The sequence below is a fragment of the Pan paniscus genome, chromosome 3 (genome assembly GCF_029289425.2).
Source record: "Pan paniscus chromosome 3, NHGRI_mPanPan1-v2.0_pri, whole genome shotgun sequence".
NCBI lineage: Eukaryota > Metazoa > Chordata > Mammalia > Primates > Hominidae > Pan > Pan paniscus.
The window spans coordinates 60328218-60400306 of record NC_073252.2 but is presented as its reverse complement, the minus strand read 5'-3'; the positions used below and the strand labels follow the sequence as shown (position 1 = coordinate 60400306).

General features: G+C 36.4%; 1 protein-coding gene across 1 annotated transcript; it reads right to left on the bottom strand.

Moving 5' to 3' along the window:
* Positions 1-32812: 32812 nt before the first annotated feature.
* LOC100973465 (sulfotransferase 1B1) lies at positions 32813-68582 on the bottom strand. Its single transcript, XM_003809015.5, has 8 exons — positions 68442-68582; positions 63055-63246; positions 62655-62783; positions 57684-57781; positions 41928-42054; positions 41204-41298; positions 38298-38478; positions 32813-34975 (listed from the first exon to the last, which is right to left on the bottom strand). Exons 2-8 carry the CDS (start codon positions 63200-63202, stop codon positions 34863-34865), a joined length of 891 nt encoding a protein of 296 aa, XP_003809063.1. The 5' UTR covers positions 63203-63246; positions 68442-68582; the 3' UTR covers positions 32813-34862.
* Between the last annotated feature and the right edge of the window lie 3507 nt (positions 68583-72089).

Sequence of the window (72089 nt, the reverse complement as noted above, 5' to 3'; positions counted from 1 at the left end):
TAGTTCTTTGGCTTAGAATTACCTTGGCTATTCACACTCTTTTTTTGGTTCCATATGTATTTTAGAATAGTTTATTTTCTTCTAATTCTGTGAAGAATGATTTTGGGAGTTTTATAAGAATATCACTGAATCTGTAAATTGCATTGAGTGGTATGACCATTTTGATATTCATTCTTTGAACTCATGAGCATGGAATGTTTCCCATTTATTTCTATCATCTCTGATATCTGTCAGTAGTGTTTTGTAATTATTCTTGTAGACATTTTTGACCATTTTTGGTTAGCTGTATTTTTAGATATTTCATTTTCCTTTGGTTATTGTAAACCATATTGTGTTATTGATTTGGTTCTCATCCTGGAGGTTAATGGTATACAGAAATGGCTGATTTTTGTGCATTGGTTTTTTATCCTGAATCTTTAGTAAAGTCATTTATCAGTTTGGAACATTTTTATGGAGTCTTTAAGGTTTTCTAGGTAAAGAATAATATCAAAACAAAGAGAGATAGTTTGATTTATTCTTTTCCTATTTTGATGCCTTTTATTATTTTATCTGGTTGATTTTTCTGGCTAGGACTTTCAGCACTATGTTGAATAGGAGTGATGAGAGTGGCCATTCCTGACTTATTCCAGTTCTCAAGTGGAATGATTACAGCTTTTACCATTCAGTTGAGGTTGGCTGTGGATTTGTAATAAATGGCTCTTATAATTTTGACATATGTTCCTTCAATGCCTATTAGTTGAGGTTTTTACAATAAAGGGATGTTGGGTTTTATCAAAGCCTTTTTCTGTGTCTACTGAGATGATCATATGGCTTATGCTTTTAATTCTGTTTATGGGGTGAATCACATTTATTAATTTGTATATGTTGAACCAACTTTGCATCCCAGGAATAAAGCCTACTTCATCATGATGAAGTAGCTTTTTGAGGTGCTGCTGGATTCAGTTTGCTAGTATTTTGTTGAGGATTATTGCTTCTGTGTTCATCAGGGATATCGGCCTGAAGTTTTCTTTTCTCATTGTCTTTCAGCAAGATTCTGGTATCATAGTGATGCTGGCTTCATAGAATGAATTAGGGAAGTGTCACTCCTCCTCAATATTTTTGGAATCGTTTTAGTAGGACAGGTACCAGTTTTTCTTTGTACTTCTGGTGGAATTTAGCTGTGAATCCATCTGGTCCAAGGCATTTATGGTTCATAGGTTTTTTTTATTACAGATTCAATTTGAGAGCTTGGTATTTGTCTATTCAGGGCTTCAATCTCTTCCTGATTCAACCCTGGGAGAGTGTGTGTTTCCAGGAAATTATCATTTTCCTGTAGATTTTCTAATTTGTGTGCATACACTTGTACATAGTATTTTCTGAGTATCTTTTCTATTTCTGTGGGATCAGTTGTTATGTCATCTATGTCATTTCTGAATGTGTTTATTTGGATATTCTCTCTTTTTATTTATTAATCTAGCCAGTAGTCTATTAATCTTGTTTATTTTTTCAAATAGCCAACACTTGGTTTCATTGATCTTTTGTATAGACTTTTATGTCTCTATTTTGTTCAGTTATTCTCTAACTTTTGTCATTTCTTGTTTCCTGCTAGCTTTGGGGTAAGTTTGTTCTTTTTATTTTCTATTCCCTTAGATGCAAACTTAGATTGTTTATTTGAGTTTTTTTGTTGGTGTGTGTTTGTTTTTTGTTTGTTTGCTTGTTTTGTTATGTTTTTTGAGATGAAGCTTCACTCTTATTGCCCAGGCTGGAGCGCAATGGCATGATCTCGGCTTACTGCAACCTCTGCCTCCTGGGTTCAAGGGATTCTCTTGACTCAGCCTCCTGAGTAGCTGGGATTACAGGCACCCACCAGCATGCCAGCTAATTTTCATGTATTTAGTAGAGATGTGGTTTCATCATGTTGACCAGGCTGATCTTGTACTTATTTTTTTTTATTATACTTTAAGTTCTAGGGTACATGTGCACAACGTGAGGTTTGTTATATATGTATACATGTGCCATGTTGATGTGCTGCACCCATTAACTGGTCATTTACTTTAGGTATATCTCGTAATGCTATCTCTCCCCCTCCCCCCACCCCACCACAGGCCCCAGTGTGTGATGTTCCCCTTCCTGTGTCCAAGTGTTCTCACTGTTCAAGTCCCACCTGTGAGTGAGAACATGTGGTGTTTGGTTTTTTGTCCTTGTGATAGTTTGCTGAGAATGACGGTTTCCAGCTTCATCCATCTCCCTACAAAGGACATGAACTCATCCTCTTTTATGGCTGCATAGTATTCCATGGTGTATATTTGCCACATTTTCTTAATCCAGTCTATCGTTGTTGGACATTTAGGTTGGTTCCAAGTCTTTGCTATTGTGAATAGTGTTGCAATAAACATAGGTATTCATGTGTCTTTATATCAGCATGGTTTATAATCCTTTGGGTATATACCCAGTAATGGGATGGCTGGGTCAAACGGTATTTCTAATTCTAGATCCCAAGGAATTGCCTCACTGTCTTCCACAATGGTTGAACTAGTTTACAGTCCCACCAACAGTGTAAAAGTGTTCCTATTTCTCCACATCTTCTCTAGCAACTGTTGTTTCCTGACTTTTTAATGAGCGCCATTCTAACAGGTGTGAGATGGTATCTCATTGTGGTTTTGATTTGCATTTCCCTGACGGCCAGTGATGATGAGCATTTTTTCATGTGTCTGTTGGCTACATTAATGTCTTCTCTTGAGAGGTGTCTGTTCATATCTTTTGCCCACTTTTTGATGGGGTTGTTGGTGTTTTCTTGTAAATTTGTTTGAGTTCTTTGTAGATTCTGGATATTAGCCCTTTGTCAGATGAGTAGATTGCAAAAATTTTCTCCCATTCTCTAGGTTACTTGTTGACTCTGATGGTAGTTTCTTTTGCTGTGCAGTAGCTCTTTAGTTTAATTAGATCCCATTTGTCAATTTTGGCTTTTGTTGCCATTGCTTTTGGTGTTTTAGACATGAAGTCCTTGCCCATGCCTATGTCCTGAATGGTATTGCCTAGGTTTTCTTCTCGGGTTTTTATGGTTTTAGGTCTAATATTTAAGACTTTAATCCATCTTGAATTAATTTTTGCATAAGGTGTAAGGAAGGGATCCGGTTTCAGCTTTCTATGTAAGTCTGGCCAGTTTTCCTTTCACCATTTATTAAATAGGGAATCCTTTCCCCATTGCTTGTTTTTGTCAGGTTTTCCAAATATCAGATAGTTGTAGATCTGTGGCATTATTTCTGAGGGCTCTGTTCTGTTCCATTGGTCCATATCTCTGTTTTGGTCCAGTACCATGCTGTTTTGGTTACTGTAGCCTTGTAGTATAGTTTGAAGTCAGGTAGCATGATGCCTCCAGCTTTGTTCTTTTGGCTTAGGATTGACTTGGCAATGTGGGCTCATTTTTGGTTCCATATGAACTTTAAAGTAGTTTTTTCCAATTCTGTGAAGAAAGTCATTGGTAGCTTGATGGGGATGGCATTGAATCTATAAATTACCTTGGGCCATATGGCCATTTTCACAATATTGATTCTTCCTATCCATGAGCATGGAATGTTCTTCCATTTTTTGTGTCCTCTTTTATTTCATTGAGCAGTGGTTTGTAGTTCGCCTTGAAGAGGTCCTTCACATCCCCTGTAAGTTGGATTCCTAGGTATTTTATTCTCTTTGAAGCAATTGTGAATGGAAATTCACTCATGATTTGGCTCTCTGTTTGTCTGTTATTGGTGTATAAGAATGCGTGTGATTTTTGCACATTGATTTTGTATCCTGAGACTTTGCTGAAGTTGCTTATCAGCTTAAGGAGATTTTGGGCTGAGACAATGGGGTTTTCTAGATATACAATCATGTCATCTGCACACAGGGACAATTTGACTTCCTCTTCTCCTAATTGAATACCCTTTATTACTTTCTCCTGCCTGATTGCCCTGGCCAGAACTGCCGAGAGTATGTTGAATAGGAGTGGTCAGAGGGAGCATCCCTGTCTTGTGCCAGTTTTCAAAGGGAATGCTTCCAGTTTTCGCCCATTCAGTATGATATTGGCTGTGGGTTTGTCATAAATAGCTCTTATTATTTTGAGATACATCCCATCAATACCGAATTTATTGAGAGTTTTTAGCATGAAGGGCTGTTGAATTTTGTCAAAAGCCTTTTCTACATCTACTGAGATAATCATGTGGTTTTTGTCTTTGGTTCTGTTTATATGCTGGATTACGTTTATTGATTTGTGTATGTTAAACCAGCCTTGCATCCCAGGGACGAAGCCCACTTGATCGTGGTGGATAAGCTTTTCAATGTGCTGCTGGATTCAGTCTGCCAGTATTTTATTGAGGATTTTTGCATCAATGTTCATCAGGGATATTGATCTAAAATTGTCTTTTTTTGTGTGTGTCTCTGCCAGGCTTTGGTATCAGGATGATGTTTGCCTCATAACATTATTTAGAGAGGATTCCCTCTTTTTCTATTGATTGGAATAGTTTCAGAAGGAATGGTACTAGCTCCTCCTTGTATCTCTGGTAGAATTCGGCTGTGAATCCATCTGGTCCTGGATGTTTTTTAGTTGGTAGGCTATTAATTATTGCCTCAATTTCAGAGCCTATTATTAGTCTTTTCAGGGATTCAACTTCTTCTTGGCTTAGTCTTGGGAGGGTGTATGTGTCCAGGAATTTATCCATTTCTTCTAGATTTTCTAGTTTATTTGTAATTTTGACCTCAGGTGATCCACCCACCTTGGCCTCCCAGAGTGCTGAGATGACAGGCGTGAGCCACCACATCCAGCCTATTTGAGATCTTTCTAATTTCTGGATGAAGGTATTTAGCAGTATAAACTTTCTTCTTAACACTGATTTTGCTAAAACCGAGACACTTGGGGGAGGTTGTATCTCTATTTTCTTTAATTTCAAAGAATTATCTTATTTTTCTCTTAATTTCACTGTTCATCCACGAATCATTCAGAAGCACGTTGTTTAATTTATATTTATTTGTTAAGTTTTAAGAGCTATTCTTTATATTTGATATGGTTTGACTCTGTGTCCCCACCCAAATCTCATCTTAAATTATAATCCCCATCTGTTGAGGGCAGGACCTGGTGGGAGGTGATTGGATCGTGGGGGCAGTTTCCCACATGCTGTTCTTGTGATAGTGAGTGAGTTATCACAAGATCTGATGGTTTAAAAGTGTTTTGCAGTCCCCAACCCTCTCTCTTTCTCTCTCTTGCTGGCTGCCCTGTGAGAAAAAGGTCCTTACTTTTTCTTCACCTTCTGCCATGATTGTAAGTTTCCTGAGGTCTTCTCAGCCATGTGGAGTTGTGAGTCAATGAAACCTCTTTTTTTTTTCTTTTTTTTTACAAATTACTCAGTCTCAGGTAGTTCTTTATAGCAGTTTGAAAACAGACTAATTCAAGATTAAGCATTATTTTTATCACACTGTGGTTCGAAAGTATGCTTTCTATGATTTTGATGTTATTAAATGTGTTGAGACATGCTTTATGACTGTGTTAGTCCATTGTCATGCTGCTAATAAAGACATACCTGAGACTGGGTAATTTATACAGGAAAGGGGCTTAATGGACTCACAGTTCCACATGGCTGGGGAGGCCTCACAATCATGACCAATCATGACAGATAGCAAATGAGGGGCAAAGTCATGTCTTACACGGCATCAGGCAAGAGAGTATGTGCAGGGGAATTCCCCCTTTATAAAACCATCAGATATCATGAGACTTATTCCCTTTCATGAGAACAGCATGAGAAAGACCCATCTCCATGATTCAAATACCTCCCACCATGTCCCTTCCATGACATGTGGGAATTATGTGAGCTACAAGTGAAGATGAGATTTGGGTGGGGATACAGCCAAACCATATCAATGACTAAGCATGTAGTCAGCCTTAGAATATATTCTATGTGCATATGAGAAGAAGGTATATTCTGTGATTGTGGGGCAGGGTGTCCATTCCTATTATTCAAGTATTGAATTTAAGTTCAGAGTGTCTTTGTTAGTTTTCTGCCTGGATGATCTGACTAATGCTGTCAGTGGGGTATTGAAGTCTCCCTCTGTTATTGTGCCATTGTCTAAGTCTTTTTATAGGCCAATAAAACTTATTTTAGGAATCTGGGTGCTCTGATGTTAAGTGCATATAGATCGAATAGTTAATTTCTTTGGATTGTACTCTTTATCATTATGTAATGCTCATCTTTGTCCCTTCTAAATTGTGATTTTTTTAAAGTTTCTTTTATTTGACATAAGAATAGTGGCTCCTACTCTTTTATTTCCCATTCACATGGTAGATCTTTCTCCACATTTTCAGTTTGAGCCTGTGGCTGCTGTTACATGGAGATGGGTTTCTTGAAGGCAGCATATGGTTGGGTCTTACCTTTTTATCTAGCTTGACACTCAAGTCTTTTTGGTGGGGTGGTTAGCTCATTTACATTCAGGGTTAGTGTTGGTATATGAGATTTTGATTTTGTCATCATATTGTTGTAGATTTGGTCTCTTTACATAATCCCATATTTCTCTAAGGTTTTGTTCATTTTTCAAATTCTTTTAAATTTATTTTTGTTTGACTAAGTTGATTCAAATAATTCACCTTTGAGCTCTGAGATTCTTTTCTTAGCTTGGTCTATTCTGTTGTTAATACTTTCTATTGTATTATGAAATTACTATAAATTTTTCAGCTCCAGAAGTTTCGTTTGGTTCTTTCATAAAATGACCTTTTTGTCTTTAACTTTTGGATCATTTTATTAGATTTCTTGGATTCCTTGGATTAGGTTTCAACTTTCTCCTGAATCTTATGGACTTCCTTGCCATCTAGATTGCAAATCCTATGTCTGTCATTTCAGTCTATTTAAGAACCCCTGCTATGAAGCTATTGGACTCATTTGGAGGAAAGGGGACCTTCTGGCTTATTGAATTGCCAAAATTTTTGTGCTGATTACTTCTCAGCTGGGAGAGTTGGTGTCCCTTTAACTGTGGTATAAGTTGAGTGTAGTCAGTTGGCTTCGTTTCTAGATGTTTTCAAAGGGTCAAGGCTAAGTACAGGGTTTTTATTTGTAGTTGAATTGTTCCCCTTGGTTTTACAGGGGGATATATTAGTAAAACATCTTTGGTGTTATACTTTGGGTTGTGATTCAGTAAACGGTGCTTAAGAGTAATAGGCAGTAGATAAGTTCTTACTTAGTCACATGGCTCCTTTGGATTTCCTTGCATTTGTAGCCATGTGCTGTGATGCAATGGGAAAAGAGATGGCTCCTTCACCAGGTCTGCTCCTGGGCCTTAGCGAAGCCCCCTCCAATTACTGGCACTGCACTCATATTTCTTTTTATTAGGTGTTCCAGGCCACAGGGCTCACTCACCCTTTCCAGGCTGGCTTTTTTAATGGAAGCATACTCAACTCCTACTCCAGCCCACAAACACAAGCATCTCACATTGCTCAGCACTCTAAGAGTGTGGGCTACTCTTCTGCTCAAATCATGGCCACATAACTCAGCTTAGCATTTCCAAGCTTCATGCCACATCCGTGGGGTTCCAGATCAGCGTGTGGCTCTGTCCTTTGGAGTTAGGGAGCATTTTGTCAGCTCAAAATTCAATGGGGAAAGTAGGGTCCCTTGTAGCTAGAATCCCAGCAGTCTCATATTTCCTTCGCTTATTCATTTGCCAGAAGTCATTCAAGAGTGGAAACTAGCTCTAGCATTTGGGTACCCCACACAGGGCTACCGGCTTTCTTCTTTAGCTTAAGTGTTTGCAACATGTCTTCATCTACATTCAGCATTTTCTCTATGAAGAGCTTTTCAAATTATTTTTGTTGACTCAAAATTTTGTTCTCTCTGTGGGAGCAATTCTTCCTGGCTGCATCTAACTGGCCATCTCCATTTTTTTTTTTTTTTTTTTTTTTGAGATAGAGTCTCACTCTGTCACCCAGGATGGAGTGTAATGGCACGATCTCGGCTCACTGCAACCTCCCCCTCCTGAATTCAAGCGATTCTCCTGCCTCAGCCTCCTGAGTAGTTTGGATTACAGGCAGCCACCACCATGCCCAGCTAATTTTTGTATTTTTAGTAGAGACGGGGTTTTGCCATGATGATCAGGCTGGTCCTGAACTGCTGACCTCAGGTCATCTTCATTTCTTATTTCCTGCTCCTTTAATAAGATCTGTCTTTCAAACCCCTAATTGTTATATTTGTTTATGTTTAAATTTTATGCATTCTTGATTTCACCCTAGTTCTATTTCCATAACTTTTATGACTACATTATACTTAGTAATTAAATAAATGTATCATGTAATTTAGAGTACTTAATTAATTAGCTCCCTCATGTATATAATAGAGCTATAATTGTACCTTGGAATACGTTTAATGAAGGAGGTGAAAAGATCTCTACAAGGAAAACTGCACTACTGAAATAAATAAAAGATGACACAAATAAATAAAAACATTTTATGCTTATGAATTGGAAGAATCAATACGATTAAAGTATACTGCAGATTTAACACAATTTTTATCAAACTGCCATGTCATTTTTCACAGAATTGGAAAAAACTATTCTAAATTTCACGTGGAACCAAAAAGGGGCCTGAATAGCCAAAGTAATCATAGGCAAAAAGAACAAAGCTCAGGATAATCACACTACCTGACATCAAAATACAATATAAAGCTATAGTAACCCAAACAGCATTGTACTGGTACAAAACAGACACATAGAACAATGGAACAGAATAGAGAGCCCAGAAGTAATGTACGAATACAATCATCTGGTCTTTGACAAGCTCAATAATAAGAAGCAATCAAGAAAGGACTCCCTATTCAATAAGTGGTGCTGGGATAACTGACTAGCCATGTGTAAAATATTAAAACTGGACCCCTATCTTTCACCATATACAAAAATTAACTTGATGAATTGGAGACTTAAAGGTAAGAATTAAAACTATAAAAATCTTAGAAGAAAACCTAGGAAATACAATTCTGGAAATTAGCCTTGACAACAAATTTATAATTACATTGTTAAAGCAATTGCAAAACCCCCCAAAATTTACAAATAGGATCAATTAAACTAAAGAGCTCCTGCACAGTAAAAGAAATTATCAACAGAGTACACAGACAACCTACAGAATGGGAAAAAAATTTGCAAATTATGCATTTTCTAAAGGTCTAATATCCAGAATCTAAAAGGAACTTAAACAATTCAATGAGCAAAAAAAAAAAACGCCACTAAAAAATAGGAAAAGGACATAAATAGACACTTCTCAAAAGAAGACATACATGCAGCCAACAAATATATTTTAAAATGCTCAGTATTCCTAATTATTTTTATTTTTATTTTTTGAGACAGAGTCTTGCTTTGGTGCCTAGGCTGAAGTGCAGTGGCATGACAATGGCTCACTGCAGGCTTAAACTCTGGAGCTCAAGTGCACCCCTCACCTCAGCTTTCTGAGTAGCTGGGACTACAGTCATGTGACACCACACCTGGCTATTTTTTAAAGATTCTTTTTTTTACAGATCGAGTCTCACTATGTTGCCAGGGTTGAACATCACTAATTATTAGACAAATGCAAATCAAAACCACAAGATACCATCTCACTCCAGTCAGAGTGGTTATTATTAAAAAGATAAAAAATAACAGATGCTGGTGAGAATGTGGAGAAAAGGGAATACTTATACACTATTGGTAGGAATGTAAGTTAGCTCACCCACTGTGAAAGCTGCGTGGAAATTTTTAAAAATAACTTAGAGCAGAACTATCATTTGACATAATAATGTCATTAGCGGGTGTATACGTACTCAAAGGAAAATGAATCATTCCACCAAAAAGACATATGTATTCGTATGTACACTGCAGCACTATTCACAATAGCAAAGACATGGAATCAATGTAGATTCTCATCATTAGTGGACTGAATAAAGAAAATGTGGTGAAAGGAATGTTTTAAGAATAAATACAATGGTACAAGATTAGCTCAGTGCTTGGAACTTATAAATTATTCAATGGTATTTATTGTTGTTATATTTATGATTTTTAATTGTCTTATTTGGGAGATTATATTCAGTAAACATTTCATGAAGATTATTCTAATTCCTTTCTTGTATATTCACTCAGCTTTGTAGCCTCTCTCAACTCTCAGCGTACTTGTTTTGAGAAATCCCAAGTCTAAATTCAACATTCCACCCATTCTATACTCAAACATGGCTAAAGAAAATACATTGCTATAGTGACTGGTCTCGTTTTAAATTCATGGCATGACCATTCTCCCACGGCTCTTCCTATATTTTCCTACACTTCTAAAAAAATAACATTCCACATCCCCTTTGCTATTTTTCTTTGCTTTACTTTGTGTTTTATTTTTAGGTCCCTATTTCTCATCTTCATTTTTGATAAATTTGTTAACCCATGCTTTCCAGAGCATAGTGAGCCATGAAAGCCATGCATGTGTGAGATAATTAAATATATAATTTAGTGCAGCACATACTAAGGTTCAAGTTTGTGAGGGCCTTGTGATAAAATTATTATATATGTTGGAGTTATTTATCAACACTTTGAGGAAAGACATTTATTCATCATGGGACAAAAACAATATTCTTTAACTCACTAGACATTATGGTGAAGGTAGTTACACATCCTGGTAGCAGGTAAGGATGCCCAAGTTTACTCAGAATTGCCGGGGGACTATTCAGGATAAATCTTCACAACTCTTAGTTAGCCATCGAGCCCCTGAATAAGCTCCAGAGTACTAAAGAGAATTAGTTAAGACAACAAAATAAAGCATAAAAGTGAAAGATACTACCAGTGTTTCAAAAAAAAAAAAATGAGAAGGAAGAGGAAGAACTACTTTCACATCAGGTGCTCTATAACGATGGTGGAAGTTTGTATTTTTTTCCCCACTGCTTTCAATAGAGATAAAGAGAAAGCACTATCTTTTTCACTTTAACATTGTCCTGAAAAGTAACTAATCTAATAGGTCTGCAGCCTTCCCAAATATACATGTACCGTCTTTCTTTTTCATCTTTTATTAAGAGGGCACTGTATTTTATCAATAAACTTTTGTTTCTCATACTCAGCTTTTAGGATTTTTCAGAAAGCATATGATTTAAGACAACACCATGATAAATCTTTCAGCAATTTTTCAAAAACAAGATACCACACAAGCAGTGACAATAAAAGTTTTAAAAGCCCTGTGTATTCAGCCTTTAGGATTCTATCTCTTAAAGAGTAACCTTACAGAGCTCAGGGATACATGAAAACAGACCTAGAATGATTCACTACCTCAATAGCACTGTTTCATTCTCCATTGTTACACTGTAGTCTTCTGAAATACTCCTATACATAGATGAATTCATATTAAATGGTCCAATTTTAATCGGGAGAATTTCCAATATTGAACTTGCCTTTTACTCTTTATTTCATTGTAATTGCCCATTTATAAGTCGATAGTAGGCAGGGTGTAGTAGCACACACCTGTAATCCCAACTACTTGGGAGGCTGAGGTACAAGAATTGCTTGAACATCGGAGGCAGAGGTTGCAGTGAGCCGAGATCGCACCACCGCACTCCAGCCTGGGCGAGAGAGTGAGACTCTGTCTCAAAACAAAAACAGAAACAAATCACTGTTAGTACTCAAGAAACTAATTTGTAAATTACGTATTTTAGAAAATATTTTTCTAGTTTTGCCTGTTTTATAGTTCTTAGTCTGGCCTGAACACATTTTCTATAAATGATTAACTCCATGAAATGTTATATTTAAACTATTCTATATGCCCTAATATAGAGTATACATAGAATATACATGCAACTATATCTTTCTGCAGTGTGTGCTTAGGGTTCCATCCTGATGTGTTAAGGGTGGAAGGTGTTCCTGTTAGTTCCTCTTGATGACTGTACACCCTGCACATTTTATTCAGACAAATATTAATACACATAGGCTGAAATAAATGAACATTTTAATCTCTACTGACTCAAATGTCAGAAAAATAAAATTATAAGCATTTGGAGAGAATAGAAAGGAATTGTTATTTTATAATTTACCACTTTCTGTTTTTGCCAAATAAAACACAGCCTGGAACTGACCCACTCATAATATTTGTGAGGTCTAAACAAGAATATGAATGGAAGGGCTAGCCCACAGTAACACCCAACTCCACTCTCCTCCAGAAGGGTTTCATATAAATATATTTGAACAAACCACACCTCAAGTTAAAGCTCTGCCTCACCTTTTCTCCCATGCAAAGAACCACCATTTGCCCCTCCTTTAAGTTAGGGCCATACATGCTTACAGACAAGGCCTGCCCTTGGGAGGAGGACCTGGGAAGAAAGCCTCATAGGTCTGCTAGTGGGCCATGACCATATGGGCAGAGAATTTCTGAGTTTGGGACACCTGAAACATGGACTACATGGAAGGACAGTCCCTGGCTTTTTGTCCATCGTGAGGGGTACAGCAAGAGAAAGGCCAGAGTATGAGCCCCTGAAACTTGTGGCTCTCAGAAGATAACAGCCAGGGATGCATTTCTCTCAGTTAAAATGAGACTAACTTATAGGATAAGGATTATGGAGGACTAAAAATATGAGGAGATAAAAAGTAAATAGCAATAGCACCATAAATGCCCAGTCTGGTGGGAGATGAGGAGAGTGGGCTTAGCAGTGAAGGAAGGTTTCACGTATGACATCCTCTAACTGTTTGTATTTTTATTTTCTATTTGAGTTACAGAGGTTACCCTATTGCTTCAGGGTTTATCTTGCACAACTAAGGCATTTAATCAGGACTTTGCTTTTTTTTTTAATCTACGGTACTAATCAGCTGTCTTACAGCTTTCCTGCATGGCAGGTAAGAACTCATGGCATTGTTTTCTGTGATTTCAATATTACATAAAAAATAAGGGAGGAGTAATAAACACTACTTCCTAGAGATTGCACTATTGTTCTGTTTCATAGAATTGATAGGAAAAAAGTAGTTGCAATTACAATTGAGTAATATTTGTATTCCAACAAATGAAATAAAAAGCAATGAACATTTCAACTGTAATAGAAAATTTGTATCAGTAGTAATTATTAATGCTATTTGTAGTGATATTTTTAAATGATGTTAAGTTGTAACACTCTTCTAATGAGAGGGGTCTTTGTTACCTCCCCTTGAGTGTGGACAGGCTTCAATCAAAAGAGTATATCGAAGTGACACTATTTAAATCCTGATTCTAGATCATAAAATGCTGTGTAACTATCCCTTTGTTTGTCAGAATATTTACTCTTGGAGCCCTAAGCTGCCGTGGAAGAAGAGGACACTGTCCTGTGTGGGAGCCCAAGCCATAAGGAAGGTAGCCCCCTGGTATTCATTACCAGTTGAGTATAGTCTTCAAGTTATCACAGCCCAGGCTTCCAATCTGTGATTGAAGACACCTCCAAATTATTTCAGCACCCAGCCATTTGAATCTTCACAGTGTAGTCCCCCAACATTATAGAGGGGAGCCAAGCCATCTCTCTGTCCCTTGTCTGGATTCCTGATCCACAGTATTTTTAAATATGTTTTTATACCACTATATTTTGGGGTAGTTTGTTGCATAAAAGCAGATAACCTGAAACATTTTAACAATTGTGTGAGTGTGTGTGTGTGTGCGTGTGTGTGTGTTCTACATAGGTACAAATACGTTAGATGAGAAATACCCAAATATTACAGAAACTAATAAAGCTATTTATAATTTCATTACACAGTTGGTTGTGTGTTTACTTTTAATTGAATCACTTCATATAATATTTTGTTGCAAAGGATCAGGTGTCATGGACTTTTCTTGACTTTTCCCATTTAAAGTTCTATAGTTGTGGATTCATTTGTAGAGCAGTGTTAAAATTATTACATATTTTTATGTGTTCATTTTATTAGTGTTTGAAAGAGTAATTTGAAAAATGTCGTGGCATTTTAAATAACATTTATTATATAATATACACATCTGGGAGAAGAAGAAACTGAGATTATTCAATCTTAAGCAGTTTGAGAAGTACTAGCATAGAGATTCTTTAAAACAAAACTTCCTTTCAAAGTTGTAATAAAAAGAAATAAAACAATTATTATTCTGTATAGAAATTACTTAGGTAATCTAGATCTTCAGGGGTCTTTACAAGACTTTAAATCTTCAATCCAACAGTATCTGATTTAGAGCTTTATACCTTGGAGAGTTCTTTATTATACGTTTTCTTCATTTATTTTTATCTCTATTTTCTGCTTTTCCCTCACTTCCCATTTGCTACTGGCCACTGATTATATTATTAGAAGAAAATAACCTAAGTAAAGCAAACAAACTACTGCAATTCTGCTCGTTTTCTTTGCTTTTATGGTTAGACATTTTCTACATTAAAATATTTATGAGATGAGGTCTAATCAAACCAAACCTCACTTACTTCTTTCTTTTTTTTTTTTTTTTTTTTGAGACGGAGTCTCTCTCTGTCGCCCAGGCTGGAGTGCAGTGGCACATCTCGGCTTACTGCAAGCTCCGCCTCCCGGATTCACGCCATTCTCCTGCCTCAGCCTCCCGAGTAGCAGGGACTACAGGCGCCCGCCACCACGCCCGGCTAATTTTTAATATTTTTAGTAGAGACGGGTTTCACCGTGTTAGCCGGGATGGTCTCGATCGCCTGACCTTGTGATCTGCCCACCTCGGCCTCCCAAAGTGCTGGAATTACAGGCATGAGCCACCGCGCCTGGTCCTTACTTACTTCTTTTAACCTCCTTGCAGATCATCTGCTTGAACATCTCCACTATCTCCTTCTGCTTGAACAGCTCCATCTGCTTGAACATCTCCAGTATCTCCTTCCTCTGGAGACACTTTGGTGTTTTTCCCAGAAGGAAACTTTACTTATGGGAGAATCAAATTTGATGATTTTTAACACTTCTAATGAGTGGGATGGTTTGGTGATTTGGGACAATTATACTCAGATAAAATGTGATTATGCCCGGTCTGAGAAAGAAGAAACTAGGCAAAGAAAAATAAAGTGAGTTTCTAATGATCACACAGCTATTAAAGCAGAATTAGAAATCAGGTTTCACTTCTAAATGTTTCTGCTCAATTCATGCTTTTCATTTTTTGTCAGTCAGACTTTCTAACTCGACTGCATGCTGAAGGATTTTTTTTAATTCCATCAAAATGGAAGCTTTTAGTAGTATTTTATCTTAATCTATCAGTTTAAAGTTTTAGAAGCTGGTTCATTAAAACGCATTTTGAAAAATCGATAAATGATTCGTTTAAGAAAGAAAACTGATTTTCCTGATTGCCTGTAATATTTTCGTGCATTGATTTTAAATTAAAAATTATCTGGAAAATGTGATAAAGTTAATGGGATTATTTTTAACATATGTGTAGTGAGATAAAAGAAGTAAGAATATACTAATATTGCGGGAGAAAGAAAATTTGAGAGCGAAGGAAGACTTTTTTTTTTTGATTTTAGAATATTTACCAAAACCCCTTATTAAGCTGTATTCTTTTTACATAATTTTGCAAGATCTTTGGATATCAGGACAAAATGAGAAGATATACATGAATTTAGTTTGAAAACTATTTATACCTCTTTAATGACACTATATTTTGTAAGATTATTTTCACTTCAGAAAAAGAATTGTCTCATTGGCTTTGAGGACTCAGGAGTTCTTTTGTCTCTAATAAAGAAGGTGTGAAACATAAAGTTACACTCCTGTTTATTTCTTTGGGTTTCACTTACTCTTTAGAGGATCTACATGAGCTTCTTAAACCTGGCTTGTATAGCATTGTTTTTGGCAATGCTAAAACCATGTTTTTGGCACATCACACACTATCTCATTATTACTCATGTCAGAATGTTCTCACTATCTGGGAAATCTCCTCTATAAATGCTTTGAACTGAACACACCTGGGATAGCTGGCTGGGGCAGAATCAACACAGCTATGAAATAAAGTGTTGCCTAAGGCAGGAGAAGTTTACAACTGCCTTTCAGTTCTAGGCATGTCAGAGTTTGTCTCCCTTTTCCTTTTCTTTACTTCTTTGTGTTATTGTTGAGTGTGTTTTTAAGTGTGCCTTTACACCAGGTAATCATATTTAATTTCACATTTCATGGTATACATGTGACAGAAGAATTTGATGGAAATTCATCAAATTTCATCAAAACTGACTATGAGTCAATATTCTACATGTTTCTCCCATTAAGATATATTTGTTTCTATTTTTTGTTTCGAAATGAATCATCTGGATGCAATTTTATGATAAGGATTGAAACTCTCATTTGGATATTATATTTTAAAGTTAAAAATACATTTCTGTCCATTACAAACCAGAAAAAATTTACTCATGCAAGATATATTTGCTGTGTGAGTGTGTGTGCCTTTCCCATCCTGCCATGCTAATTTTTAGACAATTATCTCATGCTTGCTTTTGGAAAAAATTATGTTGCTTTCAGAGTTTTGTTTTTGCCAGGCTAGTCTCCAACAGATAACATTCATTTTATAAAATGATATTCACTAATGAGATGAGTAACATTTCTTTAGACCTACTATGTGTGAGTAATTTCTAAGGGCTTGACATATGCTTACTAATTTTACCCTCATTACACTCTCATGAGTAGCCACTATAATTGTGCTCATTTTTAAGGAAGGAAACTGAAACAGAGGCTAAGCTACCTGATCCATAGCACCCTGCCAGAAAGTGGCAAAGCCTATATTCTTAACAACTCTCATGTATTACTTCATTATATAATTTCAAAAATAATTCAAATAAGAATAGTAATTATCATTTTTACATGTTTTTTATGTACTCTATGTGAGATTTTGCATATTTCATTTTATTCTCTTCATAATGCTATGAAATACTTTTTAGCAATGTGGAAATAGAATCAGACATGCTAACTAACAAGCCAAGATTATGGAGCTAGTAATTGGGAGCATATAGACGTTAACCTCTGTATTAGTCTGTTCTCATGCTGCTAATAAAAAAACCACACTCCAGAGTAGGTAATTTATAAAGGAAAGAGGTTTAATGGACTCACAGTTCCGCATGGCTGGGGAGGCCTCACAATCATGGCCGAAGGCAAAGGGGTAGCAAAAGCACGTCTTACATGGCAGCAGGCAAGAAGATGTGTGCAGGGGAACCCCACTTTTTAAAACCATCAGTTCTCATGAGACTTACTGACTACCACGAGAACAGCATGGCAAAGACCCACCCCCATGATTCAGTTACCTCACACTGGGTCCCTCCTACAACATGTGGGAATTATGGGAGCTACAAGTCAAGATGAGATTTGGGTGGGGAGACAGCCAAACCATATCATTTGGCCCCTGGCCCCATCCAACTCTCATGTGCTCACTTTTCAAAACCAGTAATGCCTTCCCAACAGTTTCCCAAATTCTTAACTCATTTCAGCACTAACTCAAAGTCCAAGTCTAAAGTCTCATCTGAGACAAGGCAAGTCCCTTTTGCTTATGAGCCTGTAAAGTCAAAAGCAAGTTAGTTACTTCCTAGATTCAATGGGAGTACAGGCATTGGGTAAATACACTCATTCCAAACGGGATAAATTGGTCAAAATGAAGGGACAAGACACTCCACGCAGTTCTGAAATCCAGGGGCAGTCACGTCTTAAAGCTCCAAAATTATCTCCTTTGACTCTATGTCTCATATTCAGGTCATGCAGATGCCAGAGGTGGGTTCCCTTGGTCTTGTCCCTGTGGCTTTGCAGGGTACAGCCCCCCTCCTGGCTGCTTTCATAGGCTGGCATTGAGTGTCTGTGACTTCTCCTGGTGCACAATGTAAGCTGTTGGTGGACATACCATTCTAGCGTCTGGAAGACAGTGGCCCTTTTTTCACAGCTCCAGTAGGCAGTACCCCCAAGTAGGGCTCTGTGTGGGGGTTCACAACCCACATTTTTCTTCCACACTGCCCTAGCAGAAGTTCTGCATGAGGACTGTTCCCCTGGAGCACACATCTGCATGGACATTCAGGCATTTCCGTGCACCCTCTGATATCCAGGTGGAAGTTCCCAAACCTCAATTCTTGACTTGTGTGCACCCACAGACCCAACACCACTTGTAAGCTGCCAAGGCTCGGGGCTTGCACTCTGAAGCAAAGAACTGTGCTCTATGTTGGCCCCTGTTAGCCATGGCTAGGATGCAGGACACTAAGTCCTGAGACTGCACAAAGCAGCAAGGCCCTGGGCCTGGCCCAGGAAACCATTTTTTCCTCTTAGGCCTCCAGACTTGTGATGGGAGAGGCTGCCATGAAGACCTCTGACATGTCCCGGAGACATTGTCCCCATTTTTTTGATGATTAACACTTAGCTCCTAGTTACTTATGCAAATTTCTGCAGTTGGCTTGAATTTTTCCTCAAAAAATTGGTTTTTCTTTTCTATTGCATTGTCAGGCTGAAAATTTTCTGAAAGTTTATTCTCTGCTACCCTTTTAAAAATAAGTTCCAATTCCAAACCATATATATGTGAATACATAAAACTGAATGCCTTTAACTATACCCAAATCACCTCTTGAATGCTTTGCTGCTTAGAAATTTCTTCAGCCAGTTGCCTTTAAACTATCTCTCTCAAGTCCAAAGTTCCACAAATCTTTAGGCAGGGGCAAAAATCCACCAGTCTCTTTGCTAAAACATAGCAAGTCACCTTTGCTCCAGTTTCCAACAAGTTCCTCATCTCTATCTGAGTTCACCTCAGCCCGGATTTTATTGTCCATATCACTATCAGCATTTTGGTCAAAGCTATTCAACAAGTCTCTAGGAAGTTCCAAGCTTTCCCACATCTTCCTTTCTTCTTCTGAGCCCTCCAAGCTGTTCTAACCTCTACCTGTTACCCAGTTCCAAAGTCACATTTTCAGGTATCATTTCAACAGCACCCCACTACCTGGCACCAATTTACTGTATTAATCTCTTTTCATGCTGCTAATAAAGACATAATTGAAACTGGGTAATTTATAAAGGAAAGAAGTTTAATGGACTCACAGTTCTGCACGGCTGGGGAGGCCTCAAAATCATGGTGGAAGGTAAAGGAGGAGCAAAGGCACATCTTACATGGCAACAGGCAAGTGGGCTTATACAGGAAAACTTCCCTTTTTAAAACCATCAGATATCTTGAGACTTATTCAATAGCATGAGAACAACATGGGAAAGACCGGCACTCATGATTCAATTACCTCCCACCTGGTCCCTCCCAGGACATGTGGGAATTATGGGGGTTACAATTCAAGATGAGATTTGGGTGGGGACACAGCCAAACCATATCAACCTCTTTTTATTTTAATTAAATAACTAAGCTCATTTTACTTTTGCAACTTGCTGTTTTTCTTTTTGTCACTTATTTTATATTTGTGTGTGTTCCTCTGTGTGTCAGATAACAACAGGAAAAATGTGGCTGGTTTAATAATATACTTCAGCTTCAAATAAAAGATTGAATCTAAAACCAATTGTGCAGACAGAAAATATTGCTTTGAAGGGGATTATATACCTTAGGGAACAAACTAGATGAGATTTTTCTGGACTAGCCAAAAACTAAAATGCTTTTAATGTCCTAGGCAAGTCACATAAATGTGAGAGAGACTGAGAAGGATAGTGGCGCTTATGTTGAACTGGAGATTATATGCCCCCAGGTAAAGATATTCAAATTCTTTAAAAAGTTAAGGTCAAATAAATACCTTGGTACCAACAACAACACTGAAAATTCTACTGGCCAAATAGAATACTTCCAAAGCCAAATTCCAGTGAAGAAATTCTAGCTTACCTCTTCATTGCAGATAATAATCAACACCTAATTTTCAAAAGCTAGCTATTATATTAGAAATCCAAAGTAAGTAAAAGACACTTTTTATGTATTTTGTACATAAAGTTTTCAAAGTAGAGAGAAACACCAATTTGTTAAGGGGAGAGTGAGGAATTCCCAGTATTCCAGGGAAGAGAGGTGTGAAAGCAGCTAATGTGCCCAGATGAATTCATGAGAAGAGACTGAGGTCTAGGAGAAGGCAGGAGAGCACAGTGGTTAAGACTATGCTCAGGTATTACACTAGCTGGTGTCAAATCCCAGCTCCACTACCTCACAAATGAAATAAAATAATTATTTTTTTTTAAAAAAAGAAAACCTAGATGGAGCGCAATATCTAACTCAAATGAATGAAGGAACTGATGGAATCAGGTAGGTCATCAGAGATGAGTATATTGAGGAAAGATTTCTAGCCAAGAGTTTCAGGATGAGCTGTTGTTGCACCTAACTCCTGTCTACTCCAGTAAGGATGGCACCAGGTTCAAGAGGCCAAAGAAGAAACCAGAGTCAGCAAATGACACATTGGGTTTTATTGGGGACTTACATACAGGCCTAAAAATCTAGTATTAGTGGGCTGGACAGGAGAACCAACCACATAGCCCAGTGGTGGCGGGCTGGGCAGAAGACTGAAACCACTTGCAAAAGGAGTGCAGTTTGTATAGCATTTTCACGTAGCACCCTTTCCGTAACAATTTCCACCTTACAACGTTTATGCGACCCAAAACTCACTCCCCTGTATGTCCCATGTTCTATAGGAGAAGCCAGGGTCTCAGAAGCTCCTCATAGGCAAGAAACAGATCTCTGGATGGCTACTCCAAAATTCTCTAGCTCTAGATCGCAACACACATTCAGGTGCATGTGCCATGCAGGATCATTCTCAGAATACGCTTAATTATTGCTATCAGGTGCATTTACCATACACCTGTGCCTCATCTCAGAGTGGTCAAATCCTACTCCTCAACCTCCCTGATATGGTTTGTCTCAATGTCCCCACCCAAACCTCATCTCGAATTGTAATCCCCACGTGCTGAGGGGGGTACCTGGTGGGAGGTGATTGTCTCATGGGTGTGATTTTCCCCATTCTGTTCTCTTGATAGTGAGTGAGTTCTCAGGAGATCTGGTTGTGTGATAAGCGTCTGGCATTTTCCCTGCTTGCTTGCTCGCTCTCTTTCCCTGCCCCCTTGTGAAGAAGGTGCTTGCTTTTCATTCACCTTCCTCCAAGATTGTAAGTTTCCTGAGGTCTTCCCACCAGTGTGAAACTGTGAGTCAATTAAAACTCTTTTATTTATAAACTACCCAGTCTCATGTAGTATCTTTATAGCAGTGTGAAAATGGACTAATACACGTCCCTACCTCCTTGGGTCGTGTGTTGTTAGGCAGATGAGCCTTCTTACTCAAGCTATTTGCTTGTGCATTTATGTGATCAACCTGTTAAAAGAGCCTGGATATTTCTCTACTTCATTTATCTTCACCTGACCTCTGGGACACTTGTTTCCATAGGTTAAAGGGATGGGAAAATGCCCTTACAAAGGTCCAGACAATGATTTCAGAAAATAACCTCCAAAGCAATGTGAGCAGGCAATGGTGGATGGGTTCCATGAGACAGAAAGGGCTATGAGATGCCCAGGAGCCGAAGCCTGGAATCCTGCTCTCTGATTCTATGTAAAAATACAATTGATTAACAAACGAAAATTGTATATATTCAAGGGGTACAAAGTGATGATTTGATAATCACGCAGTGAGCATCAGCTGTAGGCAGTGAGCATCAGCTGTGGTCATGATTACACAATAATCATGTAGCTAGTGTCAGTTGTGTAATAACTTGTGTAATGATTACCATAGCTGATGCTCACTGCATGCCTGCTTGCCTGCTCTTATTGCAATGTCACAGCAACAGAATATCTCACTTTCCGGCATGCAGAAAGCCCCTGTATAAACGGCACTGTCCCTATAAACAGTAGAGCTGAATTTGACGCTGGTTCTGAGGTATCAGCTCTAATTTTGTGAAAGTTACTTAACCCACTGAGCTTCAGTATTCTCACCTTTAAATAGGATAACATAAGACAGGAAATAAAATAAATGTTTGAATTAAATGCTAATACAACCTGGCACTTTGAAAGTTGTAGTGTGGCAAGCCACAGTGGCTCATACCAGTAATCCCTGCACTTTGAGAGGCTGAGGAGACAGAATCACTTGAGGCCAGGAGTTTGAGACCAGTCTGGGTGACATATCAAGATCTGTGTCACTATAAAAAATGTAAAAATTAGCTGAGCATGGTGATACACATCTATAGTCCCAGCTACATGGTTGGCTGAGGTGAAAAGATCACTTGAGCCCAGGAGTTCCAGGCTGCAATGAGCCATGACTGAGCCACTGCACTCCAGCCTGGGTGACACAGCAACACCCTGTCTCAAAAAAACAAAGACAAAGAAGTTGAAGAGTGAAGATAAAAAAATGTTTCAAGTGAATTATATTGATATGCACATATTAGAAAATTTAAATCTTGAAATTAGGAGAAATATGTTCTGGTGTTCAGGACAGGAGGGTGACTGTGGTTATGAATATTTTACCGTATATTTTTAAATGGCTGGAAGAGAAAATTTAGAATGTTCTTAACACGAATAATAAATAAGGTGATGGAAATCTCAATTACCCTGATTTGATCATTACACATTATATGCATATATCAAAATATCACATGTACTCCATACATATGTACAATTCTTATGTATTAACTTTTTTTTTTTTTCTTGATGGAGTCTTGCTCTGTCACCCAAGCTGGAGCGCAGTGGCACAATCCTGGCTCACTGAAACCTCCGCCTCTCGGGTTCAAGCAATTTTCCTGCCTCAGCCTCCCAAGTAGCTGAGATTACAGGCACCCACCACTATGCCTAGCTAATTTTTGTATTTTTAGTAGAGACGGGGTTTCACCATGTTGGCCAGGTTACTCTCAAACTCCTGACCTCAGGTGATCTGACCGCCTCGGCCTCCCAAAGTGTTGGGATTACAGGTGTGAGCCACCGCACCTGGTCGTATCAACTTTAAAAGCTGAAAATTAATGATCAAAGCTTCTATCTCTAGAAACTTGAAAACAACGCAAAACAAGCCTCAATTAAGAAAAATATAAAGGCAGAATTTAATGAAATCCTAGATGTAATATCAAAAAAGCCAAGTAAGTTTGGTATTTTTTAAGAGTAATAATACTGACAACTACCTGGCAAAACATTAAAAAATGGAGAGAGAACAATCATCAATATTAGGGATGAAAAAGTGGACATCACTAATATTTCCATAGAAAATATAAAGATAAAATAATAAAGAATAAATTAAAATTTTGAAAGAAATGGAAAAATGACTCAAAAAGCACAAGTTGTTAAAACTGACAGAGAAATAGAAAATTACAATATTTTTGTATACATTAAAGAGCTGAAAGTATTATTAAGAACTTTTCCACAAAGAAAATCCCAGTCACTAATGGCTTCACAAAGCTTAAAAGAGAAATATCATCAATCTTATTCACACATTTCATAGGCTAGGAGTAGAGTAAACACTTTCCAATTCTCTTTATGAGACTCCCATAAATTGATATAAAATCTAACATGGGAAATATAAGAAAAAATATTATGTATTAGCCTCATGAATGTAAATAAAAATATCTCAAAGATTTGTAAACTGAATGTAGGAGTAGATAAACAGGATAATCCACAACAATCAGGTGGGTTCATTTCAAAAATGCAATATTGATTTTACGTTACTTTACAAAAAATAGTCATTCACCTCTATTAAAAATTATAAAAGAGAATTAAATAATCTCAATATATGCATAAGGATACAATTCTAGCAACACATAATTAGAGAAAATTTTCTTAACAAATTGAAGAATTTCAATTTAAGAAATACAAAAAATAGAATTAGTGATAAAATATTAAAAGCTTTACTTCTGAGACTGAAAACAAAAGCCTAAGTGCTCAATTCACTATTTTTTAAATATTTTATTAAATGTGCTAGGCAGCACAAGAAGAACTAAAAAAAATACAAAGTTTTTAAAGGAAGAATTATAAACTGTCATTGATAACTGACATTATATTGTATGTAAAAAGACTTGATAGAATCTGTAGACTATTAAAATTAACAAGTGAAATTAATAAGGTCTCTGGATAAAAGGTTAAACTAAAAATCAATTGCATTTCTACATACCAGGAACAAAAATTATAAAATGGCCTTTAAAGAAAATATCATTTAAAATGATCAAGATAGGTCAAATGTGGAGAACTGAATCTAACAAAAGTATACGACTTCTACACTGAAACAACAAATTATTAGAGGTAAGCAAATAATTCCCAAATAAAAGCATAGTTTTTTTGTAATCGTGTAATTACTTGACTAATTGATCAATAGATTAAATGCAATCCTAATACAGATCATAGCAGGTTTTTTTTTTAAGGGAAATTGTCAAGATTCTTCTAAAATGTATATGGAAAAACAAAAGGCCAATACTTGACCAGGCATTTTTGAGGAAAAATGAAATTGAGTTCTACTATCAGTCATTCAGTTACATTGTTAAGCTATATTAATTAAAGCAATATGGTGTTAGTGTAAACATTTATAAAAGACCAGTGGAATAAAATAGTCCAGATACAGACCCACATTTATAAGGACAACTGATGTATTACAAATGTGCCTGCAGTAAAGTGACGAATGAATGGCCTTTTTAGTAAATTGTGCTAAGTCAACTGGATATCTCTAGGTGGGGAAAACCACTGGAGTCCTACCATATAAGTATTCATTCCAGATATATTTTAGATTTACATGTGAAAGGCAAACAATAAATCCTGTAGAAAAAAAGAGCATCTTTATTAGCTCGTTGCAAACAAATATTTCTTATGTGGGATACAAAATGCTTACTCTGCAGAAAAAATTATAAATTGAACAATATTAAGACTAATAATACCAAAAGACACTGTTAAGTGACTAAAAACTCAAGTCATAGAATAAGCAGATGAAATAGCAGATGTAATATTAAAAAAGCCAACAGTTTTGTGTTTCTTAAGAGTAATAAAATTGACAACCACATGGCAAGACATATTAAAAAAGAGAGAGAGAATACTCATCAATATTGAGGATGAAATAAGGATATCACTAATATTTCTACAGACAATATGAAAATAAGAAAGATTTTGAAAAGAGCAAAGATATAAAAAATCTTAAGGAAAGATATATATATATACCTACATAAAAATATGTACATATGTGTAAGCAAACATATGCACATGCACACTCATAAATAGATATTCATATTCTTCAAATCAGTGAAAAAATAGGGCAACACATAAAAAAATAGACAAAAGATTTGAATGGGTACTTCACAAAAGAGGTATAACGAATAATCAATATGATGAATTAATGTGAAAACTTACTCAAAATTTATCAGCAGTGAAATGTCCGTTATAACCAGAACATAATACACATTTGCCAAGATGGCTAAAATGAAAATTACATAAAATAATAGGTGATGAGTATAAAATCTGGGACTGGAATGCTTTTATACAGCTGGTGTAATTGTAAATCAATATAACCACGTTGGAAAAGTATATGGTGGTATATCTTAAACGTATGCACATAATGTAAATAATGATTTACATTATTTAGTAAATCAATACCTAGGCTACACTCAAGGAAAATGCACATAAAATATATATACCAAAAATGTAAATAATATGTTTACTGTAGTACTATTTGTAGTAAACCAAACTGAAAATTTTGAAATGCTTATCAAAAGCAAATAAATATTGGTATAGTCTCACAATGGAATGCTATATAATAATAAAAATAAAAACTACAACTGCATGCAACAACATGGATAAATCAGTAAAATACAATGTTGAGTGAAAAAAGTCACAAAGTCCACAGAGTCCATCTGTTCCATTCCATTAATATAACTTTCAAAATAAAAAGCAAAAGTAATCCATGGTGTTAGAAATCAGACTTGTGGTTTCCATTAGGAGTAACATTGACTGGAAAGGTGAGGCTCCGGTATGCTGGTAATGTTCTATTTCTTAAACATTAACCAAATTAACCAGAGACATGAAATCTGGTTACTCAGGTGTGTTTATTTGGAAGGTTTCTCTGTATATCTATGATTTTTGGAGTTTTCTATCTGTATGCTATACTTAAAAAAAAGGTAAAACTTCAACGACCATGAAAAATTCAGATATTGAGATGAAATTTTGGTACCCCTAAAATATGCCTTGACCACTAGGCTGCTTTGAACAGACTTTACATCTATTTATTTTTATTGTATGTTGCTATCCCTTTCTGTTTTGCTTCCCTTGCATTTTGGCTTTGTTGCAGAGGCCCAGTGTGGTTCAAGCTCAAGACCCCAAAATACGACAATAAGAACAACTCAGGCAAAACAATGAGAGAGTATAGTTTTATCACATACTAATCTATTCAGAAACTTAGCTTTCAAAAAATGGAAGAAATAATTACCCAGGGAATAAGAAAAAAATGTTCTCAATGAAACCCAATTTACACTCATTGTTTAAGCGAATGAATAGTTTACACACTAAGCAAACTGTACTAGGAAAGTTACCCATTTATTTTATTTTAAAACACACTGCATATCTGGCTAAAGGCCAGTTTTAAGTTATGTGATTCACTTAACTTCCTCTTTCCCTTCAAATTATATTTAGCCATTGGCTTTAAGTTTTATGTTTTGATTATTTTATTTTTCTGCATTTCTAAATATGAATTTCATTCGTACGAAAGGAACTACTTTGTAGCTGTTAAATCTGTCTATCTATCTATTACTTGCAAAATGAGTAGTTCATCTTCGTCACTTGGAAATTGCAATATATAATACGGCTATTGAGTCACCTCTGGTGTTTTATAAAATGTGTAAATTAGAGTCCCACTCCAGGCTTTCTTAATCAGAATCTCTAGAGAGAGCTACAAGAATCTTTCTTTTACAAAAACTTCTACTATGCACAACAATGTTGATACTCTTGCCAATAGTTCTAGAGGAAGGGAGGGAGGGGATATAGAGGATGCAAGTTGTGAGAAAATAGTTTGTTCCCTCTCCTTTTTCCCATATTCAAAGTTACAAGAGAAGCTTTTTCGTAAGATTTGTGACATCTTGTTCTCTTTCTCTCAATAGAAGAGAACAGGACAGGGTACATTTAGTGCCCTTCTTATGAATAGGCTGCATTATCTTATTAATCATTTGTTGGGACTCTATGCATTTTACCAGAGACATTCCTTTCTAATGAGTAAGTTTTAAAATCAACACTTCAAACTCGAATTAAGATAGGTGAGTTTGAACTATGGTATTGCCATCATTATTTAAGACTATAAACAAGCACCACTTATGATATACTTTATCAAGAAAAAGCACTCATAAATCTAATTTTCATAAGTTCTCAGGCAGTATCCTTGCCATATGAGGTCTCTAAGAGAGAATAGAACTTGTAAATTTCACATTGTCAGTTTAGGCACCATTACTTAATTATTTCCATGACATGTTTGAGAGGTAATCTAACATCTGAAGGTGATTATTTACATATAATTCTACAAAGTATCATGTAATGTTGAATGACATTTTGAAGACAAACAGACTTATATTTGAATCCCAGTTCTAAGTCTCAGTTTGCTTGCTTTAAAATGGAATATATTGATACTTCTACAGTATTGTCTGATATCTAATAAATTATCAATTAAAATGGTAATAAAACATAAAATATACTAATTATATATCATTCTATATATCATATTAATGTTGAATTAAGTTACACAATTGCATGTATCCAATTCTATTATCATATTCTATAATTATTAAGAAAATTATTTCTTCTTGTAGACTAATGAAAGAAGGCTGTGATCAGCCTTAGGTAAGATGATAAAGTAAGAGATAGAGCCCATTTGTGTTTAGCCATTTCCCAATTCCTAACCAATAAATTTATGATTATAATAGGGCCAAGAAAATTTGCATTTAAGATTTTCAAGCACATTGGAAAATTATTTTCTATGTGTCCACTGGCATTTTCTAAAAAATGCTGAGACACGGCATTTCCCAATTGCTACCAAAATGATTACAAAGCATTACTGAGAGAATATATATGTGAATTTACATGACACCTAAATGCTAAGTTTGGCAATATGGACTTTATGGCTGGGCATGGTGGCTCATGCCTATAATCCCAGTGCTTTGGGAGGCCGAGACTGGAGGATCACTTGAGGCCATGAGTTTGAGAGCAGCCTGGGCGACATGGCAAGAACCTGCTCTATAAAAATGCATAAATAAAAATTTAAAATTTAAAAAATAGGCTTTCCCATGTAATCAAATTCCCACTGAGAAATTTCAATCCACCTATGTCACAGTATCTAACTTATCTTTATTTTTTCAATAGCTGGATTATTACAACCTATGTATCATTTGCAGTGTTATTCCAATCTTTATAGCCTTGCTGTGCTTTTCTATTGAATGATGATCATTGACACACATTGAAAATATTAAGTACTTGAGAGTAATGCCTTAAGCAGGAGTACTTGACACACGTGAAAAATTTAACTTGGTAGCAAACAACAAAAGAACAATGGTAACAGTAATGAAGCCAGAAACCTCCTTGCCTCCCAGTAATTTGCAAAATATTTCTACATTTTGAAGCCAGCTAGCAGTGTGGAACAAGAAATCCAATGCCTCAATCCCATTTAGATAAATAAAATTTCAAGACTTTCACAATGATTACCTTCTTGGCAGCTAATATTAAATGAGCACACTGAAGTATGCTAGGCACTGTTTTAATTGTTTTACATATTATTTCATCTTTGCAATAAATACTCATTGTCTACATTGTACAGATAAGGAATTGAGCACAGAAAAGTTGTGACTTGCTCAAGTTTTCATGGTTAGAAAGTGGCAAAGACCTAATTCTAAAAAGGCTTTATAATTACAGATTTTGTGCTCTTATCTTTTGTTCTATAATGCTTGGTCTTCAATGTTGCCTCAAATCCCCTCCTGATTTAGCCCCTCCTCCATGCACAAAAACAATATGCAGAGTTACTAACTAGGGAAGAAGCTGTTAATTTTTATGATTTTCCTACTACAAAGATACTCGTCTATATTTTGAGGGTGGAAAATTAAAATAGCCACAAGAAACAGAAATGAGATTTCAAAATATAAGCCAGTTAAATGTCATAATGGCATGCAAATAGTCATCAAATAGTCATCAATAGTTTATTATAGCAAAATACAATAAATTATATTTTATTGAATTCATTAAGTGGCAGTTAAAAAAGGATTACTTCACTGCTGAAAGTAATGTCTGGATAATGTGGAAATTTTACATATATATATAAAACAGTTCTAATGATCATACATAAGAAGACATTTGTGAAAACAGCTTACATAATAAAAACAGTTTATACATGGGTCATTGATAACCAGCAGTATCTCTCTTTTTCCCCTGGCCTTTCCCAGTTATCTGAAGATCGTTGCACAAAATAATTGTTTTCCCATATATCATTAATATCAAGCATTTTGAAGAAATTATAGTATCTTTTTTTCTGTATATGAAAGGAATTACAAAATATGGAGAAGAGTTGTATGTTGATTAATGGTGAAATGGGGCATAATACTTAACCTTCAAAAGCCTCCAATGAAGCAATTTTTATCACACAGAACATAGGGTCAATGGGAAAGAGAATGAAGAATGTAGATAGAAAATAATGTAGGAAGATAACACAATAGAATAGGGTGGAGTGAAAGGGAATACATGACACTTCTCTTTGAATGTATGAATCTGAGTGTCTATCCATGTCATGATGAAAAGTTCTTGTAAGCAATGCTTTGACTTTTTAGAAAATAGCCCTTTAGTTTATTAAGGAAAATTTCCATGGATGAGGAAATAATCATATCATTGTCAGATATTTGTTATCACTGTCCTTACATCATGGTTCTGTTAGAGAAAGACAGTAATATGAGATTATTTTAAGTGTTTTCATTTGGAAATTGTACTGATGATTCAATAAGAGAAATAATGATAAAAGCATTGTTTTAGAAAAATTAATTTTGCAGTATTCTGATTGATTTCAAAGGGTATCAAATGTGTTTGAATCATAGAAGTGCCCCTGTGTGGTGTTAAACATAAACTGAGGAATTAGGATAGTGCCATTTGCATCATAGAATAAATATATAAGAGGCAACAACCTATTAAAAAAGTAAAGGAAAATCTAAATTCTATTTTTATCTCCACTCTTCACTCAGTGCATAGAAACATACCTGAGGCATAATTACAACTTACTAAGTTTTTGTTGAATACAGTCCAATTACAGAGAGTTATTTCTAGAAAGTAAAACTAGAAAAAGTGGAAATTATTTTATCTTGCTAGTGAAGAAAGTGTAGCTAATCTATTACACAGATTAGAGGATAGTTTAGTGGTGTTTTTTCCCTCAGTAATAGACCATAGTATCAGAAATCCATATATATTCAGGCCACATTAACTTATTATTTAATAAAGATAATAGAGGAAATAGATACATGATTTAGTTTACTTCTTGTGGACAAGGGTATTGGAGAAAGCTGGAACTAGTTTGCAATACCTTTAGATAGTCAAGATTAACTCCTATCAAATATGTTTCTGTGGAACATAAACACAAATTATATACTCTAAAATACCTTATAAAACATATTGTAATAAATCTATAGAAGCAACTATCTCCAAAATAATAGGTGTACTACTTCTATGAGGTTTGTTGTTACCATTAGACCAATCCTTTGCTGGGGTTGGAAAAGAGAAATGTTACAGCTTAGGGAGCTATTTTAGCTATTCCTGGCTATTCCTGGCTGACAGCAGAGATTCACCTGTGAAGTCAAAATACCATAAGCCATAGCTACCTCAGCTGTGGCTCAGAAAGTCTAACAATATGTCCAAAACAACCACCCCCACCCCTTTCAGAACAAGTAAGCTCCCAGGGTACTGTACCTTCAGCTTGAGAACCATGGCTTGGCATATAATTTGGCACATGTGATATGATCTCAGGAAAAAGACTTTGCTGCACATGGGGATATAAACAACTACTTCTAATGCAAAGCTGGAGTTAAGATCAGAGCAGAACTGAAGGAGACAAAGACACAAAAACCCCTTCAAAAAATCAGTGAATCCAGGAGCTGGTTTTTTGAAAAGATCAACAACATTGATAGACCACCAGCAAGACTAATAAAGAAGAAAACAGAGAAGAATCAAATAGATGCAATAAAAAATGATAAAGGGGATATCACCACCGATCCCACAGAAATACAAACTACCATCAGAGAATACTAAAAACACCTCTACACAAATAAACTAGAAAATCTAGAAGAAATGGATAAATTCCTCGACACATACACCCTCCCAAGAATAAACCAGGAAGAAGTTGAATCTCTAAATAGAAAAATAACATGCTCTGAAATAGAGGCAATAATTAATAGCTTACCAACCAAAAGAAGTCCAGGACCAGATAGATTCACAGCTGAGTTCTACCAGAGGTCCAAGGAGGAGCTGGTACCATTCCTTCTGAAACTATTCCAATCAATAGAAAAAGAGGGAATCCTCCCTAACTCATTTTATGAGGCCAGCATCATCCTGATACCAAAGCCTGGCAGAGACACAACAAAAAAAGAGAATTTTAGACCAATAACCCTGATGAACATTGATGCAAAAATCCTCAATAAAATACTGGCAAACTGAATCCAGCAGCACATCAAAAAGCTTATCTACCATGATCAAGTGGGCTTCATCCCTGGGATTCAAGGCTGGTTCAACATATGCAAATCAATAAATGTAATCCAGAGTATAAACAGAACCAAAGACAAAAACCACATGATTATCTCAATAGATGCAGAAAAGGCCTTTGAGAAAATTCAACAGCCTTCATGCTAAAAACTCTCAATAAATTATGTATTGATGGAACATATCTCAAAATAAGGAGAGCCATCTATGACAGACCCACAGCCAATATCATACTGAATGGGCAAAATCTGGAAGCATTCCCTTTGAAAACTGGCACAAGACGGGGATGCCCTCTCTCACCACTCCTATTCAACATAGTGTTGGAAGTTCTGGCCAGGGCAATTAGGCAGGAGAAAGAAAGAAAGGGTATTCAATTAGGAAAAGAGGAAGTCAAGTTATCCCTGTTTGCAGATGACATGGTTGTATATCTAGAAAACCCCATTGTCTCAGCCCAAAATCTCCTTAAGCTGATAAGCAACTTCAGCAAAGTCTCAGGATACAAAATCAATGTACAAAAATCACAAGCGTTCTTATACACCAATAACAGACAAACAGAGAGCCAAATCATGAGTGAATTTCCATTCACAATTGCTTCAAAGAGAATAAAATACCTAGGAATCCAACTTACAAGGGACGTGAAGGACCTCTTCAAGGAGAACTACAAACCACTGCTCAATGAAATAAAAGAGGATACAAACAAATAGAAGAACATTCCATGCTCATGGATAGGAAGAATCAATATTGTGAAAATGGCCACACTGCCCAAGGTCATTTATAGATTCAATGCCATCCCCATTAAGCTACCAATGACTTTCTTCACAGAATTGGAAAAAACTACTTTAAAGTTCATAAGGAACCTAGAAAGAAGCCCGCATTGCCAAGTCAATCCTAAGCCAAAAGAACAAAGCTGGAGGCATCACGCTACCTGACTTCAAACTATACTACAAGGCTACAGTAACCAAAACAGCATGGTACTGGACCAAAACAAAGATATAGAACAATGGAACAGAACAGAGCCCTCAGAAATAATACTACACATCTACAATTAGCTGATCTTTGACAAACCTGAGAAAAACAAGCAATGGGGAAAGGATTCCCTATTTAATAAATGGTGCTGGGAAAACTGGCTAGCTATATGTAGAAAGCTGAAACTGGATCCCTTCCTTACACCTTATACAAAAATTAATTCAAGATGGATTAAAGACTTAAATGTTAGACCTAAAACCATAAAAACCCTAGAAGAAAACCTAGGCAATACCATTCAGGACATAGGCATGGGCAAGGACTTCATGTCTAAAACACCAAAAGCAATGGCAACAAAAGACAAAATTGACAAATGGGATCTAATTAAACTAAAGAGCTTCTGCATAGCAAAAGAAACTACCATCAGAGTGAACAGGCAACCTACAGAATGGGAGAAAATTTTTGCAATCTACTCATCTGACAAAGGGCTAATATCCAGAATCTACAAAGAACTCAAACAAATGTACCAGAAAAAAACAAACAAACCCATCAACAAGTGGGCAAAGAATATGAACAGATACTTCTCAAAAGAAGACATTTATGCAGCCAACAGACACATGAAAAAATGCTTATCATCACTGGCCGTCAGGGAAATGCAAATCAAAACCACAATGAGATACCATCTCACACCTGTTAGAATGGCGATCATTAAAAAGTCAGGAAACAACAGGTGCTGGAGAGGATGTGGAGAAATAGGAACACTTTTACACTTTTGGTGGGAGTGTAAACTAGTTCAACCATTGTGGAAGACAGTGTGGTGATTCCTCAGAGATCTAGAACTAGAAATACCATTTGACCTAGCTATCCCATTACTGGGTATATACCCAAAGGGTTATAAATCATGCTACTATAAAGACACATGCACAGGTATGTTTATTGCAGCACTATTCACAATAGCAAAGACTTGGAACCAACCCAAAAGTCCATCAATGATAGACTGGATTAAGAAAATGTGGCACATATACACCATAGAATACTCTGCAGCCATAAAAAATGATGAGTTCATGTCCTTTGTAGGGACATGGATAAAGCTGGAAACCATCATTTTCAGCAAACTATGGCAGGACAAAAAAACGAAACACCTCATGTTCTCACTCATAGGTGGGAATTGAACAGCGAGAACCCTTGGACACAGGAAAGGTAACATCACACACCGGGGCCTGTTGTGGGGTGGAGGGAGGGGGGAGGGATAGCATTAGGAGGTATACGTAATGTAAATGATGAGTTAATGGGTGCAGCACACCAACATGGCACATGTATACATATGTAACAAACCTGCACGTTGTGCACATGTACCCTGGAACTTAAAGTATAATAATAATTAAAAAAAAAATATATATATATATAAATATTCCAAGAAAACATAGATCAGAGACCACACAAATAGATATAAGCATGTAATAATAAGTAGAAGGAACATTGGGTCAGGAGGGCAGAGTGGAGATTCAGCCTAGAGAGTCTTCCTTGGGCACCAGATTGGGAAATATTTTGCAGAGGTTATGATCATGACTAGGATATTAAAGGTGCTATTAAGATTAAGTAACTGAAGTTCCCAAATGGTGACCAGAACACAGCAGTAGGTGATTTCTCTGAAGTTCAAACGGGTCTGTTGGGAAAAAGAGGACTCCCCATAAGAAGTAGGTCACAGCCCTCAGGGCTGCTTTTCAGTACAGAGTTCCAGTTCCCAGGTAACCAATCCTACAGAGACTATTGTAGGCGTTTGCCTTTCGGAGACTTAGACATTAGGTATGATATAGAAAAAAGATTTCCAAAATCTGAACTACATGATCGGGGACATGAACTATGTTATCCAAATAGAGGCACTGCAGGAAGATGAGCTATGACTCAGAGAACAACTTGAAACTCGGTAGACAGCAGTGGAACACAGTGTCCTGGGTCAAATTTTCAGCAAAGGGAAATTGGGGCAGAGTTAGGAAATACAGTCTCATTATGAAAACAGCATTTCTTGGACCATGGTACTAGGGAGGGGAACTTAATTCTAAATCATAATATATGGGAGATTAAGTAAAATAAATCCCTTCTTTCTTATCAGTACTAGTGTAGAAAAAGGCAGGAAGAGCCTGTGGTTACATTGTTCCTTTGTTACAAAAAGTTAACAATGAACTTTAGCCTTAGAGAATTTGGAAACTCAGAATCAAAGGAACAAAACTGGGATCTGATTAATAACATTGAAAAGAATCAACATATTAAAAGCATATTATTCTCCTTTAGAAATTCAGTTGATTGCCCAAATCAATTCATAACTGCCCTCGTTTCAATCAACTACAGACAATCTCTTATTTCTTCAGATTTGTGATTTAGACACTTTAAATCTCTGTGCGGAATTGAAGTGCAGTTTTGGACATTTCTGTCTTATAAATAGCATCAAATTTCTCATTTTGGGCCATGGTGAAGTAATTCTTCCAGTCACCAGCCATCCCTAAATATAAATAAAAAAACATAGGAAAGAATAAAATATTTCCATAAAAAGAAATCAGTATATACCAAAGGAAAAGATTAGAAGGCCTAAAGAAAGACCTTCCTTTTATTTGAATGAATTCAAACAGTCTTTAAATCGTATTAACATTTAAATTTTTAAGCCTTTTAAAAATTGAATAATTTTTTCCATCTGGAAAGGTGGTTTATAATTAAATAGAGTCTGACATTTGAAGAGGCATTCTGAGAAAGACTAATTTTCTTGTTTAAATTCCTGGGCTTTACAATAGTTTCCCAAGAGTGATAATTTTACTGTTTCTAATGGTCGTAGGTCATGAGATTATCACTGAGCACTTGGATCAATAGTCAGGCATATTTTATTTCACAAAGTAATTTTTGGAAACTAGACAAAAAATTAGTCATCAGCACAGCAAAACTGTGAAATAAAAAGTTGATAAGTATCATTTCCTAGAATTTATAAACAAGGATGCTATGATATGGAGATGACAGTTGTTTTTCCTAAATTCACTAGGCTTGTTCTTTATTTGTAATTTAGGTGGGAATAATAACATTAATATCAAATATATAACATCCTGGAACCATGTTTTTTAAAGTAAATCTTTGAGGATAAAAATTTAAATTTAATCTCTCATACTTGGGTATTTATAAATATGTGTTCGGAAAATGAATAAACTTTTAATGTACTGCCAATATTTTTAGAGAAAAACATCTCACTATTTTATGAAATAGTAATACATCATATTAAATTACAAGCTATATTAATCCACAGTGGTTTGATAAAACTTCCAAGTCTTTTAAAAGAAAAACATTCCTATAGATATGCTTGTTTCCCTAGTTGTTACATTTTGTTCTATGTTCACCAGATGTCAATAGCTCTGGAATTCAACATAGGGTTGAATAAGGGTTCAACATAAACATACTGGGGCTAATGCATCCGTAAGGATGTCATTAAAAACAGAGGAGAACACAGATTTAAGCAATTAAAAGTTATATATAAATCATTCCAGTGAACTGATCTGCATATAAATTTTATAATATACGTAAACACATTTACTTCACAAAAGAACTTTTGATAAATGCTGGCCAAAGACCAGGTTTTTCTGTTTGTTATAATTTAGGACATATGAACAAACATTGGACATGATCTATCCCACCCTCATAATAATAACATTGATTTATCTAATATGGCATCTTTCAAGATTCAGTGTGCCTGGCACATTTGTTCATACTTAACTTCTTTCAGCATTCATTCATGTACATGCCCCTTGCACTACATGGTGAGCTTCTTGAGTCAAAGATATGTATCATTTACCTTTGAATCTTTTAAAGAATATGTGCTGTATATAGTTATTCATGAAGAAGTTTTTCTATATGCAAATTAATGAATGAGTACTCTAAATGTTTACTGGATACATCAGGGAAGGAAGGAAGGAAGGAAGGAAGAACGGAAGAATAGAAGGAAGGAAGGAAGGTCAAACTATTTAGACTAATTATGTTTTTTACTTCTGTATGCATTATTTATTGTGAGAAAATATCCTAAATGCTTACATATCATTTACCATAATCCTCCCCAGAAACTTTTGCCACAGGTGTTATTATATTATCTATTTTGCCAGTGATGTAATCAGAGCTTTGGCAGGTTAATTAATGTATTCAGGGTAATAGGTTCAGGGAATGGCGTAGCCTGGATAAACCTCAGATCAATCTGACTACAAAAGTATGTTCTTAACCCCCTAGAGAAGGGACATAAAGACTACCTTCAATATTAGAACAGCAAGTGCTTTTTTTCTGTTGAGGTTGGAGAAGCCATAGAATCCAGATATTGAGCTTGTCTTCTTTATGTCTACATCATAATTAGATGTCATGAAATGGCATCAATTTTCATATGATTTGAGATAAAATTTCTGGGAAATTATATTCACGTATCTATCACAATGAGAATTTGCCTTGTTTAATAAAGATTTATTTTCTGATTCTTCTACCAGGAAAAAGAATATATATGTACATGTAAACAATTGACCCTTGAACAATACAGACTTGCGCTGGCCAGGTTCACTTATATGCATTTTTTTTTCAACTAAAAGCAATAAAAAATACAGTATTTGCATGATGAGAAACCCACCCACATGTTTTGAGTGCCAATTTTCATATAGGCAGGTTCTAGTATATTCAGAGGCAGAGTTCCTGGAACCAATCCCCCACATATAGCAAGGGATGACTGTCCATACACATCCATTTACATCTGTGTATAAGCATACAGATAAGATATATATACATCAGTCTTCTTTGCTCAAACTTATAATGCATACAATTTTTGATGAAAAATATACCTGCTTTCTTACTCTAGAAGTTATTTTTAATAGGTTAAATATATTGTTTTTAGAAAAGAAAGAGCATACTTTGAAAACACTAGGACTATTTGCTACCTTAATAAGTTAACAAACAACTTTCCAAAAAATTAATCATATTACTCAAAATTGGTGGTTTTGTTTCATCTGTTAATATGCACAATACATTCCTAAGGTTATGCTTACTTCCTAGCATATAAATTGAAATTCTACCCCTCTCCCTCCAATTCAATCAAAGATATTGAAAACAGATCGTGGCATTATTAAGTGGATAACTTCTCAAAGTTATTTAAGTTAGTAATTTGTTAAATGTATTGTTATTATTAACACATTTTTGACATATATTATGTGTAATAAGCCACAATAAACAGACTACTTAAATGGAAGTAACGTATTCCAACAGTAAATGCCATATTCTTCTAAGTTAAATTTAGACTCTATGTTACTAATAGTTTAGACAGTATTTGCAGAGGGCTACAACTTCTTATAAGGTCAAATAACAGTTTCTCCTTTTGGTGAATTATTTTTAATGCAATTACCATGGTTTTCTAAGTGATATGGGGACTTTAAAGACTATGGTACTGTACTAAGTGAAATTAGTATTTCACTGAGGAGCAGAAGGAAGGAAGCTTATCTATGCCATCTTAGACAAAGATTGAAGGGAGTAAGAATGACAAATTTGGAATTGCTCACATCAGAGTTGCCAAAACCACTCTCATTTAGCACAGTAGTAAATAGAAGAATACATATTTATCATATATTCAAGGTATTCTAGTAATAGGTTTACATGCATTGTTTCATTTAATAATTTTGAATCTCAGCAACTTTTGGTTGTAGGTATTTACTATAAAGCTTAAACAGGCTAAGAAACTTAGTAGATATCACAGAACTAATCCTTAGCTCATGATAATTCATAAGAAAGTACAAAAGGGAAATTAAACCCAGCAAAGTATTTACCTTTACGCATAAAAGGGGATTTGCTATGATCCATCACTGTAGTTGGTAGATGTGTATAATTTACCAAAGGATTGTCCTTCATCACTTCAAATGAGGTGTGATGGATGATCCTATCCAAGATCTCATCATTCAGGTTCTTCTCTAGAAATCTAATGATCTTCTTGATTTCCTCCTTTGGATTCTATTAGTGGGTAAAACCCAAGACAATAAACAAGTAACTCACACAATGTGAATATTTATAAAACATTTATAATCCGTTTTTTTAAATGTTGACTCTGAATAGTATAGGAAATCCATATTTGTTTGGGTTTTTCTCAATTTTTAAATAAACTAATCATAAAATATTAAAAATCAAGAATATCTGTTATATTTTCTGTGTCAGTCCTCTCTGACAGAAGAATAAGATCAGAACTTAAGGTGTGTCAGTGGTTAGAATGAGTAAACGAGCAGACATGATGATAGTAGAGAGAAGCCCAAAATTAAAGATAGTAGTTGTGCTAGGAAAACACATAGATGGACAGGCAAATAGAGAACATTTTCTTTTTGGGGTCAAAAATATTTGGAGAATAATTTGGCTAATCCTAAAATATTAATGATGATAGTAGTCCAGGGATCGCCAACACACTGGCCTCAGATCAGTACCAATCAGTGGCCTGTTAGGAACTGGGCCACATAGGAAGATGTGAGTGGTGGAAGAGCAAGCACTACTGCCTGAGCTCTGCCTCCTGTTAGATCAGTGGTGCCATTAGATTCTCATAGGAGCATGAACCTTATTGTGAATTGAGTATGTGAGGGATCTAAGTTGCACACTCCTTATGAGAATCTAACTAATGCCCAATGATCTGATGAAACAGTTTCATCTGGAAACCATCCATATACAGCCCCCTTGCACCCTGTTCATGGAAAAATTGTCTTCCACAAATCCCGTCCCTGGTGCCAAAAATGCTGGGAACATCTGTGTTAGTCTATAGACCAGTAGAAGTTAAAGCAGAGTCCTGGCTCTGGCTGAATCTTCCTCTGATCTGGTATTCTTTTACCTCATTTATTAGGAATGCATGTAGATACTCATAAACATGTTGTAAATTACTGGACTTTTTTTCAAATTTTATTATTCATGTATATTCTATAATTTTCTTCCATTATTGTTGTTGCATTAAACTTCTCTATAATATTATCTACAACTGATTGTATGGTAGAAGAAAAATATTGTCTGTTAATGCAATGTATGTTGCAAGTTTGAAGGAAATTGTAAATATATGGACATGCTTAAAAAGGTAACCGGTTAGACTATAAATCAAAATGAGTAAGTTTATTTGAATAAAGCATTTTAGCTAAATAAAGACAGAAATGGTCTCAAATGTTATGTGGGAAACAGTGTAATGGTTGATTTGGAATTTGAATAACAGCCAAACAGAGAGAATGTATTTCTTAGTCTTATGGAGAAAAGGGACTATTGCCAGAAGCTAAAATTGTTCTTTTCATAAAGCTTTTAAGTGGTGCTCTGCTGTCCAAAACATGAAGAGAGTTATTTGTTAGAGAGCTGGAATAATTTTCTCTCTTATGAGGAATTTATAACTTATCTCTGGCTAAACAAACTCTCAAGAGACATATCACTTTGTTACAGTAGTTTCATAAACCATGCAAGGTTTTGCAGCTGTGTGGTATGAGCAAATTAACATTAATACTCTCAAACCCGGTGTAAAGGGACAATGATAAGACATAGATCACAGATTCTTTATGGGATGTGGACAACTGTGATGGAGAATGAAAACTTGGGCAGTGAATAAAATCTCAGAGGATTCTTTGTGCTAAGATACGAGAAACCCCTGGGAGTTTCTCAAAACCACCTAAAGCAAGTAATATTTCACATGGGGCCAAATTTCTGTGTTATGTAAAGTAGGATTAATGCCATTAAAGTTTTGGATATTACCACTCACTCATTTATTTATTGAAACAATCAATGATCCACGCAAGTAACCTTGAGCCCCTGTTTATGTTGTATGCACTGTATTAAGTACTGGGATGTAGTTACAAAGAAGACAAACTTTGTAATTTTCATTGTAGATCTGAAAGTATTCTAACTTGTATGTTCAGGCTTTTATAAGTAAGGAACTAATTTCAACATGTTTACCTGTTGTGTGTATGTCTGTGTGTATTTGACCAATTTAAGTAGAAGAGTTCCATAATGTGGCATGAAAATTTGTAGTTGTATTTAATTAATACTACTTCATACTAGATAGATGATTACAAGTTTCTACACTAAGAGTGAGGTAGTAAGGAAGTAAATGAGGGAATACTTTGAAAGATACAATAGATACCCTATCTGAACCAATTGAATGTGCAAAATATAGGAAACAAAGACAGTAAGAATAACTTTTATTGTTGAGAGAGAACAAAATAGTAAAAATATTACATGTTGGAGAGAAAGAAAAGTTTAGTTTTGAGCATGTTAAATTTAATACGAGCATGGGTTAGAAAATTGAGGTAGAAGTGAAAATGCAGGCACAGATAAGGGATGATTAGCACATAAATAGTTGTGAAAACAATAAGCGTGGAAGGGGTAACTTGAATATAGCAAACAATTTTTAAAAACAATGTTAAAATATTAATGGGTAGATATCTAAGGATAACTATAAGCATGTGATATCCTGGTAAATATAGGAAATAATTGCAGAAGAAAGAGTGGTCAGATATAACACAGTGGCTAAGAAATAAGAGGAATAAAAATAATTCTTTTCACAATTAGAAACTCATTAATTATAGCAAGATTTGGGTAAAAACACATGGTGGATAGGCAAAACAATCATCATTTTGGACTCGATAGACTAAGTTGGAAAGCAAATATCAATCCTTTTACAGCACGATGCAGTGGGGAAATTATCCAGAATCCATATCTACCATTTTACCTCTTTCATATCTTCATAGTACAAAAAAAGTATTGGGTGTTCTTCCTTTTTCTTCCACCAGTTTTTAACATGAGTAAACCAGGAACCATAGGCCACTAAAACCAGATAAAAGTCTATTTTCATAAACATTCATCAAATTAAATATTTCTGTCTGAATAGTAAATCAAATTGTGAAAACATTTTGAATTTAGTAACCAAAGGAAGTGAGAATATGAGGACAATCTTAAAAAGTAAAATTAGCTATTTATGGATATATAAACATCAGATATTTTTTAATGTCAAGTGCAAAGAAAGCATTTCAGACAAAAATACACTGACCTCCAAAAAGTTATACTTAGTCTCATCAAGAAGAAACTATTATCTTACAAAGTACTCATATCAACTAGTTACCTAAGTACTATAAATATGACATATGCATTAACAGATCTAACTAATTGCTTAAGCAAGTTACACAATGTCTATTGTGAGGAGAGACTGATAATGGATTTCTAGCAACTGAGAACAGATTATAGAATACTTTTGTATGCCAATGATTAATACTAGTTTTATAAATTGAAGGTCATAGTAAAAATGTTAAATGCATTAGATTTAGTTTTCTAGATAATATTTGAACATACTTTTCACTAGATTGGAAAAATAAGTATTTTGAAAGTCATAAAAGTTATTGTTAATAGTATTATTAAAATAAAAAATACTTATCAATTTTAAGATAAAGTCCACATACCTTTTCCAGTTAAGAATTTCTCCAGATATTCTTCCCAGGTACCAGGAAAAGGTTGTAAATTATTCATTAAGTCAAAATGGTAATATGAGACTGAAACATCCTTGGCATTACGAGCCAGATAAATCATCTGCAGTGGGGGGCGGGGGCAGGAGAAAAAAATAAGATAAAAGACATTTTGTTCAGGAAAAAATTAACCTATACGCATGTAAAATAGCAGAGTACTTTTTCAAATAGAAATTGTGGGCCAGGGAGGCCCTTCTATTAACAGCTAAAATATAGAATCAATTCAAGTGATTTTCAATACAGCAATGCATTTTTGAGATTAGAACCATCGAGCTATAGAGGTTTTGAAACAAAGATTTCAGTTTCTGGCCACTTGACACTGTGAAGCACAAATAGACCACTGTGGCTTCTGGAAGATCTGCAAGGTCCTAGAACACACATTATCAAGAAAATGACACTGTGACTAAAGAGAATACCAGCAAATTGAAAATAACAAAATTGTGGGAAAAAAATAAAAGTTTTCACTTTTCACTTCTACCAGTGAAATACCTAGAAAAATATTAGGTGCTGATAAAAATATATAGAAAGGAAAAGAAGGTAAAGATATTAAAAGGCATTAAAATAAGTTTGGGGCACCCAGTTCAGAAACTAGAAGGTATAGACTCACTATTTTCTACTTCGCTACTCTTTTTTTTTTTTTTTTTTTTTTTTTTGAGACGCTCTGTCGCCCAGGCTGGAGTGCAGTGGTGCGATCTCAGCTCACTGCAAGCTCCGCCTCCCAGGTTCAGGCCATCCTCCTGCCTCAGCCTCCGGAGTAGCTGTGACTACAGTCGCCCGCCACCACGCCTCGCTAATTTTTTGTATTTTTAGTAGAGATGGGGTTTCACCGTGTTAGCCAGGATGGTCTCGATCTCCTGAGCTCATGATCCACCCTCCTCGGCCTCCCAAAGTGCTGGGATTACAGGCATGAGCCATCGTGCCCGGCCTTTTCTATTCTTAATGTCACTAAAGCCCTGGAAATTATTCAACTTACAATGATACAAGAACTCTAAAAGCATACTGGACAAAGAGCTGAGTAATGCCAATGTGGTGAGTTCCTCCTAGGTGTCCTTTTTATCTCCTATATACTCTTGGATTGGGCAGCAAAAAGGACTGTGACCTGGAACCATTTACAGGCATACACGAAACAAAAAAAATATCTAGGAAAACCTGCTCTCCCTAGTCAAAGGATTAGGAAAGAGGAAGCCCAACAGAGACATAGTGGAGAATTCCAAACTGTGCTCCACACCCGGGTCTCTGTAGGTGAACTAACTCACTGCCAGTAATGGCAATGAAGTACTGGGCCATTCAAACTCCTGCGATATAAACGGGGCTTTATGAGCAGTCCCACCCATTCACAGTGATGACATCAGAGAAGCCCTGTTTCTCCCAGGCCCGAAGGCTTCTCTCCAATTTTCAAAAAGTCAGCTAACAAGAGCGGGAAGTCCAGGAAAGTACCTTATACCCCTTTTATGTGGCATCAGCAGGGATGGTACAGTATGTCCAGCAGCCCCAGAAATCAAATAAGCAAGAAAAACAAAACTGAGATGAATCAAATGTTAAGTTATCTGACAAAGATTTAAAGTAGCTATCATAAAAAAGCGTCAACATTCCATTCCAAGTTGTCTTGGAGGGTGGACCAATCATTCCCCACACCTCAAAAGGAATATCAAATTTGCCATCTACCTACACACAGAAAGTACCTTCATGAGAACCAAAAATCAGGTGAGCACTCACAGTACCTAGTTTTAACTTCATATCACTAAAACAGCCACTGAAGATGATAGGAAAGACAGTCTTAGAATTGCTATTTCCATGCCTCCCCCAACCTTTAGTAGCAGCCGTGTGGCATGGTGAGAATCTGTGCACTTGGGAGAGGGAGAGCACAGCAATTATGAGACATTGCATTGAACTGAGTGCTGCCCTGTCACAGTGGAAAGCAAAACTAGACTGAACTCAGCTGACAGCCTTCCATGAAGGTAAGCATATAGACCAATCCTATCTAGAGGGGAATCACACGTCCCAGTGGTAGAAATATGAGTTCCAGCAAGCCTCACCACCATAGGCTAAAGTGCTCTGCACCTGTAAATAAACTTGAAAGACAGTCTAGACCACATACTTCTAGACATGTTCTAGTGCTGAGATGGCCTCAGAGCCAGTGGACTTGGAGGGTACAAGACACACTGAGACATACAAGACTAAGGGACTGCTTGTGCCACCCTTCCCCAGACTCCAGGCTGCACAGTTGGTGGATTCAAAAGAGATCCCTACTTTCCACTTGAGCAGAGGAGAGGGAAGAGCAAAGAGGACTTCGTCTTACATCTTGGATACCAGCTCAGCGACAGTGGGATAAGGTACCAGTCTGAGTTATGAGGCTCCTATTCACACAAATATATATATCCATATGGTATACCCACAAAAGTTAAAAATTGAAAAAAAATTTAAAATAAATGAAAAAATAGAAAAGAAATTGGAGTTATATTTGTAAAGTTAAATATATGGAAATTATAGATCTGCAATGTATAATAACTGAAATAAATAAATCACTAGATGGACCGAATAGTGTAATGGCAGTGTTAGAGGACAGAATCAGCAAACATGAAGGTATATCAATAGAATTTACTCAATGTTAACAACACAGAGAAAATAGAATAAAGACAATAAAGAGAAACTTAGGAACCTGTGGGACAATAACAAAAGGCCTAACATTTGTATGTTTAGAGTTACACAATGATAGGTGGAAGAGTAAGGAACTGAAACAGTATTTGGAGAATTGGTGACCAAAAACTTCCCATAAGTGTTGAAATAAATAAATCAATATATCTAAGAAGTTGTGTGAACTCAAAAAAAGGAAAAAAAAAACTATGTCAAGAAACATCATAAAAATACTTCTAAAATTTAAAGATGAATAAAACTCTTGGAAAAAAAAGCCAGATATACAGCACATTGCATAATAAAAATCACCAATTCAAATGACAAGTTTCTCATCTAAAACCATGAAGGCCAAAGGGAAATAGCACAATAGTTTTTCAAGTGCAGAAAGTAATATATTGTCAATTCCAAATCCTGTATCCAGTAAAACTGTTCTCACTCAAGAAGGGAAAAAAGACATTCTCAGAAAAAGGAAAACTAAGAGAATCAATTGCTAGCAGACCTATCTTATGAAATAGCTAAGGGAAGTTCTCCAAACAGAAAGAAAATGACAGTAGAAAGATGAAAACTTTAGAAAGGAAAAAGAAAAAGAAAATGGGTAAAAATAGAAGTAAACATAGTAGCTAATCACTCACCCAATGCATTTCTTAAGTCATATTTTACAATTGAGGCAAAAGTTACATTATCTGATGCGGTGTTCAGTTTATGTACAGGATCACTTGGGACCATTATGTTGAAAATACGGAGATAGTAAAGGGGCCTAAATGGAAGTAAGGTATTTACACTTCACTTAAAGTGAGAAAATGTTGACACCATTAGACTGTGATGAATTATGTATATTTATGGCAATAGCTAAAGCAGTCACTAAGAAAACTATACACAAATATATTCAAAAATATTATAAATAAATAAAAATGAACTCCAAAATGTTTAGGTACAACCAAGGAAAGGAAGAAAAAGAAAATAAACGAGATACAGAAAGAACAAACAAATAACGTGATAAATATAAGTCCTAAAATGCCAATAATGTCTTTATTTATTTATAATTTTTAACTTTTAGGTCCAGTGGGCGCATGTGCAGATTTGTTGCATATTTGTGTGTCACTGGGGTTTTGTGTACAAATGATTTCATCACCCAGGTAGTGAGCATATTACCTGATAGGCAGTTTTTTGACTTGTACCCTCCTACCACCCTTCACCCTCAATTATACCCTGGTGTCTATTGCTCCCCTCTTTGTGTCCACATATACTCAAGGTTTACCTTCCATGCAAAAGTGAGAATGTATGGTATTTGATTTTCTGCTCCTAAATTAATTTGCTTAGAATAATGGCCTCCAGCTGCATCCATGTTGCTGCAGAAAACATGATTTCCTTTTCCTTATGGCTGTTTAGTATTCCGTGGTGTATACACACTACATTTTCTTTATGTGCTCCACCATTAATGCGTATTGTATTAATAAGTTTTCACTCTGCTATAAAGAACTGTGTGAGACTAGATAATTTATAAAGGAAAGAGGATTAACTGACTCACAGTTCTGCATTGCTGGAGAAGCCTCAGGAAACTTACAATCATGGCAGAAGCAAAAGAGAAGCAGGTACCTTCTTCACAGGGTGATAGGACGGAGTGAGTCCAAGCAGGGGAAACACCAGACACTTATAAAACCATCAGGTCTTCTGAGAACTCACTCACTATCATGAGAACATCATGGGGGAAACTGCCCTCATGATCCAATTACCTCCACCTGTTCCCTCCCATGACACATGGGGATTATTACAATTCAAGATGAGATTTGGGTGGGAACACAGAGCCAAGCCATATCATTCTGCCATGGTCCCTCCCATATCTCATGTCCTCACATTTCAAAACACAATTATGTGCTTCCAACAGTCCCCCAAAGTCTTAACTTAATCCAGCATTAACCCAAAAGTCCAAGTCCAAACTCTCATCTGAAATAAGGCACGTCCCTTCTGCCTATGAGCATGTAAAATTGAAAGTCAGTTATTACTTACTAGATACAGTGGGAGTACAGGCATTGGGTATAGACACCCATTCCAAATGGGAAAAAAATGGTTGAAACAAAAGGGGCTAGAGGCTCCATTCAAGACAAATCCAATGGGGCAGTCAATAAACCTTAAAGTTCCAAAATGATCTCCTTTGAGTCCATGGCTCACATCCAGATTAGGCTGATGTAAGAGGTAGGCTCCCACGACCTTGGTCAGCTCCACCCCTATGGCTTTGCAAGGTACAGCCCCTCTCCTGGCTGCTTTCACAGCTGGTGTTGAGTGTGTACAGCTTTTCCAAGTGCACAGTGCAACTCTCAGTGGATCCACTACTCTAGGGTCTGGGGGATGGTGGCCCTCTTCTCACAGCTCCACTAGGTGATGCCCCAGTAGGGACTCTGTGTGGAGGCTCCAATCCCACATTTCCCTTCTGCACTGCCCTACCAGAGGTTCTCCATGAGAGCTCCGCCCATGAAGCACACCTCTGCCTGGAGATCCAGGTGTTTCCACATATGCTTTGGAATCTAGGCAGAGGTTCCCAAACCTCAATTCTTGACTTCAGTGCACCCACAAGCTCAACACCATGTGGAAGCTGCCAAAGCTTGGGGCTTGCACCCTCAGAATCCACACGGCCCAAGCTGTACATTGGCCCCTTTTAGCCACAGTTGGTAGGTCTGGGACACAGGTCACCAAGTCCCTAGACTGCACATAGCAGGAGGGCCCTGGGTCTGGCCTGTGAAACCATTTTTTCTTCCTAGGCCTCTGGGCCTGTGATGGGAGAGGCTACTGCAAAGGTCTCTGACATGCCTTGGAGACCTTTACCACATTGTCTAGGTGATTAGCATTTGGCTTCTTTTTACTTATGCAAATTTCTGCAGTCAACTGGCTTGAATTTCTCCCCAGAAAATAGGTTTTTCTTTTCTACTGCATCATCAGGCTGCAAATTTTCCAACTTTTATGCTCTGCTTTCTGTTGAATGCTTTGCCACTTAGAAATTTCAAAGTTCTACTGATCTCTAGGGCAGAGGCAAAATGCTGCCAGTCTCTTTGATAAAGCATAGCAAGAGTGACCTTTACTCAAGTTCCCAACAAGTTCCTCTTCTCCATCTAAGACCACCTCAGCCTGGACTTCATTGTACATATCACTATCAGCATTTTGGTCAAAACCATTCAATAATTTTCTAGGAAGTTCCAAACTTTTCCACATCTTCCAGTGTTCTGAGCCCTCCAAGTCTCTAGGAAGTTCCAAACTTTCCCACATTTTCCTGTCGTCTTCTGAGTCCTTCAAACTGTTCCAACCTCAGCCCATTACCCAGTTCCAAAGTCACTTCCAGATTTTCTGGTATGTTTAATAGTAGTGCCCCACTACCTCAGTACCAATTTACTGTATTAGTTCATTCTCACACTGCTATAAAGAACTGCCTGAGAATGGATTATTTATAAAGGAAAGAAGTTTAGTTGACTCACAGTTTCCTATTGCTTGTGAGGCCCCAGGAAACTTACAATCATGGTGGAAGGCAAAGGAGAAGCAGGTATCTTCTTTATAGGGTGGCAGGACAGAGGGAGTTTTAGCAAGGGAAATGCCAGGTACTTATAAAACTATCAGGTCTTGTGAGAACTCACTCACTATCATGATAACAGCACAGAGAAACCAACCCAATGATTCAATTACCTCCACCTGGTCCTGCCCTTGTCACATGAGGATTATTACAATTCAAGGTGAGATTTGGGTAGAGACACAGAACAAAACCATATTAGGCATCTAGGTTGATTCCTTTGCTACTGTGACTAGTGCTACGATGAACATACAAGTACATGTGTCTTCTTGGTAGAACAATTTATATGCCTTCAGGTAATTACTCAGTAATGGGATTGCTGGGATTCATGGTAATTCTGTTTTAATTGCCTTATTTTGAAAAGTGCTGTTCATGTCTTTTGCCAGTTTTTAACTGGGTTGTTTTCTGCTCATTGATTTAAGTTCCTTATAATTCTGTATATTAGATCTTTGTCATAGGTATAGTTTGTAAATATTCTCTCGCATTTTCTATGCAGAAACTATTTAATTTAATTAGGTCCCTCTTCAACATTCTGGTTTTTGTTGCAATTGCCTTTAGAGTTTTAATCATGAAACCTTTTTCAAAGCCTATATCGAGAATGGTATTTTCTAAATTTTCTTCTGGGTGTTTATAATTTTTGGTAATACATTCAAGTCTTTAATCAATCTTCAGTTAATTTTTTTGTATATGGTAATAAGGGCTTCAGTTTCAATTTTCTTCATCCTACTAGTCATTTATCACAGCATCACTGATTGAATAGAGTTATTTCTTCATTGCTTATTATTGTCAACTTTGTTGAAGATCAGCAGGTTGTAGGTAGGTGTGCATCTTTATTTCTAGGCTCTCTAACCTGTTCCATTGGTATATGTGTCTGTTTTTGTACCAGTACCATGCTGTGTTGGTTACTGCAGCCTTGTAGTATAAAGTTGGATATTGTGATGCCACTGGCTTTGTTCTTTTTGCTTACAGTTTCCTTAGCTATTTGGGTTCTTTTTTTGTTCCATATGAATTTTAAAATAGCTTTTCTTCTAGTTACGTGAAGAATGTAATTAGTAATTTGATAGGAATAACATTGAATCTGTAAATTCCTTTGGGCAGTATGGTCATCTTAACAATATTGGTTCTTCCTATACATGGGCATGAAATGTTCTTCCATTAATTTTTGTCATTTCTGGTTTGTTTTAGCCATGTTTTGTAATTCTCACTGTAGAGATCTTTTACCTCTTTGATTAGCTATATTCCTCGTATTTTATTTTTTTGTGACTATTGTGAATGAGATTACGTTTTGATTTGGCTCTCAAGTTGGACATTATTGGCGTATATAAATGCTACTGATTTTTATACACTGATTTTGTATCCTGAAAGTTTACTGAAGTTGCTTAATAGTTTTAGGGGCTTTTGGGCAGAAACTGTGGAGTTTTCTAACTAAAAAATCATATTGACTATGAAGAGAAATAATGTGACTTCCTCTCTTTCTATTTGCAGGCGTTTTATTTCTTTCTTTTGTCTGATTGCTTCAGCTAGATCTTCCTGTACTATGTTGAGAAAGAGTGATGAAAGTGGGCAACCTTGTTTTGTTCCAGTTCTCATGGGGAATGCTTTTAACTTTTTCCTGTTCAGTGTGTCGGTTTGTCATAGACTGCTCTTATTATTTTGAGGTATAGTCCTTCAATACCTAGTTTACTGAAGGTTTTTAATATGAAAGGATGTTAAATTTTATCAAAAGGCTTTTTTTAATTTGTTGAAATGATTTTGTGGTTTTTGTTTTTAGTACATTCTGTATGAATCACACCTATTAATTTGCATGTATTGAGCTAACTTTGCATTCTGGGAATAAAGCATACTTGATTATGATGGATTAGATTTTTGATGTACTCCTGGATTCAGTTTGCTAGTATTTTGTTGAGGATTTTAGCATCTATGTCAATGAGGAATATTGTCCTGAAGTTTTCTTTTTTGTTGTGCCTCTTCCAGGTTTTGGTATGAGAATGATGATGTCCTCATAGAATGAGTTGTGAGGAGTCCTTCTTCCTTGACTTTTTGAAATAATTTTAGTAGGATTGGTATTAGTTCTTTTTTTTGTACATCTGATAGAATTCAGCTGTGAATCTGTCTGGCCCAGGGGTTTGATAGATTAGTAGGCTTGTTATTACTAATTCATTTTCAGGACTGGCTACTGGTCTGTTCATGATTTAAATTTATGGGGGTTTCAATCCTAGTGTTATGAGATCCCTGGGGTTTTGCTTCACCAGCCGGAAACCTCTGTGGCCAGTGGCGCCTTTGTCCAAGGTTTGCTCTGGCCCTCTGGGCTTGTTCCGATCACTCAGCCTTGCAGGCTGCACTTGGCTCATGCTACCAGCCTGGATCTCATGCCTGCCAAGGGTGAGCCAGGTGTGCAGCAGCAATGGGTGTGTGAGCAAGCCTGTAGTCTGGCCATTGCGCAGAGCCCGGCCTGCCAGCTGCGATGTGGTGGGCAGCTCCAGGCACCAGCACGGCCCCAGCCTCATGGCCTCAGCTCTCTGCAAGGCTGCAGCTGGACCAGGCACACCATACACAACTTCCACAGCTGATACCGGGGAACACAGTGGCACCCAGAATCTTGGAGACACCAGGAACCACAGAGCCCTAAAGAGGGTGTCACAGCCCTGGCTCAGGGAGCTCCTAGGTTTGGGATCCTTGAAGGGCCACAGCTCTTCTCTCTTTCTCTCTTCTGTCTTTCTTGTCGCACACAAGGTGGTGAGCAAGGTGTGTGTTTCAGGCCTGTTTGTGTTACAGCTCTTTCAGTCCTGCCATGCAGCGGGTCTCAATTTCTTGTCCTGCATTCAGGAAGACTGAGGTATACAAACAAATAGAGGGTGAGCAAGATGAAGAGGAGCTTTATTGAGCATGGTAGTCAGGGTTTCCGGATGAGTGTTCAGCCCTCAGCAAAGAGGGTACCCTGGAGTGAGTAGCTTCTCTCTGTAGCTGGTCCTCCCGTCATCTCTTCTGGTCTGAGTCTAGGACGTTTTATGGGCCTCAGGGGGAAGAAGTGCAGTCCCATTGGTCCATGGGCAGCCATGGGTGGGCCCAGAAAAAGCACCACAAGTTCCCATTCTGGTCCACAGGACCAGCAGCCCAGCTCCCAGGCTTCAGGCCCTCCCCAGCTTGAAGGTGGGGCTTCACCAAGGACCCACCCCCTTCTGCCTAGGAGCCTGTCTACCACCTACCACACTTCATAGCACCAAGGCTGTTACTGCCAAGGGTTGCCTGCAGGCCAGCTTCGACCTGCCCTCAGCAGTCCCTCGGCTTTCCTCCTGTGTTCTGGGTGCCCAAAGTCCAGAGGGGACTCAGGGGGCTGGTGTGTCAGAGCTGTCCCAAGTGTGCACACATCCAACTGAGCTATGACAGCACCCGGGCTTGGTGTCAACCATGCTCCGAGATTGGAGTGTGTTCCGCGAGCAGGTAGTGGCCAGATAGTGGGAGCAGACACCTCTGAGCCTGTGGGAACAAGGTGGGGGCCTTCCTTGGCCTCCTAGATTGCAGAAATGCCTGGGTCAACAGCTGCGCATGGGTGGCTGCAGATGCTCCCAGGAAGGCAGTGCTCCTGCCTGCTCCTGGCCCCCAAAAGCACAGGGAGCCCTGGGTCCATAGCCATTACTTGGGCTGCTGTAACCGTGCCCAGGAGGGTGGGGCTCCTGCCTGCTCCCTGCTTCCGCTGGCTTCATGGAGCAGGGCACTACCCTGGGCCCAGCTCTGCCTTGGAACCCCTCTATGCCCTTCCCTCCATGTCTAACCACGCTGCTCCCCCATTGGCGGGTGACTGGGCGCGGCCTTATGGCGGTAGCAGGGTGATACCAGGGCAGCAGGCTCTCGGGGAAGTGCCAGGGATGGACTCTAGGGACTGACTGTCTCCTCTCTGTGTTTCCCCGCAGCAGAGGCGCAGCGGCTCTGGCCAACTTTGTACAAAGGAACCCGACACAGTGGAGGCTTTGGACCTGGAAGTGGGTCCTGCCCGGCCATGCAAAGGTAAGGGTGGTGCAGTAGGCTGCTATTGGGTCATGGGGCACAGGGGTCCCACTGCCGCCTTTGCTGTTCCTGCAGCCGCTCCTGCCACCACCACCCATGTCTCCCCACTGCAGCCGATGTGATGGCAGCAGCCACTCTGGACTGCCCGCCGCTGCCATCATTAGGAGGTTGTATTTTTCCAAAAAGGTATCCCTTTCCTTCTAGGTGTTCTAGATAGCATGCATAAAGGTGTTCCTAGCAGTCTCTGCAGGTTCTTTGTATTTTTGTGGTGTTGGTGGTTATTCTTGCTTGTGTTTATTTGGATCTTCTCTCTTTTTTTCTTTGTGAATCTAGCTAGTGGTATATCTTATTTATTCTTTTAAAAAACAAACTTTTGTTTCTGTTGATTTTTTTGTCTGGATTTTCACATCTCAATTTCATTCAGTTCTGCTCTGATTTTGGTTATGTCTTTTCTTCTGCTACTTTTGGTATTGGTTTGCTCTTATTTTCCTGGTTCCTTGAGGTGCAATGTTAGGTTGTTAATGTGAGACCTTTCTAACTTCTTGGTGTAGGTATTTAGCACTATAAACCTTCTTAGTACTGCTTTAGCTGTGTCTCAAAGATTCTGATATGTTGTGTCTTTGTATCTCTGTTTTCATTTGTTTCAAAGACTTTTTAAAAATTTTCTGCCTTAATTTCATTATTTACACTGTTTCAGGGGCAGGTCATTTAACTTCCATGTAATTGTAGGGTTTTGATAGGGCTTTTTGGCATTAATTTATATTTCTATTATGCTGTGGCCCAAGAGTATGGTTGGTATGATTTTGGTTTTCTTGTATTTATTGAGAATTGCTTTATGGCTGAGTAAAGCATGTGGTCAATCATACAATATGTGCCATCTGCAGATGAGAAGAATGTATATTCTGTTGTTGGGTAGATGTCTGTTAGGTACATTTAGTCAAGTGTTGAGTTTAAGTCCTGAGTGTCTTGCCTTGATGATCTGACACTGTCAGTGTGGTGTTGAAGTCTTTCACTAATATTATGTGGTTATGTAAGTAGCTTTGTAGGTCTATAAGAACTTGTTTTATGAATTTAGATGCTCTAAAGTTGGGTGCATATGTATTTAGAATAGTTACACCTTCTTGTTGAATTCAATCTTTTATCATTGTATAATATTATTCTTTGTCCTTTTGATTGTTGGTTTAAAGTCTCTTTTGTCTGAAAAAAATAGCAACTCCTGCTTTGTTGTTGTTGTTGTTCTCTATTTGCTTGGTATATATTTCTCCATCCCTTGACTTTGAGACTATGGGTGTTGTTGCATGTGAGATGAGTCTTTTGAAGTTTGAAGGCAGCAGAGTTGGGTCTTGCTTCTTTATCCAACTTGCAGTCTGTGCCTTTTAAGTTGCTCATTTAGCCCATTTGTATTCCAGATCAAAATTCATATGTGAAGATTTGATCCTGTAATTGTGCTGTCAGATGGTTATTATGTAGACTTGATTATGTAATTGATTTATAGTGTTAATGTTCTGTGTATTTAGGTATGTTTTTGTGGTAGTTGGTATGTCTTTTGTTTCCATGTTTAGCACTCCCTTAAGGACCTCTAGGAAGGCAAGTCTGATGAGAATGAATTCCTTTAGTATTTCCTTTTCTGGAAAGGATTTTATTTGTTCATCACTTATGAAGCAGTTTGACTGGATATGACATTCTTGGTTGGAATTTCCTTTCTTTAGGAATACAGAATATGGGCCCTCAATCTCTTCCGACTTGTAAGATTTCTGCTGAATAGTCCACTGCTAGCCTGGTGAGGTTTCCTTTGTACATGACCTGCCCCTTTCGCTAGCTGTCTTTAAGGTTTCTTATTTCACATTGACCTTGGCGATCCTCTTTCACTCTATATTTTGGGAATTGTTGTCTTATGTAATATCTTTTTGGGGTTCTCTGAATTTTCTGAATTTGCGTGTTGACTTCTCCATCAAGATTGAGAAAATTTTAATTGACAATATCCTCAGATATGTTTTCCAAGTTAATTGCCTCTCTCTATCTCTTTTAGAAATTCCAGTGAGTCACAGGTTTGGTGTCTATATAATCCCATATTTCTTGGAGGTTTTGTTCATTTTTTATATCCTTTTTAAAATTTTTGTCTGCCTGTGTTGATTCAAAGGAACAGTCTTCCATCTCTGATATTCTTTTCTCAGCTTGGTCTATTCTATTATTAATGTTTCCCGTTGTATTATGAAATTCCTTTAGTGCATTTTTTATTTCCAGAAGTTCAGTTTTGTTCTTTCTCAACGTGTCTATGTTTTCTTTCTACTCTTTATGAGTTTTACTGTTTTCCTTGGATTGGGTTTCAACCTTTTTCTATATTTCATTGAGTTTCTTTGACATCTAGGTTCTGAATTATATGTCTGTCATTTCAACAATTTCAATCTGGCTAACAACCATTGCTGGCAAGCTAGTTAGGTCATTTGCAGGCAAAAAGACACTCTGGCTTTTAGAGTTGCCAGAATTCTTGAGCTGTTTCTTTCTCATCTGTGGCAGCTAATGTTTCTTTAATCTTTGAAATTCCTTTTCTTTGAATGGTGCTTTTTGCTTTCATATTCTTTGTTGCCCTTGAGGTTTTGACTGTGGTGTAAATTTGGGTTTATTAGATTGTTTTCCTTTTTGGATGCTTTTAAGGGACCAAGGCTTAATTCAGCACTCCAGGGCTATGTGCTCTGTCTCTACGGGGCTAGAGCGAGAACATTTGCTTTGTTCTCTGGCCCCTTGAGGTCAAGCACCTGCTCTACCAGAGGTGCTGATGTGTTCCCAATCTACTGGCAACAACATTCCAATCAGGGATGCTGGCAAAAGTGCTTCAGCGGGGCATTGGAGATGACATGGGAGAGTGTAATCCAACATGGAAGCAGGGAGCCAGAGGCACTTATGTAGCGATGGAGCAGTCACGGGCAAACACTTGATCACAGGGTAGCAGGGGTAGGCTGCAGGTTACTGAGCACTGGTGGGAGAAGACTGAAAGTGAATCTGCACCAGTAGGGATCCATATGCAAAAGCAAAAAACTGGGTGAAAAACTGGAAGTTAGGGGCTGCTGGCTGAAGAACTATGACAGCGGCTGCTGGCAAGTGCTTCGGCAGGGCAGCTGAGGCTGTGCACTAAGCCAGTGTGGCTATGCAGGGGCCCTAGTAGAAGCCAGCACAGACAGGAATGGTCAGATCAGACTGGCCCCAGCCCATGTGCAAAACAGGCCTGCTTTCTCCAGACCTGGGAGCTAACAAAAGCTAAAGCCACCTAAAGAAATATGGAGAGCCTTAGGGGATGGGCACCTATGGCCATGTTCCACTGCAGCTATTCCTGCACCAAACCCTCTGGACTCCACACAGCGTAGAGTACTGTCTCTGCCAATTCTCCGGGAAGTTCTCCCTGCCAGCTAAAATGTCTCTGGGCATCAAGGAGTCTCCTGCAGCTAGGATCCTGGAGGTCCATGGTAAGAGTGGGCTGTTCCATGTCTGTTTCACTCACTCCTTCTCTAGGAGCTGTGCGGGGCCAGGAATGAGTCATGGTGCTCAGCAAACCTATGCAGGATTCCTAGCTTCCTCCCCTTTTAGCTCCAGGGTCTGCATTCTCCCTCTATTCACCCTTAATGCCTTTTATCCAAAGATCTTTTTGGAGTATGCCAGCCTGCTTGATATTCTGGTCTTTTTCAGGGGGAGAAGCTCTTCCAGAATTCATCTAGTCAACCATCTTGGCTCTATCCCAGAACTACTTTAAAATATATATAATATACACACATGAATCTAAAGACAAAAATTGGCAGAGTGTATAAAAACAGAACTTAGCTGTATGCTGTTCAAAAGACACACTTCAAACAAAATGACAATGATACGTTGAGAGTAAAAGGGTAGCAAAAAAAATATGTAATGCAAACATTAATCAGTAAAAACTAGGAATGGCTATATCAATACAAGACAAGATAGACGTCAGTGGAAAAAAATTACAAGGCACATTACATAATGACAAAAGGACTAATCTGTTAAGAAGATAAAGCAATTCTGAATTCCAAACAGCAAACAGCAGAACTTCAAAACACATGAAATGAAAACCAGTAAAGCTGAAGTAAGAATAGACACATCATTAGTTATAGTTGAGCATGTTTACAATCCACTGTCAGGCAATTGATAGAACTGCTAGACAGAAAACAAGAAAGGATATAAAAGAACTGAACAACATTATTGGTCAAGAGGATGTAATAAAAATATAGAGAATACATCCACCTACAAAGAAGAATACGCAACCTGCTCAAGAGCTCAGAAAACATTTAACAAGATAGAACAAGATGAACCATAAGAAATTTAAAAGAATTGCAATTATGTAGAGTATGATCTTTGACTAAAATGGAATAAAATTAGAAATCAATAACAGAATGAAAACATAAAAATCCTCAAACACTTAGAAGTTAAATCATACACTTCAAAATCTTGCAGTAAATGAGGAAATTTCAGATAAAATAAAAATGTGCATAGCATTGAGTGCAATTGAAAGCATGACAATTTTGCATTTGAGTGCAATTGAAAACATGACATATCAAAATGTGTGGGATGCAACTAAAGCTTTACTGAGGAAAAATATTTACAACACTAAAGGCTTATTTTAGAAAATAGGAAAGAAATAAATCAATAATATCAGTTCCTACTTAAAGAGATTAGAAAAAGAAGAGTAAAATAAACCCAAAGTAAGTAGATGGAGAGAAACGATAGAGAAAAAAAGCAGAAATCTATGATACTAAAAACAGATAAGCAACAGAAATAATTGATAAAACAAAAAACTAGCTTTAATAATATCAATAAAATTAATATACTTAAGAGGGACAAAGAAAAGAAGGAGAAGGCACAAATAACTGAGATCAGGAACAAAACAGGGTATCAGAACAAATCCTGCAGCCGTTAAAATAATAATGAGTATAATATTAACAACTTTTCATTCGTAAAGTCAACAACTTAGAAAAGTTTCTCACACATCACAAATTGTCAAAAGTCAGATAAGAAAAAAACACATAATCTACATAGCACTGTAGCTATTAAAGAAATAGAATTTGAAATATAAAATTTCCCCAAAAGCAGATAAGCAGGAACAAATGTTACAACAAAGAATTATACCAAATCTTCAAATAAGGACTAACGTCCTTAAGTTCAGTTTTTACAGAAGGCCTGAAGATCTAGGGAGAGTTGGAAAAAAAAGTAGTAATATTGTGCTGAGGTTTGGATTCTGTTGCTGCTCAAGTTTGGAAAACTTGAGTATATAAACTCAGACTAAAACTTAATTTTTAACTGAAATATTTCAATGTAGCTCAGTTTTCATGGTCAAAAGTAAATGACTTTTGAAGATTTACGTACAATGTGAGTGGGTATAGTATAGATTGTTGCAAGTATATGGTTAAAGAAACAAAAATTATTTTAAAAAATAAACTATGTGAGTGGGTAAAGGGATAGGGCCATACTAAAAAACTGACTTGGAGTCTGGAGTATACCTTGCAATTGTTTTCCCAGAAAGATTTAGGAAGAAGATCAGTCGGTAGATGTGTTTTCACAATCCGGGGTGATGGATTCTTCTCCAATTGTTCTATACCTGAGAAATTTAGTTAAGTATAGGGAATTATTAGAGTCTCCAGAAAGGCTACATTTCCTTATTTTGCCAACCAGTTTTTCAAGACATTTTTGAGCATTATGTAATGCAGATAAATTCTGAAACAATCACAGGCATTTCACCACATTACTAGAGTCAGTATTGTTTAACATTCAAGGATGCACATTCTGAGGTTAGCCACCCTGAGTTCAAATGCTAACTCTATCACTTAAGCATTGTGAGACACTTTGAAAGTATCTCAGAATCTCTGTACTTCACTTTCTCCATCTCCAAAAGGAGAGATAATAATACCCTCTTTAATAATTTGGAGTTTTATTGTACCTGTGCATTGCTATAAATGACTATTTAAATGTTTTCTTCATGCCAAAGAGGTATCAATAACTAGTAAGTCTAAAACTGGCTATTGTGTTGTATTAGGTACTGTAGCATAGATGATGTTAACTTTGTATATAATATCAGCTGTTTTATCTATATTTTCATTATATCCTATATGTGTCATATGTCTCTCCATATATGTATAGACAGTAAAAATGTGTAATCTTTAGATATTAGCTTAACTCTCTAAAGTCATACAACAAATATGTGGTAGAACTTGATTTCAAATTAAGGTCTTAAGATAGATGATACATAAACTTCTTATGCATTCTTTTATGCTCCACAGTATTACTTATATACAGTCTAAACTCTAGAATACCTGATAATCTTACATAATCTTGCCATCTCTGAATAGAAAGGCAAACCCACACAAAATTGCGTCTGACTCACTCATTGAAAACAATACTTTGTTTTAAATGTTCACAGTAATTCACTGCATATGCTAAGAAGTCATTCAGCCTATTACATTTTTCTTTTAATGTTCTATAAAACACATTTTGACTTCATAGTTTATTTACTTATTTGTTTGTTTACTGTATGTCCCCATGTCCCTTCCCCAACCTCACTCCTAAACTTAGACTAAAATGGAGATTTCATAAGAACAGAGATGTAACTTGTTTTGTTCATAAATAAATGTCCATAGAGAACCGTGACTAGCACATGGTTAATATGAAGAAGCCTATTTAATGTCAGTAGACACAGGTTTGGCATACAGGAAATTAAAAAATGTGAAAATCCAAGTTAAATTTGAATTATCAGATAAATAGCAGGTAGTTTTTAGCAAGAATATTTCCCTTACATTTGGAAAGTACTTACATACTTAATAAAATGGTTATTTATCTGAATTTGAAATTAATTAATTGTCCTGTATTTTATTTGCCAATATAAATGACTGTAAACATGAATTACTATACAACTCCACCAGGGATTTTACTATGCCTCTGCTGATCTAGCAGCTACAGTCACTTTACCCAGCATATAAAAATGAGAAATTGTAATCTTCCACAACTCGTTATTACTTAATGCCCATTACATGAACTTATGTATGTTTCTTTTAAGAAGTTTTTCTCACATCTGTTGTTCCTTGTTCCGCATTCAGCTTCCCTGAAAGATTTCTCAATTTCCCCTATTTTGCAATCATTTTGCCAAGTGAGTCTTTTAATGAACCCTTTATATCCACAAGTATGAGTGTTAGCAATGTATAAAGACAACAAAATTATCCACATTCAGGCTCTGGAGTTTGTTTGTTTGTTTATTTGAGACGGAGTCTCGCTCTGTCGCCCAGGCTGGAGTGCAGTGGCGCAATCTCAGCTCACTGCAAGCTCCGCCTCCCGGGTTCACGCCATTCTCCTGCCTCAGCCTCCCGAGTAGCTGAGACTACCGGCGCCCGCCACCACGCCCGGCTAATTTTTTGTATATTTTAGTAGAGATGGGGTTTCACCGTGTTAACCAGGACTGTCTTGATCTCCTGACCTCGTGATCCGCCCGCCTCGACCTCCCAAAGTGCTGGGATTACAGGCGTGAGCCACTGCGCCCGGCCTAGAGTAGATTTAAATGCTGCAGTTTACCCTCATCTACCTGATGAACTTCAGCCATTCACTGTCAGGCAATGCTGCATAGCCCCCCATCTCTATCCCCAATCCTGTCTTCCATGTGTTATCCCTGACTCCCATGTCTCTAATTACTTTGGTTCTGTCACTTTTTCATTTCATACTTTCTATGGTTCTGAAGTCTTGCCTCCCTCTTGAACTCATTTGGGTTCCTTGCCCCAGCATAATCCCTCAGTTCCAAGCTTTCCAAGGATAGGCATGTTTAAGAACATCAAGACATAACATAGTCATGTTTAAGAACATCTTATCATAACCATTTGTTTTAAGAATCTTTGCAGTTTGCATTTTAAGTCCTTGACAAATGTAAGATTAACAACTTTGTGAGAGTAACAGATTTGCTTTGTAATGCTAAGTAAAAAATGTTGAGTATTTATACTTGAATTTTAAGTTGAAATCTTGCTAAGTGTCTAATTTTCTTTTTTAAATTTGTTTAGAGACAGAGTCTTGCTCTTTCGCCCAGGCTGGAGTACAGTGGTGGAATCATTGCTAAGTTTCTATGTAGTTTTGGAACATTTAAAATGGCTAAGATTTGCTGTATTTATGAGCTTAATTTATTGGACTATAAGTACTTGGGAAGGTTTGTCTTGGTCAGATAAATTAAGTACTCAAGGAAATGAAATATATTAATATATAAATGCCACTTAAATGTTTAAAGGAGCTTAAATAAAACTTGGATTGAATATTAAACTCCTTTTGTTATATAAGTAAAATAATAATATTTATAATCTGAACTTAATGGCTTAGGAAACAACTGGGATTTTATATTTGTAACTTTGAAAAATTGAATATATTTTTTAAACAAAACAAAACAAAAATTGGCATTTGCTCTCTGAATTCTGGCAATGACATAGAAGGACTGACATCCTGCCAGTTGATCCGTCTCTGCCTACGGAAGTAACTAGTTCAGTCAGCCTGCTGAGGGGCACCTCCATTATAGAAGAGGATTTGGATATTTCTCTTCACATTGGCATACAGGTCTATCACCATCCTACTACTTATTTGTTTCCCAGGATTCCAGCAGCATTTGAAAGTCAAGCTTCACTTCTTGAATACCCCTCTCATTTACTTACAGAACACCATACTCTTGCATTCCCTCTAAGCTCATTTTTTTTCAGTTTCCTTTGCTAGCCTCTCTTTCTCACCTAACTTCTCCATGTTGATGTTTTTCACAGCTCATTGCTTCTCTTCTCATATAGCTCCACAGGCTTTCCCTGGGTAATCACATTGATTCCAATGTCCAATTATGCTGAGCATTGCCTAATGAATATATTTTTACAAGCTCCAAATACCATCATTTTAATTCATTATAATTTTATCCAATGTCACAAAGCTAACATTTCACAACTGAATTATTAATAACCCTACACCCAAATGTGTTCCTCTCCAAGCAAAAGGAACAAATGTGTTCCTTGCAAGCAAATGGTTCCATAGTCCACTTGCTTGATGAAAAATAAAACTGTCATTTTTCTTTCATTTTCTTCATATTTCTTTTACAGTCCATCAACAAGTCAAAAATATGTCTTATCTAGCATCCTCAATTCCACCTCTACCAAGCAACCTGTGGAGTCTTTGTATTTAAAACAACAACAAAAGACAAAAACTCTATATAATTTTTCTTTGCATAAAACCCTTCAATATCTTCCTCAATGTTCTTGGAATAAAATGAGAAAATATTTTAAGAATTACAAGTCCTACATGATCTATCCTAGCCTAATTTCCAATTGTTTTGCATCCCACTTTTTCCTTCTTTCATGGATCATTTTAGTCCCCGGACTGTATCAAGATCTTCCTGGAATATGCTTTCCAGGACTGTATCCTGGGATATTCTTTCCCCAAGTATGTACAACTTTTTAATCTCAATTTGGAGTAGATACCCCTTGTTAAATTAAGTTTAGACTAAAGCTGCCATCTTACACATTTTAAGTTTGGCTTAAAGGTTTCTCTATACATAGTGAATTGTAACCTAACTGGCTGTGTAAACATATTACATTCTACTCTTGTGCTAATCACCAAGTTTTGGCCAATCAAAGGTGGCCAACTCTTCAGACTGTGTTCAAATAAGTCAGACACTAAACTTTAACTAAGCCAACTATTTCTATATCTCAATTCTGTTCTCTGTATGTCACATTCCTTCCTTCCATAAACCATGTAGCTATTCTGGAATCTCTGAGGCTATTTTGGCTCAAGAGGCTGCCTTATTTGTGAATTGTCCTTTGCTCAATTAAACTCATTTAATTTAATTTGTCTAAGTTTTTTTCCTTTATTACCCACTTAAAGTAAGCTTTCCTATTGTTTGCTTCCACAGAACCCTATTATTTGGCTATGTAAGACTATGAACATTGACATATTGTTATTTACTTTTTAACGTCACAATATTGCTGTAAGCTCCCTGTGATACAATATACAATTTCTAATCTTATATATCTATACCATAGCACAGTGAATAATTATTTACAAGCATTCCATAAATATTTTGTGGAAGAAAAATTAATAGTATTCGTGAATTTTATGTTTTAAGAAAAGTTGCTTCTTATTTATTAATTACAACAATGTCCTAAATTAGGAACTTACTGATCTAATCAGACAAATTCTACCAAATAAAAGTCAATAAGACTTAAAAGTATTGTTTATTTTATCAATCAAATTTGTAATTGTTTTGTACAGTAAGACTCTTTCATCTTTGATATCATACCTGGATGTACAACAGATAAAAATAAAGTTTCTTCTTATTTTTCAGTTTTATATTGTTTGCCAGCTTCCATTTTATGTCACCAAATCTACTCCGGTTTCAGTGAAAGTCACACATACAATAATGCATATGCTGTCTAAATAATATTACAAAACAATAATTCCAAGCGGGTTAAATTTACCTGATGTTCTTAATCCAGGGAGAGTCATTTCCAACATTGGAACTTTTTCAGTAATAAAACCTCGCTTACATTTTTCAATATCTCCATCATTTAGAATCATGTCTATAATTTCACTAACCCAAGTAGTACCTGTGACAAAAGGCAACATTTTCAAAATAATTACCCAAATTGCACGGGAGAGGGAGAAGAATTTATTGGAAACACTACCGTCTTAACACATTCTATTACAAACTTAATTCCCTTTTCTATGCCCCAAATGCCAATTTTAATATACTAAAATAGATGGGTGCACAAAATAAATATTAACTTTATTTAGAATGATAATGATTTTATGGACAAGTTGATTTCCAGGAAACAAAAAATGAGGTCGGACTTGAATTTGTCAGGCCACAGAACTCACCTGATTTAGGATAAGTGGCTATCACAATGTCATCTGGTCTGCTATGGAACTGTTCAATTTTTTCCCAGTTGCTCACAAAAGCACAGGTCATGGGATAACCATGGACCAACTTCAGATCTTTTCGCAGAACATCTTTTGGTGAAAGCATTTTAATACCAGATTGTACAAATATATAATAGATTGACAGTCGTTCTGGAGAAATATAGAGAATAAAAATCAGAATCTGAGTAACTAATGTTGGTCTTAAGACACTGCAATTTGTCACAAAGTAAAATTGGCCTTTAACATTCTGCTCACATGGAGATCTAAGTACAAAGGGCATATTTTGTGGGCATTAGGTGCAGTAGATTGCAAGAGCAATAACTGGCTCTGTGACAAGCAGGACAAAGGTCTCTAGTGGAAGTTTTGGAAAGAAATGAAACTGCATATCTCTCTTTGAATTAAAAAGCGTGTTTCACAGAAATATGGCAAAAACAATCTGAACAATCTGACTTAAGGCAAAATAAATCCACTGCTCATTATTAAGACTTCAGCTACACCTCATTTTTCCTTACAGAAAATTTGCTGTAATTCTGACCTTTGATTTTCAGTTTGTAATTCATCCTTTTTCTTTGTGTGCTTCTAAGGTTTCTTTCTTTATCACTCATTTTGAGCAAGTAGATTATAATGTTCCTAGGTGTGGTTATTTTCATGTGTGTGTGTGTGTGTGCACGCGCATACACATTTTAGCTTTATTGAGCTTCTTGAAATTGTGAGTTTACGGTTTCCATCAAATTTGGATAATTTTCAGCCATTATTTCTTCAAATTTTTTTCTATCTCTCTCTCCTTCTGAGACTATAATTACATGTATATTAGGCCATATGAAGTTGCCCACAGCTGAGAGATTATCTATTTAGTTTTTTAAAAAGCTTTTCTCTGTGTGTGTTTCATTTGGGATATTCTCTATTGCTATGTCTTTGTAATTACTAACCTTTTCTTCTGCAATGTTTAATCTGTCTTTACTCCTATCCAGTGTATTTTTATCTCTGGCTTTGTAGTTTTAATCTCTGGCTGTTCAATTTCAATGTGTTTATTTTTTTGTTCTCAACTTTTTAAGCATACTAAATATGGTTATAATGATTTTTTTCTTTGTTAACAGTAACATCTGGGTAATTCTATGTTGTTTTCAATTGATTGATTTTTTTTCTCATTGTGGTAGGCTTTTTCTCCTTGTTTACATGTCCGATAATTTTTTATTGGATGCTTGGTGTTCCTGTTACTTCTTCTTGATTAGAAGCTGTCATTGATAATTTTTTGTGTCAACCTGACTGTGCCAAGGGGTCCCCAGACATTTGGCCAAACACTATTCAGAGTGTTTCTGTATTGGTGTTTTAGGACTAGATTAATATTTAAATTGGTAGACTGAGTGATTGTCCTGCCTAAGTGGGTGATCTTCATCCAATTAGTTGAAGTCTGAGTAGAACAAAAAGGGTGATGCTCCTAGGAGTATTCCTTCTACCTAATTGCCTTTGAGCTTTAATCAAAACATCGTTGTTTTTTGTTTGTTTCTTTATTCCTGCCTGCAGGCTCAAACTGAAGCATTGCTCTTCCTGGATCTCCAGCCTGCCAGCCTTTTGACTAGAGCTAAACCATCAGCTCTACTGGGTCTCCAGTTTGCCAGGTCACCCTACATATCCTGGAATATGCCTGCATACCTGCCTCTAAAATAATGTCATATATGTATGTGTTCAAAGGCAGTCAGACAGGAAGAATTCCTCTTTACTTCCAGGAGAGTCACCCTTTCGGTTCTATTCAGGCCTTCAACTGATTGCATGAGTCCCATCCACATTAGGGAAGGCAATCTGCTGTACTCAATCTGCCAATTTAAATTTTAATCTCATCTGAAAACACCCTCACAGACACACACACACACACACACACACACAAAGTAATGTTTCATCAGACATTTGAGTTTCCTGTGGCCCCATCAATTGGACACATAAAACTGGCATCACAAAAAGCTACTTATTATTTATTTTTTCCACTATTTCCACTGAACTTTGTAAGTAAAACCATAGCCTTGCTTTTAATAATGTTTTTTCATTTTACACCAACTTTATTTATTTTACAATTTATAGATTCCTTCATAATCGATGTTCCATTTATTTCTTAAGATCTGTTAATTTAATAACATATAACATGTTTACTATTGTATAGATAGAGATAATTTGAACTAATTGCAGGATAAATTGCATAATATCTTAGATGAAATCGCATTGCTTCTAGTAAAATAACTTTAAAGATTGCCAATCAGAGGTTCTTAATTGATTAAGTATAATAGTTTCTGGTAAATATTTTGTAAGTAATTTGTGGACCCACAAACAAAAATCAATAATTTAACAGCTAGCTGGAGCTTAAACTAGTTTACCTAATGTTAATTTGTATAGAAAGAGGTATGCTTTTGACTAGGAAAAACATGTTAGTATAACAGCCTTGTATCTCAAAGCCAACTCCTCCACCATCACTACCCCCATCTACACACACACACACACACAAAATCTAGAAGGGAGAAATTTGGGCAAACATTTTTTCATTTTATATTGTAAGACATGTATTACGTAACATATTTTTATATGTTATCATTCATGTGTTTTACAGAAAAATGCTGTGTCATTTTGTTTTTCCAGTAAAAGTCATTATTCAACAATATGTTTGTCCTAAAACATGTAGCATCTTATGCTACAAATAGAGTGAAAATTAATAAAATAAGTTGAATTTTGCATTTTCATATTATTTATTGAGTAATGGAGTTGCAGGCCTCAAAAACCTGGAATAGAGGATATTAATGGGGGAGCAGTCTCAAAATAGATTAGACTCAATCAAGTTTAGAGCATGTGAGACCCTGGGGCAAGGATGCCAATGACAGCTGAGTGAATGGAGCATTTTAGGAAAATTATATTCAATATTTATCTTCTATATGCTTCTCAGTTATCCTCCATTTCCAGTAAAATGTCGGGTAGTCTTTGCAATACTTTGTTAGTGGAGATAGTCTTGTAGAAAAGATTCTCCAGCATGAAATACTGTGGAACATGTTAGCAGCTCAAGAAAGGAACAATTAATGTGGATGGTCAAGAAGTCAGCAGAAGGAGGAAGTTGAAAGAAAAGAAAGTAAGTCTGTAAGCAGTGTACTTGGGATGAAGTTGGTATTGAATAAATTGAATGAAGAAATGAATGAATGATGAGATTTCCACTTCTCACCCAGAGTCTTTTGATATCTTGAGAATAGTGCCCCTTCTCAGTTTGGATATAAAGGAATCAGAGCCCACAGAAGTCAACATAGTACATTCAGATGTTAGACTTGATTTCCACATGATGAATGAAATAGCTCTTTCTGAAACATTTTACTTTATTAACTTCTTAGCAAGTTGTTTCTTCCCAAATTATCTAAAGGTAAATATCAATGGCAAACCTCATTTCAAAAATTGTCTATTCTGAATTAATTGAGAAAAATAAATGAGTCTCTGTTCGTTGGCTCCAGAATGGAATGTTTAGTAGCAGTATAACTTTACTTACCAACTCCTATAACGCATACATATTATGCAAAAGTGAATGAATATTGAGGGAGCTGATACCCTTTTCATACTGTCTGCTAAAATTATATAGACAAATTGATTCCCCGTGTAGCAAGTAGCTTATATGATATATTTATAGCATCATTTCTGGTTCCATTTCATGTCTTGGTTCATCCTTTGCCTTTTCTTTATTTATTCATCTTAATTTAATTTGTACTATTCTTTTACATGCATAAAATTGATTTACAGTTTCTATTCAAATTACAGTCCATGTACAAGCCCCATGTGTTATTGGCCTTAATGGAGAGCTTGTTGGAAATGTGTAATCTCAGGCTTCAACCCAGAATCAGAATCTACATTTTAGTAAGATCCTCAACTAATTTGTTTGCACTTAAAACTTGAGCAAATGACTTTAAACTACCTTTAATTATCTAATGATACAGGGTGTAAGTAAATGATTTAATCAAAATGAATTCAGGGTCTTTTAAAACAAATTGTACTGATTGTGCTTCATGTATATGATCTCTAATCATTACCTACCCTGAAATGATAAGTCTTACTTTCATTTTGTGGATAAGATTAGGAAACAGATCTTCAGAGCGTCTGCTCAAAGAAACACAGAAAAGGAGTGGCAACCCAGGAATGGACTTTAGTTTGCCCAGCTCTGTTCATGTGATCATACTGAAAATTTACCGTAGGCCCAACCCAGAGTCAAAAATGTCCGTGATTTATCTCATTCAAACAAGAGTATTTACAAATTGGAAGGGATTTTTGCCTTGACAATGAAAATCCCCTGTGACAAAAAGGTCTTCATGCTGTAAAATTGTTTCCGGAGAAGGATGGAATGAGTAGGAAGATGAAAATAAGGCAGCTGTTTGTGAATATATGCTAGTCATCTCTGGGAAGTGGGTGTGTCCAATTCAGGAAGCTACAGGGTATTAGGCATGAAATAGCATTACCTCGTCATGACCAGTGGATAAATGATGAGTTCTGAATTATATGGGGAGAAGAGTATGGAGGGGAGGACTGGAAGATGTCAAATAATTAATATAATTAAACTAGATATGCTGAAAGATGATTTATGAATGACATTTACTTTAAAATCTAAAAATTAGTTCATAAAATATTTTAAACCCTATTGGAAAGGAACAGGCTATTTAAAGTAGTTGTAAATTATACATGGGATCTCAAGACTCCCTATTTAAGATAAGCCATAGGCTGAAAATTAAAATGTCTAAAATTGACTTTAAGGAATATTAATGGAACAAAAGAGAAAAATAAAAAACAATGCCTGTTTTAGAAGAAACTGAGTCATTTAACATTAAAACTATATTTTTCCGTCCATTAGAAAAAACAATTTCTTTCATTTGTCATACTCTGACAAAGTTTAGCTCTATCTGATACACATCAAATCAAGCTACTTAAATAAATGTGGTAAACGACATATTTTATATTCTGGAATGCACCTTAAAGGTGTGTGTATGTGCATATGTGTGCATGCATGCATGTGAGTAGGACTGGATGAAAGATGGGAGCAGAGAAACGAAAACTTGAAAAAGATTTCTTTTTCCTTAAGTGGCTTACAGTTTCTTGAGAAGATCTCCATTCCTTGCATGCTTCAGTTCCACTAAATGTAGAAAAATAAAATTGAACATTGAAAGCTTGAGAGATTTTAGACAGCATAAACAACAAAAGTTTCCTATAAGAAAATTGGAATTATGCAAAAGACTTTCTAATTATAAAATATGTTCAAAACAGAAATTGTTCTGAGGCACACAATATTCTGCGGGGATAGGACAAAACTTCAAGGAAAGAAATTGAAAAGCAAATTTTACCTCACAATTTAATCTCTTTGTTCAGTTTTCATTTTCAGCCAGTGAAGCTGCTGTAGAGTAACCATGGGAAACGGTGGTGGTTCTGGCAGGCAATGGGGAGCCCAGGAAGGCTCCTGGCACCAGAAAAAAACAAGTTCAAGGTTTGATCTGAATGTAGCAATCACTGAGTTTACAGGCAGCTAAGATATAAAAAGGTTAAACTACCCACACCCACAATCACACACACACACACATACACACACATGAGGCAAGTTCCACTGTTTCAACAGCTAGCAAAGCCAGGAAGCCAGGAAGTGGTTCAGGGTGGTGGCCATAAGTCAGCACAGGCACAGGTTGTTTAGATTTTAAGCTCTCTGCAAGCTTCAAAGTGTCTGAGAAATGCAGAGGGAAAGAACATGAAGGGTTAGTGGATCAAAATTGTTGCTTCTCTATATCTTATAAGAATGTCTTCTAACAATTTTGGTCATAACAGAAATAAAAATTGGTTTTGTGTGTGTTTGTGCATGTGTCAGTATATGTTTCCATCTGGAATAAATGTGAGTTTCTAATATCATTAAATGTCAAACATATTAAAGATGAAATGATTAATTACTTTGGCATCAGAAACACAAATACTCTAATCATTTCCACAACTCTTGGTTTTTTCTTCTTTTGGTATGCAGAATCACATAGACAAGAAATGAGTGGAAATCAATCCATTTGTTAAGAGCACTCGTCTCAAACTTACACACAACTACAACCACCAAGCTCTTGCCCCTGAGTTATACCTATGAAGGCCTGGGAAAGTCAGGAAGACCAGAGGGAAACTAGCACATTCCTTTAGACCATCAGTTTAACTTATAAATTTATTAAAGAAATGTAAAGCATATTTTCTTCTTAAAAGATGCTGCCAACAGATTCCTAATCTTTGCCTGTTGTTTTATTTTCATTTTGTAAAGAGGGTGGAAGAGTATTAAAGAGAGAATACAGACAAAAGGGGTTTATGTGCACCTATTATAGTTGTATTTTGTTGCCCTTATGGGGAAGCATTAGGCTTCCAAATGAATTAGGAACAGGCACAGAGAGGGCATTGAGACAGTCGTATGTCAATCTGTCTCTCTTTGATTGAGAACCTGAAATGTTTGAATTTTCTGAGATTCCCTAGCTTAGAAAGTTAGCTTTCTAGGCTAACTTGTTTATTTTCTAAATGTGATTATGTGATTTTATAAGCTATGATTTTCTTTTCTCCTTTTGATGACACATAAAGCCATTGGCTCCCACAGATCACCTCCGCTTCCTACCAACTTTCATGCAGTCAACTGACACATTCCATAGACATAGTCTGTATAGGTCAACTTTCTGCAGTAGTGAACTACTGAAAACAAAAGCTGAACAAATTATATTTTCAATTGAGTATACAAATCTGCTATTGAAAATTATTTTATAGTGTAAGTTTAAAACCAATTCAATAGGCAAGATAATATAATACATTCAGACAGCCTGAAATCTGACAAATTTTGGAAACCTGTGGAATTGTACCTCAGGCTTCCTTAAGTAAACTTATCAGTGAAAAAAGGTGATTATTCTAACCTAGACACAACTTGTGAAGCTAGGAAAACACACTGAAGGCAGTGGGAGAGGACTAGTGAGCAAGAAGGTGGGCTATAGCACAAGTCCTGGGCTTTAAATCCCAAACACAATCATTAACCAGCCTTGTGAGAGGGACAGGAAATTTAGCCTCTCTGTGCCTCCATTGCCCCACTGGGAATAATAACATCTTCTTTATACAGTTGTTTCAGTTTTCTCCTATTTTGAGTGTGGGAAAATACATATAATATAAAATTTACCATCTTAATGAGTTTTAAGTATACTTCAGTAGTGTTAAGTATATTCACACTGTAGTGTAATCAATCTCCAGAACTTTTTCATCTTGCAAAACTGAAACTCCATACCCATTAAAAAACAACTTATCCTCCCTCTGATCCTTGTTAACCACCATTGTACTTCTGTTTCTATAAATTTGAGTCCTCAAAATACCTCATAAACGTGTAATCAGACTGTATTTGTTCTTTTGTAACTGGCTTATTTCATGTAACATAATGTTCTTAAGGTACATTCGTGTCGTAGCTTGTGTAAGATTGCTTTTTTCTTTTTAAGGCTAAATATTTTACAGATACCATAATTTTTTTAAAGTAATAAAAATAAAATGGATACTTGGGTAGCTTCTACCTTTTAGTTATTGTGAATAATGCTGCTGTGAACAAGAGTATGCAAATTTTTTTTATGAGATCTTGCTTTCATTTCCTTTGGATGTGTGCCAAGAAGTGGGATTGCTGGTAATTATGTTTTTAACTTTTTAAAGAAACGACCATACAGTTTTACTTGTCTATATCATTTTACATTCCCACCAACAATGCACAACACTTCCCATTTGTCTACATACTTGGTTTGATTATTAAATGAGTTAATATAAATATTGTGCTTAGAACATATCCTATCCATCACATTATTTCAAAGAAATTTAGTCATTATAATTAAAATGTTTGTTTAAAATGTAGTGTTTATTGTTACAGAGATACAAATGAGCTGAAACCTTAGCATCTGTCTTGTGAGAAAGCCCTGTATATGATTATTCTAGCAGCAGCATATGAGATACAATCTACAAAGCTTAAAGGAAACAGCAGTTTTAAAAAGTATATTTAATTTTCATGGGTCTATGCTAGATTATATGTTACTATTTATAGAGTATCTATGATGTTTTAATACACGCATACAATGTGTAATAATCTTTTGCAACCCAGAAGAGAGAATCAAGTTTAGAATGAATTTAAGGAAAAGCAAATTCTAATAAAAATATATTTAAATTACTTAATTATTACTTGGTGTGAAATTTAAAATCATCTTGGAAGATGAATTGTTACATCATAGAGTCATAGGGAAGAAAATGGTGAGGCTTCATGCTGCAGATATCGACCTTGATGTCTGGGCAGAAAAGGAAGATGTGTCGTTATGCAAGGACACTAGTAATTAGGTCAACTGCATATCTCAACTATATAGAGCAAAAATAAAGCCCTAATGAAGAAATTTCTCATACAATAATTAGGCTTTTGTTATTCTTGTTTACTTATTTGTTTTCATTTAAAATGTAAAAGTAGTATCTGTGTGTGTGTGTACATGTGCACACATGTGTTAAAATCAAGCAACACATTATAAAAAGGAACATAAATCCTGGTTGTTGTTGTTGTTTTCTTTTTAATGAGATTAACACTGAACACTTACTGTACTACACTGATGTTAGCTTAATAAGTTTATTTGTGTGGAATTGTCCCATTTATTCATGAAGAAAAATAATCTTCCATCAGACACTCTCGGAAACAAATTAATTTCTCTTTAGAAAATATACATATTGAGCTTTCATTAAAAAATAAAATTTCAATCAACTACTGCAATGCAAACCTACATGGTTTTATTTATATAAGAACATAACCTCAGAACAAATTAAGAGATTTGAAAGAAGAGAGTTGACTGTGGAAACTATAAGAAGCTCAAAATTAGATTTACAGTGTCACTTAAACAATGTTATTATCAACAATGTTCCCACCCTGGAAAAATATTATAAATATAGCTAAAAAAAATTAACAAACTGATTTATGTACAACCTTTCAGCAA

Coding starts and splice junctions, on each gene's coding strand:
- LOC100973465 (XM_003809015.5), bottom strand. CDS start 63,202: ATGCTTTCACCAAAAGATGTTCTGCGAAAAGATCTGAAGTTGGTCCAT. Junction 62,784..63,054: donor AGCCACTTATCCTAAATCAG/GTGAGTTCTGTG, acceptor CTTTTGTCACAG/GTACTACTTGGGTTAGTGAA. Junction 42,055..57,683: donor TCTGGGAAAACAATTGCAAG/GTATACTCCAGA, acceptor CCCCCACTGCAG/ATGATTTATCTGGCTCGTAA.